Source organism: Astatotilapia calliptera, chromosome 15 (genome assembly GCF_900246225.1).
Source record: "Astatotilapia calliptera chromosome 15, fAstCal1.2, whole genome shotgun sequence".
NCBI lineage: Eukaryota > Metazoa > Chordata > Actinopteri > Cichliformes > Cichlidae > Astatotilapia > Astatotilapia calliptera.
Genome location: NC_039316.1, coordinates 1,262,167 through 1,334,255, shown reverse-complemented (window position 1 = coordinate 1,334,255; position 72,089 = coordinate 1,262,167). Strand labels below are relative to the sequence as shown.

Sequence of the window (72,089 nt, the reverse complement as noted above, 5' to 3'; positions counted from 1 at the left end):
AAATGTTTCTTGGCTGCCCCTAATTAACAGTAACTTTCTGACTGCAAGTGTAAAAATAATGTCTCAGGACTGGAACCTAGCCCAGGAACCATAGATGAGAGGCGGGGTTTACCATGGACAGGTGGTTGTCTGTTGCAGGGCTAGCACATATTATATTCTATTATTCTGCCATGCCTTATTGTCTCTGTTTGGATGCATGTTTAACAAGGCTCCACAGGGCTTGGGCTGGTCCAAAAGGACATTGAGAGACTGTCTCAAAGTCATTTAAGTGTCGTTGCTCTCGTCATTGTGCTGACAGACCAGCTCATGTCTCATAACTGTGTTGCAGCATTTTTCATGTATGTCTACCCAGTCCACAGAGAAGAGATCAGTTTCCCTCTCTAATGTCATTTGAAAGGAGCTCCCCCATTTAAGATTTGTCACCTTTGAAATAGATTTGTTTTGCTTTATGATATAATAGCCTGCAGCACCACATTTTTACTTTTGCATATTTAAAAATCCCATTAGTTCTCATTTAAAATTCCCTGAATACTTCATTAAATTATGCTTTGTTCTTAGGATGAGATGAAATCGAGAACAAATGTTTTGCTTCCATTAATAGATGATGGTATTAAAAATTCTGTTTTATATTTTCACTTTATTGTTACCAGATGCCTTTCCAATTATTTGCACTCACTTTACATTTGGTTTCCGTAAATATCTGAACGAAGATATTTTTTAAAATGATATGTTGGGGTTTTTTTTGGGGGGGGGGTTCGTCCAAAAGCGGTGCTCCACACTTAAAACTTTGCACACTGCATGATACACTTACACACATAAACAGCTGTGGTTGAGTTTAGCTACTTTGCAACCAAACTAGAGCTGCTGTTTGAACATTCGGTGACCCCCTGAAGGAAGGAAGCCAAAGAAACGAAGGCAAAGGACTACTATCAATTGATCCAGTTTTTGCTTTCAGAAGTGCTGTAGGGACAAAAAGGTTCAGAGATGGTGTAGATCTAATGTCCCATTAGGACACAAAGTCTTTCCACATCACTCCCTTAGATCTGCTGTTTTAGACCTTCAGGATGGACTGATGCATCAGGCTCCCTGACTGGCTATCTCTCCATCTCACAGTTATCCTTCACTGAATGCCTCTGGATTCAGCTGGCTCTCTGATGCCTCTGATCAAGTGAGCAACCATGCTCACACTCTCAGGGTGAAAGATTTTTATTTTTGGTTAGACATATTGTGAAATTTAGCCCCACAGATTTACACGACATGTAGCTCATCACTCACACATAAAAAAAGAAAAAGTGTCACTTCGAGCTCAGATATGTGACCTTGATTAATGTCATATTGAAGGAGTGATGGTGGTGGGTCAGTGCAGAAAAATAGAAGACATTACTGTTGTTGCATATACAGCAAAAGCAAAAATGTATTTATTTATTTCCATGGAAATGAGCTGACTTTAATATAGAGTTGACATATCTGTAGCGTATGATTATTCTCCTGATTTTTGGTTAATAGCAACTTAACATACACATAAACAAATTGCAGAAAAACAACATACACATATCAGAAGAGCTACAGAAAGGAGTAAAAGCACTTATGGCAATTACTGTGAGGTTAAACAAAAAACAACAAACCCGAAAACAAATGGTATGCAAATGTGCAACAGCAAATTACATCATTCAAAGCAGGATAAATCTCAGTGGATACATGGCATATAGGCTTGTAAATTACACAATCTACAAAGGCCAGACACTACCAGCTACTTTGTATTTGTGGTGAACGCAATTAAATGACAGGTACAGTCTCCAGGCATCCTGCAAGCAGTTAAATGTGTTTTTTTCCTTCTCTTTGGAGTAACATATGGATGTTATATCTGACATCAAAGTTTAGGCAAATCTGTTTTGCTTGGGTTTTAGAAATGTACCCACCAGTAATGCAACTTCATCTGGGATTGCATCGCATTTGCCAAACACATAGGTATGATTTTTTTTTTTTTTTTTTAAGGTATGGCTGAATACCACACTTTCATTTCTTTTACCAATACCACAGCCTTGATCTGCCAATACAAGTATCAATCTTTCTCCCCTCTTGTAAACAACTGGGCAGTTAATAATTCATTTGTCTGGACATACGCCTGAGCTTAAGGTATCAGCTGTGCCTTTGAATCCTCATCTGTGTTATATTGTGGCAGGTAAAGGTTTAGATTTAACAAACAGTAACAATTTTGTTTTAATGGATTTTTCTCCAATATCTGATCCATAGCCAGATTTTAGTCAGTATCTGACTCTAGTGAACAGTGTACTGTTTGTCATTGCTGTAGTATTATTGTATTGCTGTAGTATAGTAACGGGTACTCCGGCATCCTCCCACACTCCAAAGACAGTCAGGTTAGGTTAATTGGAAACTCTAAATTGCCCATAGGTGCAACTGGTTGTTTGTGTCTGTGTGTTAGCCCTGCGAGCTGTCCAGGGTGTACCCTGCTCCGCGACAGCTGGGATAGGCTCCAGCCCCCCCGTGACCCTGAAAAGGATAAGTGGAAAAGGATGTTTCAAAGATGAATGAGTAATACCTGGATCTGCAATTTAGAGTTTTGCAGAAACTGTTTGTTGGTTGTGATTCCGATTGAGACCTTCAATAAAGCAGCCTCATGTGGCATTAATATCATTAACATGCAAATAGCTCAGGGTCTGAGAGAAAGTAACATTCTGTGACCCTACAGGTGAGCTGTAAAACTCAGTTTATATATAGTAATTAGGTTTTGTCAGTGTGTCTGATGTGTGTTCCACTTAAACAGTATTTATAAATGTTGAGATTTATAAATCATCAGGATCAAAGAATCATTGCAGTTTGGTGGTGTCATATAGTAATCTGTCCCTGTACCCAAAGTTTTTACACAAACACAAAGCCTTACTTTGGTTACCTCCATCTGAAGCAGTTTGAAAGATTGCAGATAATAACTCTACCTTCATCATCAACCACTGCAACAGTAACTAAGAGATGTGAGGCGCATCTAAAAGTCCATTAAGAACTTCAAGTCAAAGTCAAAGTCAAAGTCAACTTTATTGTCAATTCTGCCACATGTACAGGACATACAGAGAATAGAAACTTCGTTACTCTCAATCCCTAGATAAAATAGAAAATGAACATTTAAATATAAGAGTGATTAAAAATGCAAGTAAAATATTTTAAAGTAAAAAAAATTAAATAATATAATACAATTTTACATATAACAAGAAAGCTATACAATATACAATATAAGGGTAAATGACATTGAGTGCAAACCAGGCAGAGTAGTGCAAATAGGCAAATAGTGCAAATGGAGATTTGGTAATGTACGGTATGAGATAGTGTAACACAAAGTCTTATGAGGTAATGGCAGTCCAATGCTCCACAAAGTGACTGGTAACTGGTGCAGGCCAGTGAGTGAGTCAACTTGCGCTTCTACATCTTCCACCAACCTCTTGGCATACATCACTCCTGCTGAACATTTCCAATTTAAATTTAGAGTAATGGTTTGCCCTTTTGTTTATAGAAGTTGCACCGGTGAGGTTCAGGAGACAATTAGAGTTCAAGAACTCAATGTTCCACTTGACTGAAGACAAACAGACACTGAAACCCAGCGCCATGCAAATGAGTCCAATTAGCTGTAATATCACTGCATCGGGTCTGCCTCTTAAGCAAAGCAGTCTTTAAAGGATTTTGGCTCTTCTGCACAACACTGTGGTACAAGTAGAAGTGAGAGCTCCCCTTAAAGCAGAGTCAAATATTTGCGCAGCATTTTATTTTTGTCATGATTTACAACTACCCAAAAAGCCTCCTCTTCCTCCTTTTTCTTTTTTTTGCCTGTCCCGTTTGGATCTTTAGCCATCAGAATTGTTGTCTTAAGGCCAAGAAAGATGCCAAGTGGATTTACTTTACCAAGTGGATCATCATGGCCTTGCCATATTGGTCCATTTGATTGACCTTTTATTATAATTATGTATGTATTTTATTTTCATTTTTTTAAAGACGGGACAGACATGACTGGGGATAGGACAGGGAGAAAGAATGAAAGAAAGAGAGGGAGAGAAAGAAAACTAGAGGGGAGAAGTGACGGTGAGAAAGGGGGGAAGAAGAAAAACAAAAAAACACCTGGATGATAAAAAAAAAAACAGAAGAGAAAACAAACAACAAAGAGCAACATAATAAAAACAACACCATCACAATAAACTAGCTAACAGTAGATAACAGTAGATACTTTTTTAATTTCACCTGTTGAGAATGAAAAAAGAAAACAAGCAGAAGAAAACGAGAGCAACATAATAAACAACATCACAATGATATATGGGAATATGACAGTAAATACTAAATATTAAACATTATTGTGCAGCACATAAGATCGACAGCACACAGTGTGCTTTGAGGTAGGAGCCAAAAAGGGTGTAGTTTGTGTGTGTGATCACCCGTGTGTACACCTGTGAGCATGAACACGCTTGTTTTTAAAAGGTTCCTTCATGTAATGATCTGTTAGAGGGTGGGGGGGGGGGCCACAGCCCCGTCCTCCAGGGCATGAAGCAGGTATGGAGGAGATCAAAACTCCAGACATCCAGAGGCCCCCAGAACACAAGAGACCAAGGAAGACCAACAGAGGGGCAGCCGCGCCACTGTCCCGGAAAGAGCTGAGGAGAGTCCCAGATGAGGGCTCACTCAGCAGCCGCGGAACAGAAGCCAGGGGGAGTTGCAGTGAGCTCCACCGGCAGCCAGCTGTGCCAGAGTGACCGAGCCCCAGGCCGAGAGGCCGAGGGCACCCCATCCCCGAAGTGGCCCGAGCGAGCTCCAGGCTCCAGGCCCCGAGAAGCAGCCACCAGGAGTGAGTCAGTGTGTACCTGGACGCCCACTCCTGGATACAAAGAACCACCAACGCATCGATGTCTGAGGGCGTCTGCCACTGGTAGGGGAAGTGGTGGGGGGAGATAGGCCTCCATACCTTGAAGGACCTGGGATGTCCCCAGAGAGGTGGCGTCTGGTACCCGACCTGACATATGGACACAGACAAACAGGCACACACAGATACAAACATCCATTCCCACCCTCATGCTCTCATATGCAATTACTCAACACTCACCCAACGTGGAGACAGACATAGAGACACTGTACACACAATCACACTCCCCAAGCGTACTCTAAGCCCCGGGTCTAGGTACCCTTGTGCACATTATCATATTCTAGCATGCCATTGTGGTGATGGGAAATGTAGTTCTCTTCTTGCAATAGCTGTCAGTGTTCTTTTCCTGCAGCAGCTCTCAGACAGCTTTGTTTACCAGCGTTAGTCCTCTTGACATCACAAGCTATAAGCCCCATTGTTTTGCTCATGGGGGGGAAGGAGATGTAGACAATAGATCAGGCAGAGGAGAGAAATGAAGGCAGGAGTTTGACTATAGGGGTGGTGCGGGGAGGTGAAGACCGAGCTGAGTAAGGTTGTGCCACTGAAGAGAAAAGGTGAGAGAGGGAGCGAAGGGTGAGAAGTAAGAAGAAAGCTGGCAGGGTGAAAAGGATCTGAGAGGGGATATAGACTGAGGCGTGTATCCCGGTGGCTTTTGAAGTGGGTTATGAAAGTAGGCCTAGAATCCTGTGGAGCGTGTTCTTATACTACAGAGGAGAACAATAGGGGGGCTCAACACCTTTCTGACCGAAAAAACACACAGTCGGAGGTTCCTCAGAACATTAAAATACAACATAAACACTCGTGTATTCCAGTGTACATTTCTCCGTGTATGTGTGCTTATGTCAATATTCATCACTCTCAAGCCTTTTAGTGAGTGTTTCCTTGTCTTTCAGTGTGTGTGTGTGTGTGTGTGTGTGTGTGTGTGTGTGTGTGTGTGTGTGTGTGTGTGTGTGTGTGTGTGTGTGTGTGTGTGTGTGTGTGTGTGTGTGTGTGTGTGTGTGTGTGTGTTCCTAGCTGCAATCTCTGAGACTCATCAGAAAGCAAAGAAATGAGGTAAAGAGATGAATGTGTTCTAAAGCTGTTGTCTTGTGAACCCACTACAATCTGCCCACAGTAACTCCCAAGTCTGAGAAAAAAACCCGGTTTGTTTTCATTACACATGAGAATACGTTTCCATATGTGTCAGCACAACTACATCTCCAGCCAGCCAATGGATATCTATATGTAGGCCTAATTAGCCCAAAACTCTGATGGAAAGAGCTTCCCTGAGTTGCACTTTGTTTGCCAAGAGCTGATTGGATTGAATCGCCAAGCTGGCTGAACTTCACAATAGCACTAAATCAAACCATATTTTGCTGGGGACCTTTCCAAGTAACTCTCCCACCACCCCTCTGTTTCTCACACCTATTTCCCACTTTTCTTATGTTCATTTTCCTCCGATGTTTTTGTATCTGTTTCACTCACCACGCTTTTCCATCTCTCTCTACCTGATGTCTTCTGCCTCTAACTGTGCCGGCATTTACATGTCTTTTTGTTTGTGTTCATGCGTGTGTGTCTGCCTGTGCTTGTGCACGCAGCTCATTGCTTTGCATAATTATATTATCTTATTTTCCATTATTCTTTACAGTTTCTTCCCACAGGCGGTAAATATAGGGAACCTGTTATTCTTTGTTTTATTTTTTTAAGATTTAATTTCTTCGGGGAAGAGAAGGTGTAGGAGTCTTTCTCTATGGTTTAGAGATTCATTGTTCAGGTTATAACTGTCTCCTTAGGGTGTGAAGTTGGGAGCTTACGTCCACAGTTTCTGCTGATGGATGCAGTGTTTGTATCCTGGTATAATAATAATAATAATAATAATAATAATAAGATTATTTATCTTCACTATGTTTTATACTGCAAGTGATTTAGGCAAAACTTTGATATATTATATTTGATATTAATAACAACAGCATCAACTTTTCTATTTATATGACACGGTTCCTAAAACTTGCAGAAAGTTATTAACAAATTACAAATATTAACAAAAAAAGAAGAGCAAGAATACAAGTTCTTAAAAACAAATAGATACAAAATAGACAGAAATAAAAGCAATATCAAGACTTATGATCATAAAGTGATTCAAGAATTAATTTAAAAGATGATAAAGATGTTGCTGGTTTGTTCTCAACAGGCAAAACGCTCCCCAGTTTGGGGGCTTTAATGGAAAATGCCTGGTCAGATAGCCATGACCTATAAATAACCAGCAGGGCCCAGTGAGTGTCGCATAAGGGGTTAATGAGTCCATGATGTAATGTGAAGCAAGGACATTTAATGCTTTAAAAGGCACAAAGAGGTTCTGTTTTAGAGGTCTGAAGGACAGAACAGGTCACTAAAAACCGGCACATGGTGCAGGAAAATTAAGCTCAATTGTGGCCAACACGATGGTTACAACCAAACCAAAAATGAGAAGGCACTACCTCTCCCAAAAAGTCAAGGAAATGTTACAATTCAGGCTGCGGAGATATTCCATGTCTCAAATATAAATTAAATACATTTAAAAATTTCTTACAAAGCATCCTTACATTCATCTGTTGCACTTCCTTCTGTGTTTCGGGGAGTATTACGTGGAGAGGATACAAGCTTATGTTACCAGCTCCCCACAGAGAACACCAAGAATACCATGTCCTGTTGTTGGAAATGGGATTCTAGAGGCAGGGCACAGATACATGTGGGGACTATCTACAGGTGTGACATTGACATGATGAGTTCAAGTCCAAAATAATTATTGTCCAGTTATTGACAGAAATTCAGACTTTTTCTGGAATGCACCGATACAGTCTTGCATTCCCAGAAGACTTTGATATTGGCTACACATTGACTGATGCATGCTGGGTCTCTGGAAACCACAAGTGGGATCAGGGAGTAAACAGAACTTTCAAAGAGCAAAACAAATGTGCAAAGATTTTTGGACTAGTTCGGAGCGTTCTTTACAGATATCACTTGAATGTCTGGTTCATTTTCAAGGTTCTGCTCTGTTTTGCCAACAGTGATAACTGGGAAGCAACTCGTTAATGCTGAACCTGTTTTAACATTATTGAAGATGGTATCACTAATGATCAGAGCTGTACCTTTGACATGGATGTTTATTTGTGGATTTGTGAATTTGTCTGCATTGGTCTGGGTGAACTGGTGGGAACCAGAACCTTCAGGTCTTGAGCCTTTTCATCTGGGTATAAGAGTTAGCTTCTGTACACTGCAGGCAGCAGCACTGAGAGCTCAAGGTCACATCAGCCCTGTGAGCCAGCTGGATAGACCAGGATTCCAAACTGTGGGTAAGAAAATGATCATAGCCTTGCTTTGGGCAGCGGTTGTGCATGTGGATTTATATCCACTGTGGCTCTGTGGAATGAAGAGCAAGGGAAGAGCAGTGAATGCAAGTCCTATATATCTAGCAATTATGGGAATCCCTAATTTTCTAGAATCGGGTCAAACTTGGAGATCTGCTGCTCAGTATTGCTTCTGTTCACCCAGCTGATGGCATCCCGAGCAGGCTCAAATAGAGGTGAGTGGAGGCACTGATTTTAAAAGGAACTGCAGTCTAAGTTATAAACTACGGCTAGTAGTAAACCAGAGTGCCGACACGACCAGCATCTCATGCTCATCCCACAAGAGCACTGAACAAATCGCTGGGGCTGGCGTGTGATTTTAACACATTATGTGCCAGTGCAGAATGCAGTGTTAAGAGGTCGTACTTTTTACTTTTTTTTTCATATTTCTTTGAGACCAGGCTGAAATTGACTGTTGTGATAATGGCATAGCTTGGAGAGTGACAAGGTAAAATGTCATTCAATGTGTATGTTTATCTCCAACCTCGGTTGGAGCTATGTTTCTGTCTATCTCTCCACACGGAGCTGTCTTTCTGAGAAGAGCTCTGAGGGACTTTATGCTTGGTAATCCATTAAAAAAAAGCAGGCACATTACGAGGGCATATTAAATCTCACGCTTAAATTACCCCCTATCACAACCTCCTTCTTTTGCTTCTTGAGAGCAAAATGTAATGCATTCTCAGGCTGTTTTTCAGGGGGGGGGGCTGTTGTTTTCTTTTGTTTTTTTTTTGTTTTTTTACACATAATGAAACCAATTTACAGGTAATTGCCTCCTCTGTACTCCTTGTCCAGTGCCTGGTAATGACAGTGCTGTGTGTGTGGAGTGATAAAAACGCAGGAAAACATGAGCCAGAGTGTTGTCATGGGGAAAGCAGGGATGTCACACTTTGCCGCGTAATTCCATGAACTGTACACACAGAGAGGAAACAAAATGCCTGTTTTGACATGTGTCTGGGTCTACTTTCAACTGATAAACAGGTCAAATTTTTTTTCATCCAATACACTCTGATTTGTGATTTTCTTTTGCCACCACAATAAAATTTACATGAGCATATTTGTTTGCCTTTAATTACACATTTTATTAAAAAACAATTGTGAAACCATGGTAACTATGTAAATGTATTATATGTTTACTACATTGGATATCCCTTTACCTGTTCAGCCCCTGCTAACATAAATATCTAATGAGCCAGCTATACTGCAGCAACTCAACCCATGACCTGCTTAAGTTCAAACAGAGCATCAGAATGGAGAAGGAAGGTGACTTAACTGAATGTCGTTTAGCTGTTGGAGCCAGACAGGCTGGGCTGAGTATTTCAGAAACTGTGGCTCTACTGGGATTTTCCCACACAACCATCTTAGAGTTCACAAAGAATGGTCTTAAAAAAAGAAAATATCCAGGGAGTGTCAGTTCTCTGGCCGAAAATGCCTTGTTAATACCAAAGGAGAATGACCAAACTGCTTTGAGCTGATAGGAAGGCAGCAGTGACATCAAATGACCAACTTTTAAATCCAAGGCATGCAGAAGAGCATCTCTGAATTCACAACACACAGAACCTTGATGGACATATTGGCTGCAGCATTGGAAAAACATTGCCTGTTTTGACGAAACTCGATTTCTGCTGCAGAGTTCAGTAAGTGTGGTCAGAGTTTTGCATAAACAGCATGAAATCATGGATCCATCCTACCTTCTATCAGGTGTTCAGGCTGCTGCTGTTAGATTGTTATTGCTATCATATCGATATGGACTAAAATCTTTGACGAATGTTTCCAGCACCTTGTTGATTATTTGCTCTGAAGGCAAAAGGGACTCTAACCCAGTGCTAGCAAGGTGTTCCTAATGAGGTGAACAGTGATTGGAGCTATTTAAAATAATTCAACAGTGAACCGGTTACCAGTCCCATAACATTTAAAGTGTGGATTTAATACACTAGTAATACGTTTTTTGTTTGTTTTTTAATACCACAGCTGAAGTCCGTTTTATTCGCTGCTTATTTTCGACTACTGTTCCTCACAACAAAGAAGTAGATGAAAATATTGCTTTGTTTGGGTTTTTAAAGGGAAAAGGCTCAGGGGCTTCTGTCCGCTGAATGTTAGTCAGTCAGTCAGTGAGTCAGTCTGTCTGACTGACTGAACCACTGAACCAACCCCCAGGTGGATTTTTGAGGTGGCTATAAGTGATCACATCTCTTTGAAATTATATTTATATACCTCTAATTTTTAAAACAGTTTTCAAATGCAGCGATTATGCTTCCAGAGAACTGCAGCTGCTTTCACACTCGCTTCCCTCCTGCTAGATCAACCCAAAGACCTATATAAGCTCCCTTAACTGATGAGCAGTGTAATTAACCAAACGTTGCCCGAGTTGCAGGGACGACCCAGACATTTAAAAGCAATTTATTTTTGACTATTTTTCTACCTTACAGTTCTAATATGCACACACACTTAATCATATTAATACCGCACACATTACACTGATGAATGTTAATGGCTTTTTTGCTTCACGTCATCAGGGATTAATTAAAGTAGCAGAGGTCACTGACACAGCTGCTTGAGACAAAGATTTTGGGCGCGTTTATGTCTATGTGGGCGAGCATGAGCGCATGCGATTGCAACACCGCTTTGTTTTACTCGTCTTATCACTGTCAGAGCAGCTCTCTAACCCCCACCCCGCACCCCCTAAAAAAAATCCACCAGCATAGCAACTCAGCTAAATACTAACCTCCTCCCATCCTGTCACCACACACTCCTCCTATCCCCGCCACTCACACATTCACCACCTTACTCTGTCACCAAAATGTCCTAAATTAGCTCTGACCTTCTCTAATGAAAAGTGAAAACAGCACCGTGGCTTATTACGGTAGCAGGGCTGTGAGCCCGTGAAATAGCATGCTGTTATTTACCAGCCCCCCAGTGGCAATTATGAGTCGCACCCAGGCTTTCCACGACACTTCCCAGCTAGCAGGTGGTCCTTTTAGATACAATAGACACAAATGACAATGAAGTAAACAACTCCTATTCAGCTTCTCTTGCTCTGAGGTAAATGGCAATACCACTGCACCGAACGATAAAACCCATAAGGGGGGGAAACATTTATGAGAAAACGCTACCTGATTTTATTTCCTTTAGCGATAAGATTGCTAAGTATATGGAGGTTAAATATACTAGAAACTTCACTGTTTTCCAACAAAGAGCCAGGGTCTTCACTAGATAGACGCAGACTTGAGTGATGGAAAAGGTGAAGTTCAGCAATCTGTAAGAGATTCTGTAATCACATTTATTTGCATTTATTTTATTTATCACTCTACTTTTTCAATATATGTGATCAATTATTAGAAGTAAACGACAAAAATATTCTGAAATGACAAAACACAATGAACAAAATGTGCATTCGTCTTTTGACTTTGCAGTAATTTTCTGTGCAATCACTCCAAATCTTTTTCTAAGCCAATGGAAGGATTAGTGTATAAAGACAAAAAATATCAAATCATTTGTGAAGAAAAAATGCAAAACATTCTCTTCTCTTCTAGTTTTACTATAATTAAACATCTTTCTGTCTGTATATGAGACAAATAAAGCAAACTGAAGACACCCAGACTCTGTGAAGCAGTGATGACTCTGTGTTCACAGCATTTTATAGATTAAACTGTAAATAAAAAATACATTTTAATTAATATTGACAGTAATTTGTTTCCAGCCCAATTTTCTAAACTGGTTGACATAGTTCAGCCTGCCAGCACATGGAGATGGATTATTAGATCAATGAAAAATGTGCTGAGGTCGTATCCTAACACGACTATCTTCAACAGGGCACCAGAGTCAGTTAGTGTATTACATTAATAGGCTGTTCTAGCTGGCATTTGAAATATGGCAAAGGCACAGAACATAGCTTCTTTGCAAGAACATAACTTGAATGCTAAACCGATTGGCAAATTTATCTTGCTTACTAGTTTCTAAAGGTTCCACTTTGTATTAGTATTATTTCTTGTGGTAATGAACACTTCAAAACCCTCATAGCTTTATTCAGTGCATGTGCATAGTATGTGTCTCAAGGGATAAGAGCAAATGAGAATGTTTTAAGATCTTTCAGATCTTATGTCATTCCACCAAACAGCTGTCTAGCTTCGCTGAAGGAATAGTACTGTACCCGTTTCATCACCTTTTTAAACATTATCCATGTTTCAGGTAGTGCTGCAATTAATTAAAGACAAGAGCCTTCTGGAACAGATGTATTCGGTGTTAAGTCACTGAATACATTTAAGTGTGAAAGCTGATTTGTTCAGTGTGTCGCAGGTAAAGAGGGTTTGCATTAGTGCTGTTTGCTTTCAGATCAGCTCATGTGAGAGTGGTCATGAAGTCACTGTTGTAAACTGACTCTGCTCTTTCCCAGCAACGATGCACTTCTCTGCTCCTCGTCTCTTACGTTACCCATCTGTTGTAGCAAATTCTCATAGGCCCTTTTTGAGCAGCATTTCCACACAGCTCACACGTTTCTGCTCAGTATCGAGGGCAAATATAATCACCTAAATAAATCTGAGTCCTCTTGATGGCACTCTTCTTCTGAAGAACGAAACCGCTGCCACTTGAAAACACTCCAGCTAGTCTTGGTAACTTGTTTCTTGCAAGATACATTCCACTCTCCTAGATCTTGCTTTATTCAAGCATTCTAAAGGATTTGATATATAAGTTATAATGAAAGTAATGATTACTGGGGATTTCCAGTCCCCTTTAGAGCAAGTGCACTGTTTCCTGTAGAGTTAGCAAAGACCTTGCATGAGCAGCAGGTCCCCATAGTAGATGACTTAAGCTTTTAACAGTGTAGACCTTACACTTTATTAAAACTTCTAACAATAAAAATAAAACAAAAAAAATGTGTCGAGATATGCTGTGGTTTCATTTTCTATTTGTAGTACAGACGCGAAACTGAAAATCCCAGCACACGTTACATATGGGTTTCTTTAGGCATGATTTTTTGGAATTATTATTTATTGACACGCTCGGATTAAAGCAGCTTTATTTCAGTCCATCCACCCATCCATCCACCCCCCCACCCACTTCTGCTTAGCAGGGGGCAGCCTAAGCAGAGAATCCTAGACCTCCCTGTCCCCAGCTACCTCCTCCAGCTTGTCCACCCAGGGGGCATCTAGGAGGTATCCTTGTCAGGTGCCCAAACCACCTCAACTAGCTCTTTTCAATGTGGAGGAGCAGCAGCTCTACTCTGAGCCCCTTAACCTATCTCCAAGGGAGAGGCCACCCTTCTGAGAAAGTTCATTTCCGCAGCTTCAATCTCGATCTTTCGGTCACTACCCAAAGATTGTTGACCATAGGTGAGGGTAGGGATGTAGATCGAATGGTAAATCGAGAGCTTCGTTTTTACACTCAGCTCTCTCTTCATTACGACAGACGGTACAACGTCCGCATCACTGCAGCTGCAGCATCAGTCCATCTGTCGATCTCCTGCTCCCTTCTCCCATCACTTGTGGCCATCACCCGATGAAGCCAACAGAACCACATCATCTATGAAAAGCAGGGACAAGATGCTGAGTCCACCCAAGTGGAAGCCTTCTGCCACTTGGCTATGCCTAGAAATACTGCCCATAGAAATTCTCCAGAACATTCAATTCAATTCAGTTTTATAAGGTAAAGAGGTTCCCACCCTCTGAAAAGGAAAAAACCTCAGGCAGAACCAGACTCAGGGAGGGGCAGCCATCTGCATCGACTGGTCGAAGGGGAGGCAGATAGGATAAGGCATGGGGTGGAAGAGAGCCAGAGGTATTTTTATAATAAATAATGAGTAATTGCAGGGTGATGAATAAATCCACAGAGAATAAAAAGAGGTGCACTGAGTGTTAGGTGAGTGAAGAAGAGTGTTTCTTTTTCACTCACCTCATACTCAGTGCATCTTTAGAAGCCTCCAGCAGTCTAGCCTGCTGCAGCATAACCAAGGGAGGATTCAGGGTCACCTGATCCAGCTCTAAGCTTTATCAGAAAGGAAAGCTTTAAGCCTAAAGTAACAAATGTTTTGTGTTTGTCTCAAGTTTTCCTGTGTTTCAACTAGTAAATTAACATCACTATCTTTTGGAAACTGACTTGGATGAGACATCGCTTCAAACTTCAGTCCATAAAAATAAAACAAAACTCTGTCCTTATTTAAAAAGAAGGATCCTAAAATGTAAACGAGGCAATGTTTTTCATTTTTATGTGTAGAACTTTTTAAACACATATACTTCAGCTGCAGTTCAAAGCAGTGTAGCTAGACGTCTGTAGGAAGTGTAAAATGCTAATACACTTAGTTCCTACAGTAAAATTGCAATGGTGTCAGTCAGCTCAAATCAGTATATTTTGTCTCTTTATTTACCTGTCAGCCAGTACCTTATCCTCTGTTTCAGATAATTCCACATCCAAAGTGAAACTCTCCAGAAACATACAACATATGCATCACTGTTTCTTTTAAAACAGTTTCTTTGGAAAACACATTGTCTGCACAAAAACTGCAGTGTACATTTCTGTTGCAAGAAAGATGGTAATAAAATAGGGAGGTGCTTGGGTGGATGGATAGATAAGAACAATAGTAGACTTCAACACAAGAGAACAAGAGATGTGCTTCTTTTGTAGCTTAACCAAAATTCAAAGTTAAGAAGAAAAGAAAAAGGAGTACAATGTCCTATCTTTAAGTCTGCTGAAGAGGGTTAGTGGTGAGTAGTGGCCTTGAGCTCTTGGTATTAAACTCTCAAGATAATTAATTTGGAAATGTGAGATGCAGGTCATGGGAATATTGTGATTGGAACCAACCCTTGTACCAAAAGTCAGCAAAGTAATCAAATGCATTTGTTTAACTGATCAGTGTGAGCACCTCTGTACAAGCAGAAGTTTGAGCAGTTTGCTGGTCTGCTGTGTGTTAACTCAATCCCACCCTTCCCAGGAGTGCTTTTCCCAGCAAATTCCCTGAAGGACTGTGTGAGAAATGGAAAACAAACAAAAAAACAACATGTCTCAAAAGCCCCTTGTCCATTAGTACCTACTTGGATCGACTCAGTACAGTTCACCATGGCATTCAGGATCCAAGCATATTTTAGAATATGCTCGGATCGCTTGTAACCCTCTACTGGGGCTACAAGCGATCCGAGCATATTCTAAAATATCTTTTCGCCAGACTGCATGTCATCGATTGGCTGGTCAGTAGTGTTAATTGATGAGTCATGAGAGCATCTCATTCACAAAAATTAAAACCACTATTTTTGAAACCCAGCAACGAGAAAAATGGCTACAAAAACAATGGCATGGTCCCCGAGTCTGAAGTTTTACCTGAAGTTCAGTTCACCTGACGCTCGGACCGGCAGCCGCCTCGGGTCTCTGCTCCTCCTGCCACTCCTCGTCCCTCATCCACCTGCTGGCCTCCACCACTTGTTAATTTTACTGAATCTGTGGAAGCTCCGCCATAGCCACCACCAAACAACTGAGTTATTTTTACACACCGGCCAGCATCTGGCCAATCCACCACCTCTCATTGTTTATACAGTTACCAAAAATAAATAAATCATTGGCCCATAGAGCAAATGCCCGGTATGCTCGATGGTCAGTCCAGCTATGGTCGTGCCATCAGTTAACCCTAGGGTTGCCGACCCCTGTTCTAGACTCTAATGTGAAGCCATCTGACTGCTAAAGTATGTCCCACATTGGGCCATGCAACAGGACAATGATCTCAAGCACAGCAGCAAATCTACAACAGAATGGCTGAATAAAAAAAAGATCAATGTTTTTCAATGGCCCAATCAAAGTCCAGACCTCAACCTATCAATGCCGTGGTGAGAGCAATGCTTAAATGAATGACAGCAAACCTCAAGCAATGTTGAAAAGTAGAGTATGAGAAAAATAAAAATGATGTAAGAGATTGACAAAGTCATTCAGAAAATAATTACTTCAACTTGTTGCTGCTAAAGGATGATTCTACAGGCAACTGAATCATTGGATGTGCAGACTGGATTAATCCTGTGAACTCTCTTTGTCACCTAACTGAACACGTTTCCTTATTTTTAATTTTCCCTCTAGCAAACACACAAGCGTATTTTATTTTTACCTTGGACCTCGAGGTTAAAAGCCTTTTGCCTTCATTGTGCTTGTCCCTTTTGATTTTGCTTTTTGGAAGTTTGCACCTGTGCCTGTCTTGATCAGGTAAACGGTTGTCAAATTCTGTGTGCCTCATCAAATTAGTGAACTTTGATTATAATTAATCTGCTTTGTCTATGATTCATGATTGTACTGGTCTAAATCAGAAGACTGAAAAAGGGGACGGCATTTGGAGTTTTTGGTTTTGTTTGTTTTTGGTTAAAAAAAAAAATTGTATGTTGTATTGTTGGAGAATAACAATTAATGCAAATATAATTTGTCACCGAGTGCTATATTTGCTCTGCTTTGATGTTTTACTTTGATGTTTTTGTTTTTTATTCATATTTTTATGCTGTATTTACTGGTTCAGTTTGTAGAGACTGACTTTTTTTTTTTTTTTTTTTTGGACCAGTGTCATAACAATTAACACCAGAAACAAAAGCACAATGTGACAAAAACACTTGTGTCATAAAGATTTGTTTGTTTCTTATAACTTTTTCAGCAGTTGCTATTTGAAATTCTAGGCTCTAGTTGATCAGGTACAGGGCCGTGCAGAGAGGTTTAAAGGGGAGGGTGCTCAAGCCCCTCTAGCCCCCCCCCCCCCCCCCCCCCCCTGCACGTGCCTGATCAGGTAACCCTCGTTTATATTTCCAATCCTGTAACAGGTTTGTTAGCCTCTTAGCTGCAAATACGGGGAAAGACTATTTCGGTTCCTTTCAGCTGAACTCAACACCTGTCTATTATTTTGCAAGTCACTGTTTCAAATTGCCAAACTTCATCAATATTCCCGACTTCTTCCCTACACCGTTACAATTCTTTCTCTGTGTCTATTTGGGAAGCTCCGCTAGCCAGATTAAGAATTTTTAATTTAACTGTAATTTTAAATGACAGTACTACTGAGGTACCTGCACCGGATAGGCTGAAAATAGGGCAAGATATTGTCGTTATTGTAGCATCTGAAATGGGTACCCTCCCTCTGGCAATATCCATCTTTATCAAAGCCAGTACAGCCCATCTGAATTGCTTCCAAATGGTTACGACCAATGACTGAGGAGAAATGCTCAGTTTTATGGAGGTGATATAGACATTGTAGTAAATGTAATGCCACACTAACACCACGAGTGTGACCTCTACCCATTCTTTTTTTATTTTTTATTGCTAATGTCTCAAGGATATGGGAGAAGCCTGAACTCAGATAAAAGTCGGCCCTGCAGTTATTGAGTGAGAGCGAGAACATGCCCGAGAGCAAACAAAGGGAGCGCATTTCACTCAAACTCTGTTTTTAATCTCATACAATACAGAGGTGTTTCTGACCCCCGTCCCCCCGAGCCACACCATTACACCGTCAAGAATGTCAAAGAATTGCTGACAGGCCAGACTGCAAAACCACAGAATTTACATCAATATAAAGTACGTATAAAATATTGAGACAATGAAGTAGAGCAGCTGGAAAAAAGTGCTTCATACGTACCCGGCAAGACTGTATTAAGTGTGGCTCTAAATGTAGCATTGAACAAGTGTAAATCCCTTCTAACCCTGCAGCTGTATCATATTTGTTCCATGAGTTTTTGAGGCCCAGTTTTCTTTTCTGAAAACCCTGAATTCATTGCACAATACATTTGAAAGCAATAAATTGTGCATAAATGTCACATTTGGCCAAAATGATACAAATTAAAACTCAAATAGACAAAAAGCCTTTTTTTTTTTTTTTTTAATTGTCTGAAAGTTCAATAAACTCCCATTTTTTTAAAATGTGAATTTTCTGGCAATTATTTGACTGAACATGAGCAAATTGGACTATTTTCTTTTTTCTTATAGGAAATCACAGAATCAGTTGTGTAAACTGTTTCTACATGTCAGTCAACAAAACTCAATAAATGTGTGTACTTCTACAAAGGAAAGAAGTCTTTTTGTGGTTCTTGTTCTGAGAAGCACCTGATTTAGGTACATACTGTCAGAAGCTGTGCAAAGTAACTGCTTTCATCAAATCACTTGCACTCTGAGTTGATTCCCTGGAGCTTTCTACTGTACATGTGTTCTCTGTCGCTGACATAGTTTTTTGCTTGTTGCAGACAGAATGCCTTGCCTTGAGTGCTTTTTTTTCTTTCTTCCCCCTTTCTTTAAAACCAACACATGCAAGTCGATGAAAAGACGATCTATATTTGAATGGATTAGTTCTGTTTTGTGACTTCCACATCCACGTACACCTGTGGTCAGTATAAAAGCAGGGACAGCAGCAACCGCCTTTTTCAGACCAGAGTATCAGTGGCCATAGATGTGACATTGATTAAATCAGATAACATGAGAAGGAGGAGCTGGTGTAGAGGTGGGTTGCAAAGCGACCTGCAGATGAACAGCAGGTTAACAGGCTAAAGGAGCTTAAAGAGTGCACTCTATATGAGATTTGCCCCTGGGGTGCATAAAAGGAAATCAGCTGAGGGATTATCTGCTACCCTTCTATGCAGAGCTCGTCTGCCATGAGTGCAGCTGAGCTTGACCTCGTGGCCCGCCTGAACAAAGAAAAGCTGGATTTGTGTGATCCACAAATATATTAACTGATTAAACTGTTTTGATTATGCGGATTTTATGAGAGCTGTCAGTGCCAGCATAAAAACCAATCAGATGTTTTGGCTCAGATTTGATGGGACAAGAACTGTGAAGTGTATCCAGGAGACCTATTTGAACTATCTGCATCCTGTGGAGCATGTAACACTCCAACCAAGGAGGACTAAATATCAGTGAATTTGCAACAGAGCTAATAAGCAACTAAAGCTTCTGTCCATTATAGACTCTCCCACCCTTAAAGGTCAGCACTGTCAAGTTGATTTTCAATGGCTGACAGAACACTATGTGGACACCACAAATTAGTTTTATTTAGAGACAGAATATCAACCAAAGAAAAATAACAACAACAAAAAAAACCCAAACATGTTACATAAAAGTTATAAATTGAGGAAAACCCAGACAGAATTCTGGCCCTTCACAGATTAGCTATTATATTCAATCAGCCAATGACAGATACTCCTGAAATCAACTGTGTATAATGCGCACCTGTGCACAGACAGGCATTCACATTTCTACACAGACAAGCTCTAAGAGCTGGGAAAGAGCGTCAAGACTGTAGACCTGCTCAAGGCTGGAATGGACTACAAGACCATCGGCTTGTTCAGAAATGGAAGAAATATAAAATGACCACCAATCACCCTTGGTCTGGAGTACTGTGCAAGATCTTGCTTCATGAGGTAAGAAAGATCATGAGAAAGGTGGCGGTTCAGCTCAAAACTACATAGGAGGAGCTTGTTATTGATCTGATGGCAGCTGGAACAAACAACAGGAAACGTTATGCTTTGGGGCCGTTTTTCTGCTAAGGGTACAGGACAACTTCACCACATTGAGGGACCAGTGGAAGAGGCCATGTACTGTAAAATCTTGGACCAAAAGCTCCTTCTGTCAGCCAAAACACAGAAAATGGGTCATGGTTGGGTCTTCCAGCATGACACTGAGCCAAAACATACCAAAGCAACACAGAAGTGGCTAAAAAAGAAGCACATTAATGTCATGAAGTAGCCTAGTTAGTTTGAGATGCTCATACCTTGAAATCTGTGGAGGGAGCAGAAGCTTTGAGTTAGCAAGCGGCAGCCAAGAAACCTAAAGGATTTAGAGTTTATGCAAAGAGTAGCTTGCAAACCACGCACTAAGCCATGCTTTGCTTGAGGATCAATTACTTTTTTCATTCAGTGACCTGCAATTTGTAACTTTTATGTAATGTATTCTTTCAGAATTTGTGATTGATATTGTCTCTCTCGTTAAAATGAAACTACCATAGAGACTGTTCATTTCTTTGGAAGTGAGCAATCTTATAAATTCTGCTGGGGATGAAGTAATCATTTCTCTCACTGTACATAAAAAATAGCCACAACACAGAAAAATAAATAAATATTGGATAAAATATTGAATAGCAGCTTGATCACATGCTTTGATATACTTTCAGTCATACGCATATCATCTGTTATAGACAGTAGGATCAGTTTTCCCCCTTTGATTTGAGTCTGATTTGAGATTAGTTAGTATCCAACAGTGTATCATCATCACACAGTAATTTATTTCCAACAGGTCTACTGGAGCGCTCACTGGGCAGTGACATCCATCTGCATATCTGCTTGGGTTTGATCTCTTCAGGCAGTGAGAGACAGTCAGGGAAGTGGCAGCTTTCACAGCATGGTGGCTCAGACTCACCATGCTGTGAGAAGGAGGTGCAAGTAGAACCCGTCAATCCCCAAAATCACCCAGCATAACACTTGCATCCAGTGTCAGGTTGCCATTCACAAACTTGCAGAAGTGTATTTTTTACCTCATTTTTACCTCATCATACTTTGATGATTCAAACTAAGCTAATACGAGTTGGTTCAGTCGTGTGTGGGGGGGGTTTCTTACTTCTTTAAATGATCCAGACTCCTCCTTTTGTTTTCACTTCATTTTTCAGCCAATTAGCTCTCTCTCTCTCACTTATATTCCGCTGGGATGGTAAGTGACACAGTCCAGTGGAAGCTACGTTACAGAGGCTGTCGACACCATCCAGCAGTCCTGACACATCACTGCCCAACTGACAGGTGAGCTTCTCTCACAGAATGGGAGTAATGAAGACTCAGTTTTTATGCCTGGAATGGCTCCATGGTCTTACATGGTAAAACTGCGTTTTCACATGATAAGTACTAAACTTTTTATTCTCTTCACACTACTCTACTTCTTCTCATGGGTTTGTTTGACATTACTTTGAGTTACTCAGGAGTACAAGTGGTATTTAACTAGATTTTCACAGTCAAATAATAAAAGAATCCAGCAGGTAAGGACAGATGGAAAAGAATTATTTGCACACTATTTATTTAATTCTCGTGGCTTCACCTCACGTATTTAGAGTTGATGAGAGCAGACGAAGGAATACTTGCACAACATTTTATTTTGCAAGACCACATTCAGACATTATACACATCGCAACCTTTAAATGGGGTTTTAGTGCAACATTTTGTTTTAAAAAGCAGCACACTAGCAATAAATCTGTGCAAAACAACTTTATTTGTTCATATTTTCTAACACACACACACACACACAGACAGCTTTGGTTTTGTGCACAGATCTAGGCTTAAATCCAAAAACCCAAACGCAACAACTTGGTGCACACAACTGCACCTTACCCTAACCCCCACCCTGCATACACACACACCACGACACACAACCTTTTCAAATACACAATCTACTTAGTATGCAAAATATGCACTGCAGTAAAACACTAGGGTTGAGCTAATCAAATTGTAATGATTTTCCCCAGGAAAACTAATTATAAATTCTTCAACTCCACTCATTCAATAACATAGCCATTAAATCATAATAGCAGGGGAAGAGTCTTATTGATATTTTCCTCACATGAGGAGGCAACATGCTCTCTTGTAAGAAATGAAGCTTTGATGCTGGTCTTTGAGGTTTACTTCAAAGAAAGCATACAGGCTAAATGATAGTGGTGCAGAGTTGAAGAGAGCACTCCAACAGGGCAAAAACACTGAAATACTGACGAAAAAACACGCATGTTGTATGTAAACATATGAACATCCATGTACCATCCATATGAAAACAGCAGTAAAAGCAGGCACTGCAGTACAAATGTAGCACACGAAGCCATAGTGACACAGACATACACACTGCTCTAAAAGTCAGAAAAAAATGAACATTTGGGGAAAATATGTCGTGAAATCTTTTTCCTCATTAATAACATCAAAACCAGTGTGGGAAAGTGGAATTCTATTATTGTCTTTGGAAAACATATAGAAGAAAGCATGACTTCTGTAGTTTATTCTGAATTTTTCTGAATTGTTATAATAGAAGCCAAGAATAAGCACCTGCTTGTTTGCATTGTTTTGCTATACTAACAATAGAATGAATTATTATATTTTTCTTCCTGCCTGGGATCACAACATCAAATGAGAACAAAACAAAGAGTTTTGTCAAGTCAGTCATAGTAGTTGCAAATGAGAATTTGCATAATTCAGGCAGACATCATGTTCATTTATGAGTTACTGTGCTAATAATGTAGTCACAGTACTCAGTAATATTAGTACTTATGTAATATTATATAGGTTCATTATAATGAAAGTAAGAATTGTCAAAGAAGACCTTGTTCACACAAGCCTGGTTGGTCACAAGGGAAAATATTTATTCTACAACCAGTTGAAAAGTGGTCAAAGGAGCTTGACTAGCCTGCAGTTGTTGGAGACTGCAGGCTAGTCAGTCGCAAAGATGGTGCTGCACAAAAAACCTCGCTGCAATAGTTTTTTTTGGTGTTAGCAGATTCCTGGGGTTGCCTGTAGTTTGCATGAAAGCCACCAAATGCTCGCCATTTAGTCTATGAGATGGACTGAAACTTGACAAAATGCACCTTCCAAGTAAAAGTTGCATTTCAATAGGCACAATTTTAACTTTGAAGGAATAGGTTTGGCTTGCGCTTTTCATAGCTTCACTAGTATTTTGCAAATGTTTGCAGAAAAGTCAGCTGTGGTAGCAGGGTGTGGTTTTTAGCAGGTTTTTCCCTACTGACTGGTGGCTGCCAGATTGTTCCAGAGTGGTCGAGACGCTAACTTAAGATTTAATGAGTCACCTGCCAGTGCTGAAGCTACCTGCAAATTTAAATGTGGGCTAGATCAATGCTTTCAAGGCTGTCAAGGTCCAAAACAATTAGACCAAAACTATTAAGAGGGTGAGAGCGTTAAGCATTACTGTTGTGTCTAATAATATTATATGCACTGTACTGTATGGTGGCATGAGTACAAGTGGACTTTTTTATTGAATATTTTCATAGATTTCTCTGGGTTTAAACAAAGTTCACTAAGTTGGAATGACAACAGAACAATGTTAATGTTTACTTAATGTAGGTTGACTTGAATCCAAGTGTGAAGAAAGATGAAATAATTAGCACAGCTGGCAACAAAGAAGACTCTTCCTTAATGTGATATTTGTCTTTTCAACATTCTTCTTCCATATTAAACTCATAGTGATGCTTGCTTTTAGCTTTATTCGATACATCCATTGTGTTCATATATGATAATTTTTATAACATGAAATGTTTTTTAATGTGACATGATGAAAGAAGACAGTGGGGAAGTGCTTACAACCTGCTGGCGTCTCAGCGATGTGCACTGGGTGCCCTTCTGCATCAGTGCCTTGATGCAGTGGCTATAGCATTTTGCATTTTTAGATGCAGAGCGATAACAGCCTTCTTTTGAAGAGTGAAAAAGTCTGTATAATGAGGTTGGAGAAGGTCACGGGTTCACTGGAGACCGTGGTTCACGTCCTGTTTGTGATCTATGTTTTTTTTTTCCCACTTTTTTTCCTTGTTTCAACTCGATTTCTTTCTCTCTTTTTTGTTCTTTTTTTGTATGTTGTTGCACCAAAAATTGTTTCACTAGGTTTAGGGAAAGGGTTGGTTTGACCCTGCATGTTGAAACAAGATGCTTATCCTGTGTGTTTATGTTACTAATTGGGAATGAGAATTCTTTCAACACCTAACCCCTAACCTGTCTCACTATTACCTGGCCCTACTGTGTCAGCACAAATGATCAAGGACACTGTGTGTGTAATTTTCTGATGCCAGCGGCTTTGACCAAACAGTAGAATTTAATTCCACGAGAAACAGGCTACACATACAATGCAAATCCTAAAAAAGACTGGCTGGTGGAGTTTCACATTTAATGTGGTCTTTGCAGACATGTCTGATCAGATAGTGTTTTAAGTGCAGAGGCATTTGTGCCGTCTGAGTAGGTAACCTGAACCAACAACTTACACTGACACCATTCCCAGTTGGTTTCACACCAAGTCAAACCTCGATCTGTGATTCACAGCACTTCACTACAACACTTTCCCACCTGCTGTGTGACCTAAGTAAGAACATTCTGAGAATGGTGTCATGACTGTGAACAATCAGAGATGTTTTCCCACTACTCCCCACCTGATAACACAAACCGCAATGACCTGTGTGGCAATCAGATTCAAGTCTCCAAATAGTAGTTTCAAGCAGGCCAAAGGAAATATGAATGTGGAAGCTTAAAAGGTGGTTCTGTACACCTTACCCACAGACGTTACACCTAAAAATGAGACGTGCAGTTTAGACTAGTTGCATTCGCAAAAGACTCCAAAAATAATACTGCAGTTGGCAGCAGAATATTATGGCAAGAGCTGAATTCAATAATATTAAAAAAGGCATTAAGAGCATCCAGGGAACTCATTTTACTGAAGCCACTAACGCTAATGCCAAACATATTATTTGAGCACAATACACACACACACACACACACACACACACACACACACACACACACACACACACACACACACACACACACACACATTAAACAAGCTTTGTCGAATGTGGTAGTTATTTATCTAAGGATCTAGCCACAGTACACATTTTTATGCCAAACACAAACTGCACAATCCGTCTAGTGATTCCCTGAACCACTAGACTGTCAGATGAGTGTCAGGTGCGACTCTTAGCAAAACAATGACACTTAATACCAGCATATAAACGGCAGGTTCCTTGTGTAGTGACGCACAGGGAGATGACGCACAAATTATAGCAGTGGCACTTTAATAATTCCCGCAGCAAACATCTATTACGTGAATGTGTGTTTTAAATTCAAGGACAAGAGGGAAATGTAGAAGAACCCGCTCTCTTTTTTTCTGTTTTCTGATCAATTATCGTGCATGTGTCAACCAAACAGCCAATAATTGTGCCAGTCTCAGACTGTCATCTCTAATCACTCATTGCTTACTTCCTCGTCAGTTTTGCGTTTCCAAGCTGTTTTTACCCCAAATGAGCAAATCAGTGCACATAATATTAATCTTGGCAAAAATATTTAAACTGGTCTGAGGAAGCTGACGATGGTAAAACGCATGTTTCTTAGAGGTTTGCATCTGTTTTCATTCCTCTTTGGTCTGGTTTGTAGTTCCACTTCACTCAATCCTCTGTACGTGTGTGTGTGTGTGTGTGTGTGTGTGTGTGTGTGTGTGTGTGTGTGTGTGTGTGTGTGTGTGTGTGTGTGTGTGTGTGTGTGTGTGTGTGTGTGTGAGAGAGAGAGAGTGAGTGAGAGAGCCAGTGTATGCATTTATTAATATTGCTGCAGCCTGTAAGTCGCTTACTCACAAATGTAATTTTTGAGCGCTTGATTTCAGATCTTCACATTTGGCTGTTTGTGCAGTTCGACAATCTGTGCTCCCTTCGGCCTAATTTGCACCTCACACTCTCAAGGCTTCTTGCCACTCACCTGCTTTTTCACACATTTTTCTTTGGCCCTGTGAACCTGTTAAGTCTGTTGCTGGAACTGGTGCGTGACTCTGCCACGATCTAACGCCAAAGGGACAGATATGAAAAAGTGGGGGAAAGCAGTGGAATAAATACAGCATAGCGTTTGAGTGTTGCAGGCAAGCTTATAGTGCATGGTTGTACTCATGGTGCCTGCACTGTCACTGTATAAGCTCTGACACATGGTAGCTGGACCGTGTTAAGCAAAGGCAAAAAAAAAAGAAGAAAAAGAAAATCAATCTTGTAATCCACTACTTGATTGCATGAATACAGAATTGGAAGTTGAGGCTCCTGTGCCATCTGTATGGTGGTGCACTAAGAAAATAATCTATTTAATTTCCCTGGTGGCCGCAGGTGCTATCATTTATCTCATCCAGAGAGACTTCTAAAGTAGATAAATGCACTTCTTAGAATGAGATAAATCTACCTTACCATATGTGCCCCGCTGTGCTGCCTTATGGGAAAAGGGGGGGGGGGGTGTGTTCCCTCAGCCATTTAATACTCAAGACGCCAAACCTTGGCCAGACGAAATTCATTTCGATCAGTTTCAGTGGGAAACTGTTGCATGGCGATCTGTAACTGCAATTTAATACCACCACAAGAAATAAATGAGAAAGCAAAGTGGAAAAGTCTGCGCTTAAATGGGGTATTTTTGAAAGAACATCACATCATGTTAAAAGATTTGCAGCCATATCAGTTCTTGAGGGCTAATGAGCGTATATGTAGTCTATCTGCATGATCCGAATGAGGCGCTGGACAGCTAACATAGCCTGACAACCCTCTGCATGTGTGCTCGTGCATATACGCGGTACGTTTGATCCAGCCGCACAGAGATAGAGTCGTGATTCTGTCCTACGCTGTGCACACACCCCCTGGTGTTTTTGAGTTGACATTTTAATTCCTACTTGCGTGACTGTGCTAAAGACTCTCTGCCCCTCCTTTAACGTCACTAATGTTCTCTGTCTTTGTCTCCTCCTATTATTCCTCCCTGTGCAGAACTTTCCTTCTTTACTTGTCCTTTGTTTCCTTTTCTGCAGGGCTGTCAACACTCCTCACCCTAAAATCTTCTTTCCTCCTCCTCCTCCCCCTCCTCCTCCCTGAGGACTTGCATCTTGCCTATCACTAACATTTACTGGCAATACAATGTACCTGCACTTGAATCTTTTGACCCCTCACCCTTTGGGACTATGAAGTGCTCTATAACCACTCCAGATCCTCATTGGTCACAGATGCTCATGACAGTTTTAGCTTATATTCTGTAGCTGAATATGAGCCTATGCATAATTCATAGAGTCAAGTCCTATGGCCTTGAGTGATGCTGCTGAGAAAGTTAAGTGTAGAAAGCACCCAACCATGGGGGGAGGTCTGTGTGCAGCTGCCAGCGCAACAGTTTGCGCGTCATAATATTTGATCTTGGAGCTAATTGAACTTGACATGCATTGGGGAAAAGTGCATCATGGTGTGTAGTAAAGAGAAGTAGGACTGCTCTGGGTTTGAGCTTGTTCCTGAAATAAAAAATGCATAATTTTTTTTAAAGGGAAAATCTGGCTGCTCCAAGGGATTTCTAATGGGTCTGGTGTGTGAGTAAGTAAAGGTGGGCTTGCCTGTCGCATTCAAGTATGAATCTTCTCTCTGTTTTTAATGTGGTGTTTTGTTTTGTTTTTATTCCTGCTGTAATACATTTCTATGTCTGCATACCTCACCCATACAACCCACTGTTTGACGGAGCAACAAATTTGCAGCAGAAGGCAAACAAAGGGAAAAGAAACAAATCACGTGGAGCTAAAGGGGTGCAGTGGTTAAATCAGGAGTCGGTACATGAGCTCCGGCATTGGATGTTGGGGTTTTTTTTCTCCCAAGCCAGTGGGCAGAAAGAGTGGGGTGAGAAGGGGAAGAAATTATTAAAATGTGCCACAGCCACAAAGTGCTCTTGGAGTAATTAAGTCGACAGCAGCTTGGCTTGCTGCTCCATTTTGAGTGTGTAATGTTTTTCAACAATGACAGAGCACGGAAGAAAACTGGCCTGTCGTCACGCTCTCTCTCCCAGCTAATCCTTTTACTGCTGACCACTCTGACGGGGTGTGAGTCCAGCCCTACTGCCTGCCTGCCTGCCACTTTTCTGGGGAAAGAGAAAAAATAAGGGCGGATGGGGGAGGAGGGATGAGAAAAAGCAGCCTGTTTGTTTTCCAATGTAATGTTTCACTTTGTTTGTGTGTGTGTGTGTGTGCGTGTGTGTGTGTGTGCATGTGCATGTGCATGTGTGTGTGTGCGTGCATGTGTGCATGTGCATATGTGTGTGTGCGTGTGTGCGAGTGTATATGTGTGTGCGTGTGTGTGCATGTGTGTGTGTGCGTGTGTGTGTGCGTGCGTGTGTGTGTGCGTGGGTTAATGTAATGTTTAATTTCATTTTGAATGTGTGAGATTTCCGTTGCTTGCCTGTGGGGTTACGTGCCAGCAAAGATGTTGGTGCATATCTTGGGTAAATGTTTATTCGGTCCACAGTGAATACACTCCAGCCCCTTGTTACTTACAGAGAGGGTTTTTAGCATCATCTCAGGCTCCGAGCCCATCCACTCTGCTCTGGCCACAATGGCTAATCCTGACATAGGCAGCGGCGGCAAGCAATCAGCACTCGCGGCCCAAAACATAATGGAAGTCTGCCTGTCTGGCTAGATGTCTGTGTGGATGACTGGCAGGCCAACCCCCTCGTCTGGATGCTTGCCTTTCGTACCTCTGTGGCTGTGCTGATGGCTGAGTAGACAGTGTGTTAGACAATGTAAAGTTATTCTGTCAATAAATAAGAAGTCGAGCGCATCCCAGAATTGAAGTAATCAGCTAATTACAGAAAAATGTAAGAAAAGCTTTGGCATCTCTCAGATGGTTTGAAACACTATCTAATGAATACAGAGGGAGATTTAGTACGCAGCATTTCCATATGTATGTCTTTCTTTCTGCCTTGCTGCATTTTTTTGAGTTTCCGCAGGGCTGATGTGCTGAGCTAAGACAACTGGTCAGTCCAGTATTCCTAGTTCAGCATCTCTCAGGGATAATTCATGCTTATAATCTTTGAACGGTTAGGCGAAAAAAGAAAAAAAAAAGTAGTTACACATTTCAACAACATGGTCGGTTTATTCTCCTGTATCACAAAGCACTGATTTTCAGCATGCTAGCATCGTTGAAAGGATATCAAAGTCAGTAAATCCATCAGACTGAAATATCTCAGCAGCTGCTTAATGGATTGTCATGAAATCTGTTACATATGACAAGCATATAATCTTTAAAATGGTACATGTGATAATTGCTAAACTTGGTTTATGACCAACTTCCAGTGTAATGAAAATGGGTTTAATGCTGATTAACAAATATAAGCTAACACACAAAAATAAGATGGTGCTGTTAGTATCTTGTTGCCTGCTAACACTGGAAAGATGTTCTTTTGAGAATATTAGCATTGTTATGCTACTTTTTTACTGTCACACCTTTCCACATGCTTACTGGACCAAAGTTGCCTATTCCAGCAAACGCACCTATAGTCACATGAAGAAAAAAAAAAACCTGTGCTCTCTTTCAATTTCAAGGTTATTCAAATTAGGACCTAATAAGAAAAAATGATCAGGTCCTTATCAGGTTCACCATCCTGACTTCTTTCATACAAAGCAGTGTATGAAAAACTGAGTACGTGCTTTCTTCTTCCATGGGAATCAGGAGGGCAGCAGTAGTAGCAGAGTAAGAGCCAAGTACTGATAATCAAATATACTTGATTAAAAGATCATCAGCAAGTGTGAGCACCGCTATAAAACCAAGGTTTGGCAGTTTGCTGGTCTTTAGGATTTAGGTGTGTGTTAGCATAAAAGCAAAAAGCTCTTTAGGAAGCACTTGTTGCTGCCTATCTGTCTGGAAAGGCCTATAAAGCCATTTCCAAACGATCTGAAGTCCATCATTCTACAGTGAGAAATATTATAATACACAGTGCAACAAAACCCGGCATATGAGCGCAAACACCTCATACCAGCTGTGAAGCACGGTGGTGGAGGGCTGAGCTTTTGGGCTTGCTTGAGCACTTTGCAGCAATTGAGTCGACCATGAATACCAAAGTATTCTTGAGGTGGATGTATCTGACAGCTAAAACTTGACCTGAAATTGAGATGTGGAGCAGGGCAACACACAGCAGCAAATCTCTAACAGAATAGCTGAAAAAGAAAAGAATCAAGGTGCTGTCAGTCCAGACCTCAACCTGATTGAAATGCTCTGCTGGGACCTTATTGGAGCTTTATTGGCTTTTATAACTGAAGTAACTTTGTAAAGAAGAGTGGTCCAAAATTCCTCCACAATGATGTGAGAGACTGATAAAATCAAAAACAATACAATTACTTGAAGTTATTGCTGCTACAGGTGGTACAAGCTACCGATTAATGAGGTGTAATCACTTTTTCACACACTGCTCCTGTATTTTTATTAAATAAATACGATTTAAACTATGCTGTGATGATCTACGTTGTGAGGGAAGCAGTCAAAAAGCAGGGATGCCCAGACTTACCCTTTCCCAGAGTCTCCTCCCTTCAGTGTTTAGGAGTAGGGGCTCTAGTCGGAGCCCTTCTCACATTACATGAAAAGCTCATTTCTGCCATTTGCTCACACTGTCTTATCTTTTGATCACCACCCAATTTGCAGCCATAGGAATGTAAAATGACCAGCAAATCACTTAGAGCTGCTAATTCTCACTGCCCTGGTGCACATTGGAGAGCATCACTCAACTAAGGCATTAAAATGTCTCCTAAAATAAAGCGGTTTTGAGATTAGATTGCAACGCTCATTTCAGCACACATAAAATGAATAAGTGCTGAATTTTATTCAGGTGCTTCAGCTCCAAGGCCCTCACAGTTATGCAAAAACATGCAAGACCAAGGCCCGTTGTTCACAGTCAGTGTGTAGAAAGGCAAATTTTATGTCTCCAAGCCAAATGCATTCTCCATGTGTACCAAACCCTCATATGGCTCTTTTTACTTCAAACACAAGCTCCTGAGTAATATTGCCTTTAACTTGTTGTGTTTTGCTTTAAAACACTGTAAAAGACATTTTTACCAGAAAGCTGAGCTGAATTATAGTAGATGTGTTTTTCCTGCAGTACCTTTCAAATATTGGATCACAGCAAATAGTCGTTAATGGGAGGAAATAGGTCTCTCCCTAGGGCTTGTTGCACTGAAGCAGCCCCAGTGCCTCAGACCTCTCTCTCTCACACTCTTATTCACCCACTCTCATTTTCCTGTTTTGTCTCTCTCTATTATGATGCACTTTGATGCTTAGACTCCACTGCTGTTTGTGAGAATGCACCATTGTGCACGCTGAAGCTTTCCCATAATGAGGCCAGAGGTTGTCAAGGGGAGGGCCAGGGGGGATAAATGGAAAGATGTGAGAGTGTCCGGAAGAGGTGGATAAAAGGGAAGAGAGGCAGATGAACTGGCAAAAGAGCAAGAGCTGTGAGTGTTTATCGGGGAGCGGTTAAGAGCTCTGCTGCATGCCCAAGGTCTGCTGTCACAGCTTGAGAGAGCCCAGCCAATAGGCACTGCGGTTGCACAAACTTAGAGTTCAAGGGTCACCAAATCCTATTTAACCTTTCCATCTAAAAAGTGACATATTATTTAAGGCTCGCATCGCATCACCTGAGACGTCTCCATTCTCAGGGATTTAAGATGACTGTGTAGCTTCAAGGGTGAGGCCACAAAACAACACAGCGGTACACTCGGCTTCTTTGCAGAGCCACAAACAAAGATAAAGTCCTTTCATGCCAAAGATCTCTATTCCTGTCTTTCGTCGCTCAGAGCTGTGTGAAAAAGATACTGTGCATAATCCAGTCGCATCCGTATGCAGCCAGTTTCAGAGCGATAGAGCGGGAGTAAACAGGATTCCCTCCGGCTGTTGCTTTCACCTGCTGGACGTGGACTGTAAAAGAAAAACAAGGCCACATTCACAGAGCTAAAGGCTTTTCATGCAAAGGACCGGCTTACAGTTGAAAAACTTACAGAGGGATGAATTAAATATGACTGGATGAATACCACATGACTGTTTGTGCAAAGGATCCAAAATATTTATGAAGGAGAAAAACAACAATCGTCACACTTTTTGGTGATTTGTTTCTATTTTTTTTAAGAAATAGAAACGAGTTTGACATGGATGGAGCTCACTTGTTGTTGCCCCATCCGTGCATGTGAAGTCTTTTTTACAAAGGCCATTGAAAGCTCATCGTTTGTTCATTTTATTTATTTTTTAATTTGTGGATTTGTTTTTAAAAATTAATCTGCAGTTATTAGATTTTCATGCTGGCTTCACAAAAATATTTCATTCTTGTCACATCTATTCTTCCTGTCATGCTGGCTTTAATTATGGATTTAGATATAAATGTACACATATAACACACACACACACACACACACACACACACACACACGTTTACCCCTTTTCCAACTTGTTTTTTCATTTATTTGCACTTTAGCAAGCTTCTGCCTTTCCTCCAGCTGACCATCTCTCCTGTATACCAATCTCTAACTACACGCCATCAACAGCACCCAGAGGGCTTCTACATGCAATATTGAAGATTTCCATTAGAGCTGAATTGTTTGTGGGGTGGGGGGTGGGGACCTTCAAGAGTGTTTTGTGCATCAGGAAACGGACATGAAGCTTCAGCATCCTCACAGAAAGGAGAGATGTGTAGTACGGGAAGAGGAGGAAATAGGGAAAACCTCAAGGGTTTGATAAAGGAAACAAAGCAAAAAGATCAAAATTAAATAAAACAGAATGCAGTGTAACAGTACATAAAATATCAGCATGCGTTGCTCCCATTTCACTTTTATTCTCAGGTTTAAAGTGAGTTTTCTACCCGTGAGAGTGACGGTGAGGGAAAATCCAGCACAGCGGGGAACGAAACTCATCCTCTGTTTATTTGAATGGCATAAAAAGATTCAAATACACAGAAATATACTTGAACATATTGTATACTACTTAGTACAACTACCTGGTGATATATCTCTGGGGAAGAAAGGTGATTTAAGTAACTTTGAACGTTGCATGGTTGTTGGTACCAGAAACTGTTGATGTGCTGAGTGAAAATGTCTTATAGATGCGGATGAGGAGGATGGCCTGATTGCTTTGATCTGACAGAAACAAAGAGAAGCTCAAATACTTCAAAGAACTATTAAGTTAGAACCAAGGTATGCAGAAGAGCATCTTTGAATGCACAACACATTGAATCTTGAAGCAGCTACAACAGCAGAAGACCACACCATGGCATGATCTTAAATGAGGCGAGAATAGGTGAAGAATCCACCAGACTGTCTGTGGACAGAGCCCACAGCAGCACCAGCCCAATACTCCACCTGAGAGTACAGAGAGAGGATGAGAGCAATAGAGGGCAAGAAAATCAGGCCTGCCTGGACCATGTCAGGTTCAATCTGGTAATAGCAAGGTGTGTCTAATGAAGTGGCTAGTGATTGTCTACGTTCAGCAAACACTGACCATTTTCATATCCAGTATCCACGTGGCACACAAATTACAGTCAATCAATTACAGATACTCCTGATCTCAACTCATTATGCATTTAAAGCACACCTGTCCAGCTTCTCCACCACTGTGGGCAAGACCAAAGAGCTGTCAAAGGACAGACCTCCACAAGGCTGGAATGGGCAACTAGACCATCAGTCACAAGTTTCGTAACAAGGTGACACCTGTTGGTGTAATTATTCAGAACTGAAAGACATATCAAAGGACGATCAGTCGTTCGCATTCTGCATTGCATGCATTCTTGCATGTACAAGTCTTCAGCTTTCCAAATAATTCAGAGAAGGCTTTGGAAAAAGTGCTGTGGTCACATGAAACCAAAACTGAGCTCTTTGGCTTCATCTCAACCCGCTGTTTTTAGAGTAAGAGAAATACTGTGTATGACCCAAAGAACACCATTGTCACAGTCAAGGATGGAGGTGGAAACATGCTGTCGGGCTGTTTTTCTGCTAAAGGTATAGGATGACTTCACTGCACCGAGGGACCAGAGGAAGAGGCCATGTACTCTAAAATCTTGGATGAGAAACTCCTTTTCTCAGCCAGAACACTGAAAATGGGTCATGGATGGGTTTTCTAACATGACAATGTAAAGCTTATTTCAGTGGTTCAATCCTATAGGAAAGGTGGAGGAAGCTGGAGCAGCCAAGAAATGTAGATTTAGATTTAAAGAGTTCTGTAAATTTATAATTTACATATTCTGTATTCAGTTATGAAGGCTCTAATTGTTGGTTGCGAGCTGCCGCTTAGATGCTTGTATGATGATGGGTCTGTATGCAATGATGGGCATAGCTGCGGGAAGTTTATTGTTTTTTTTTGTTGATGAGTGAGTATAGGGGTGGGATTTAATAAGTTTTCTTCGTCCCACTCCTTTTTCAGGCAAGTTTTGTTTTTTGTTTTGTGTATTTTATGTTCAGTATAGGTATTTGTTGTGCCTGAAAATGAATAAATAAATGAAATGAATGAAATGAATGAACCTGGTGACCAACTACAAGAAATGTCTGACCGCTGTGCTTGCTAACAATGATTCCTCCCCCAAGTTATACATTGATTTGCAGGTCATTAGGCAAAGGAAATATGTGATCCCCAAGCAAAACATAACTTTAATGTAATGTGGTCTTTCTGGATTTTTGGTCGATATTTTGTCTCTCTCCATTAAAATGAAACTACAATAAGAATTAGAGACTGTTCCTTTCTTTGGAAGAGAGCAAACCTACAAATTCAGTGGGGGAGGGGTGTCAAATAATTATTTTCCCCACTTTAAGTGTTTTACTACCAGACAGGTGCTCAGTTTCTCTCTGTGCCGACTGATTATCAGCATTTTCCTGCATAAAACTGCATGCTGCTGCAGCTGGACACCAAGCTGAATGTTGTGAAAGGAAAACCAATTTGCAGTAAATTTGAGGTGCACAAAGAACAAAATGATTGGCTAAAAGATGCTAAAGCTAAGGAAAAATGCACTTGGAATTGGATAGTACTTTTCATTAATATTTTTCACATTACATTGCATAACTACATTGCATTTGCATTACAGCCATTTGATTAATGGCTGTAACAATTCTAACATTGTTAGAAATGTTATATACGTAATTAATCAGATGCAGACGGAACGTCCCCCAGGTCACAGTACATTGATCTCATTCATCAGCTGACTCATATAGCTCTCTTTGATTATGTTTGTATTTGAAACTCCAATATTTATACCTTCTCATTTCTGTTTTTATCTACACTTACCTCTGAGGAAAATCTGACTCTTAAGAAGAAGTGCTCCACTAATGGTTCATCTGTCTGCTGGCTGGTGAGTAGAGATTGTGTATTCTGTTAATCAGTGATTATATGCTTAAGTAGCAACCTGCAACCAATAGAAACAAGGCTAACAAAAGGTAACCAAAACAATGAGCTGAAAGACACTAAAGCTGCAACGACTGCAAAGTCAGGTGATATTTTGATACATTTGTCATCTTTTTTTTTAAATCTTTTACACAGTCATTGTTAATTTAAGACGTATAAGTGAAACAGGCCACTAAATTCAAACAAATTATGGGTCAAGCAAATACTGATCAAACCAGTTGGGAATAAAGCCACGGGCCACGTCTTGATCTACAACAGTGAATTAAATTTAAACACAACTGGTACCTGTGCAGAAAAGGAAGCATAATAGTGAAACTTGCCGGAGAAAAACTGTGTACTTTTCACGCTTAATTCCAATGTTTCAGGGTTGGAGTGTCTTGCAGAACTTATTCCATCAAAGGCTTTAGACACAGTTATCTAACGAAATCAGCAATTAACTGCAAAGAAGCAGAGACAATTCAGTGAATAAAGCAACCTAATTAACTTCCACCATGTGAATGTTTTTTCCAGCAAAACATTTTTGATAGTCGAGCAGATTCTCTAAAACTGTGTGTAGATGTAGCGCGAGGCAATGTGCTTCTCTCTTTGTGTGTCTGCAGATTTTGCTGTTTTCATTAGACACATAAGGACTCACCACGTCCTCTGTCCAGCTGTGAAAGTAGAAACTAAGAAGCCTCCAGGTGCATCGATGTGCAGTTAATTCTGTAGCTAAATGCTCTTTCCTGCTCATACGGACGCACACACACAACCGCCTCCACAAGCACACACATAAGCGTGAAGGCAGTCTTTCCATTTACTAGCAGTATCAGCTCCTGAGAGGCACTTTCCTTGAATGCCTGAAGTAAAGTGTGGGCTTCTTTTCCCTACCATGTTAGAAGCTGGAACAGCTGCCTGTTTTTGCCCATGCATAGTCACATAATGCATGTTTATAGTGTTGTGCAGTGAATTTGAATGTCTCTCTCACTCGACTCATCTAGCTTTCTTTGAATAGATTCAAACACATCCTGTCCCAGGCACACACACACACACACACATCGGTAGTCATGCATTTAGCTGTGGCCCTTTAGGTGGATACCCATCTCAGCAGGTGACAGCTATCAATCAAGCCCCAGGGTCAATGGAGGGATAGAAGAAAACCCCTTTCATCTTCCTTTTGACTTCTACTCAGTCCTCTGCGCTTGCTCTCTCTCCTTGCTTTTAACTGCACCTTCTTGTGTGTGCAGAATTCTCAAAGCTCTAACACACTTGTTCAAGATTCTTCAAACCTTTTTACAATAGGCGTGCCGGCATGTCCTTGTTTTGCTCTCTCTTCTGCCCTCTTTCCACTATCACCTTTCATTCACTCAGATTTGTTTGAATTCTGGGCGAGGGAGCAAAATCCCCAGCAGATGATAGACTTGGGCCTTAGAGGGAGCAAGTCACTGGCGCCATGCCTCCTGGACCAAAACTCAGAAAGAATTCTTGTACTTGTTGAATGTTTTGGCTCTGTGCATGGGCAATCACGCAAATCTGCTTTCCGCTGGGGCTCTGCGGGAGTCTATTTATGGTTGGCCTGATTGGAGAATAATTCTCACTCTTAAAGGGGTCATTTCAACTATTTGTGGTCTGTGACAGTTCAATCAATATGTGGAAATATGAGCAACTCATTCTCAGAGTAAGAATGCCTAAACAGAATGCCCTCCACAACGGCATATTTTTGCTCACATTTGAAAAGCACGGAGGGTTTTCGGCTCTATTGAAAAACTTTTCTTTTAAACGTTGTACAAATCGCATCTCCATCAATGCCTCTCTCCTGCCCTCATGAACAAGACAGTATCCAAGTGTTTTTCCTCCTCTCTTAGTCCCTGGGGAAAGGAAGCCCATTCCCACCCACGCATCCCCCCCCATCACCAGTTCATCATCCATCTGGGAGGCAGGATAAGCACTGCATGGGACATTAGGCCCATTACCCAATCACAACATGTTATCAGCCCCGGCCCACCAACTCTCCTCTTGCTCTCACACCGTGCTCAGATTTACTGGAAAGGACACTGTGCTTAACACAAGCTGCGAGGGAGCATTGGGGCTGTATCACACCACTAGATTGTCTCTCCATGTCAGATGTGTGTAGCTGTATTTCTGCTTTCAATTTGAAAGTCAGATTATCTTCATGAATGTATAATGACATTTCTAACCCTCCAAAGGGTAAGCGAGTATAGCTAATGGCTGGATGGATGCATATAAATAATGAAAATAGGCACAAGCTTATATGTTTCCATTTGTAATGAGATCTTGAGAGGTTTAAAATACTTTTTTGGAGAGGGGGCGGGGCATTTATAATTGCAGGCCTCTACATGTATGAAAGATTAGAGTGAGCAACTCTATTACATAAGTGAGTTTAAAATGCACAAATATGCCATGTATGCCAAATAGCAAGCGTTCCAGAATAAAGTTGATGTATGTAAGATCATAAAAATGCCAGTAGAAATTGCTTACCTGTTTACTTGTGGCCCGCTCTTAGCACCCAGCTGATAGCCTGGACTAAAAAGTAAATTGACCTGCCTATTGTGACTTTTACATAATTTCCACCATGGCTGAAAGAGTCCAATAATTATTAGTATAAATGACACAAGAGGAGGATATAACAAGCTTAAGATTGGGGTTAAAGAAACACACACACACACACACACACACACACACACTTTTTTCTTATCTCTTATTACTTACAGTTTGTAATATACAATTGCCCTCAAACCCGTCAACTGAATTTCTTTTCAGAGGCACAAAGTTTTCAAATCTGCAGAGAAAGTTTAGTACAACAATTCCTTCTCCTCTTAAATGTCCCTCATTTACTTAGTTATAAATTAGAAATTTAAATAGAAATTGCAAATATACTTTGCAGAATATGGGGAACGGACAGAGTGAGATTAAGTTTAGACAGGTTGCCCTGGCAACAGACCTTAGAAAGGGGAAGTTCTTGCAAGCTGCACAGGAAGTTTTAGTGCACAGGCATATTAATAAATAAGACACAGAAAAGAGGAACTTTGCCATATAAGGAATGTTGGTATCGAAACTGTGTGACGTCTGAAGTACAGAAATAACACCATATAAGACACATGTTGAGATTCTAATGTTAGAGATCCTGCAACTGGCGTTTGGGCGGTGCAGGGGTCTCTCTCTTCTGGAAGATGATTGAATAAAAAGAAATATAAAATGTTTTGACCACTATGAGTCGGGTTTTCTCTGTTCTATCATGGGGACAAAAGAATCGGGGTTTATAGAATAGTCACAACAGCTAGATGTCTACAGAAATGTTCAATTGTAGCTGCTGCAAGAGCTGAATCGCAGTTTGTTTTTAATACTGTTAAAAGTGCAATCGCTATAACAACAGGGAGCTTCAGCACATCAGCAGCTGTTTTCATTATCTGCAGCGCTGCAAGATGCTGATGTTGGTAAGGATTGTCTTCCTGGTGCTGAGGCTGCTATATAGCACTGCATATGGTTGGAAATAGTGTTCCCAGTATGGGGAATGGCTGTTGCATGTTGACCAAGAAACAAGAAAACACAAACAAAACAAACTATTTGGTTTTTTGTAACCATTTTGACACACAAAAAAAACTGTTTCTCCATAGAAAAAAAAGTGTACACATTTTTGACACATTACATGACTCTGGTGTAGCTAATTATTTAATAGTTAACTAAATTAACATTTACATTTGTGTTGATACACACGCAGGCACAGCTACAGTGCTTCATGATGATTTATACTGTAATGTACAGACCCTAAAATATACAGAGAAAACAATCAGATGACCCCCTCTGAGCAAGCGTTTGGCGACAGTGGGAAGGCGAAACTCCCCTTTAACAGGAAGAAACCTCTGGGAGGTGAAGCAACCAGTCCAGAGGTTAAAGAAACTTTGTTCAACATTTTATATTTTAATCCAATATTTAGGTCAGTTCAAATGTAATAAATTAACAAATCTTTTGCTAATGTTATCTCAGAACTCATTTCTGCACAATCCTTCCAAAAAGTTTGTTTTTTTTCAGTTGTCCATTCTATACCTTCGACAATGATTTCAATATTAACTGCTTGGAATTTTCTAAAAAAAAAAAAAAAAAAAAAAAAAAAATTTAATAAATAATAATCAAATAAATCTACTTAAAAGATTTGAATTCTTCCCAAAAGCACATAGTGTGCAGTAGTCTGCCAGAGTGAAAAAGGATGGTCACAAAAGAAATGCATCAAGTGAAAAAATGAAAAGATACCTCCTACAATACATTAATTATTTAGACCTTGGCTAATGTCAGGGAAGAGATAAAGCTGAATAGACCCTGTTAATAAGAGTAAAAGACTAAAAGAGGACAATTTACCACACAAGTCCTTTAAGTTCCTGCTTTCTTCAAAGTTAGATTTTACTGTCGGACTGTGGGACTCTGCAGCGCTGCTCCCAAACCAAGAGATCCTGCATAGTCTGTTCATAAAGCTGACAGAAGAAGTTGTATCCATGAAATATTGGCTATCAACAAAGCTTACAGTAGGAACAGTGTTTATCAGCGTATCTCAGTGTGTATTTGTGTCTCTGAGTAGTGTGTCTGTGTCGGTTCTCGGGGGTGGGGATCCGACTGTCACTCTCTGACATTGTAGCCTAGATCTAGCGGGGATTTAGTGTTTTTGATTCCACAGTATGAGTGACCGTTGGGCACACAGGCAGGACAGAGGGTGTAACCGGCCTCAAACCTCCAACTAATCTACTCATGGAATTATCTCCTGCTAAAGGAGCTTATAGAGCCACTGTTTACCCCAGGGGGGACCCCAGATGTACAGTAGACTCCACAAACACACATTGATAAGGGAACCCGATGCGACTTGCTCTCAGAATTATAGCCTGGGATTTCATTTACCTATCCAAGACAAGCCAACAAGCAGATTTGGGTAAAAAAATAAATAAATAAATCAGATCTTCTTACATGTTTTAGCAAAAAAATAAGGAACCAAGGAAATCTGCACAAGTTCAGCTGTGCTTCTCACATACAGCCCCCTCCACTGCTGGATATTTAATACGTTAGTTCTTTAATGCATTAAAAAATAAATATTCTGTCCCACTTTGCATGCTGAGATGGTTGTATTGCAGTAAGCTTGTGTAAGCACAAGGCACACCAACTGAGTGCTGATTCCAGTTTTGCCTGTCCAGTATGTTAACCGGTGGCTAAAACACGGGCTAAATGAATAAAGTCTCACAATGGATTTGAACAAATTGCATATTTTGGGATTTTGCAAAAAAAAAATTATCAGCATTTTTTGGGGTATCAGGCGATACAGCAGCAGCATTGAGCACTGACCTGATAATCCTTAAAACCTTCACATTTCAGTTAAAGGTTTAAAAAATAACAATGGCTCTGGGCATGGTAAAGTCTATTTCTCAGTTTCAAAAATACCTAAACAACTGAAACTTGGTATAGATGTCCATGGCACACACAGAAATAATGAATTTAACAATCTCCTGACTTTCACTCTAGTGTTACCATGAGGTCTTAGATCCCTTAAATAGCATCATGAAGGGAAATGTAATTTGAGCAGTAGACAGTAGCGGTTTTTGATACGGGCGATTGCCCGGGGCGGCATCGTGGTGGGGGGCGGCATCACGGGCATCGGCCAAAAAAATAAAAAATAAAAAATTGCTCGTACTCATGCTGCCCCGACATCATGCCAGCGCATATTGGGAATGGCATAGGCACCGATCGGTTTTCTATCACCCATTTGCTGGGAGTAAGGGCGCCCTCCGTTTGCGAGGTGCGCAGGGAGGAGAGGGCAGGGCGGCGGGGGATTCTCTGGCTGGCTGGAGCAGCATCTAATAACCAACTCGTAAAATAAAACAAAATAAAAACAAACCAACAAACAAGAAAACAAAATAAATTTAAAAAAATAAACTGCCCTCTAGTGACACTACACAGCTATAGCATGAAGAACTACAGGCATCTACAGGCTATTGCACTGTCATGGTGGCACCTTCATGCAGAGGCTGAGTACCCTTGTATGGAGTCCTTAAAGAAGCCAAATGCTGATTAGCTGGAATGTTGATATGGAAAGGAAAGGGCACAACCAAAGAGGAAGGAGAGGAAGAAGAAACAAACAATACCTTAATGACACTCAGTTTTCACTACTTTTTAAAGTAATTCTTTGTTCATTATAATTTCTGCATTTTTCATGACAAAAAAAAATCTCAGCGAAAAGACCAACAGCAGCACAAACATAATCAAGGGAAGCTTATGTTTTTGGCTGACATTTTTTTGACACCGCCTTTGAGCGGGGGCAGACAGCTACAACATGTAGACACGTGTAACACCAGTGCAGTACTATTTAAGATGCTGACTAGAGCTTTCAAGCCTAAGCACTGCTGTTTGTGGCTCCAGAGAGTCACTAGCATGGCTCTTCCTGTAGCAGGGTTAGTGGTGTGAAGATGATAGCATCTTATTAGTCTTTGTGCATTACCTACCCACTCTCTGTTCTTTCTTTATGATTTATGTTGTTATTGCTTATTGATCTTTTGTATGTTGTGTGCATGTGCATCTTGGGACAAATAATAAATAAATAAATAAATAAAAGACCTTTTCAGTTTAGTTAATTTTCTCAAAATGTCAAAAAAAAAGAGTCTAAAATAAAAGTCACACTTATAAATACTTGCAATCTCACAGGTTCAACATTGCGGTTTTTACACAACATGTCTGTTGTGCCTTCTTCCTGGCAAGCTCCTCTCCTTCCCTGTAGTTTTCACACTGTGATTCAGCCAATTGGCCAAGGTGTTGATATGAGCCACGACAGCATATGAAAGCATGAGGTGATGAGAGCACGTGGGAGGCTTTGAGATCCAACATGAGCTGTTCATGGGTGTTTTCTGGCTGTTTTTGCTGAGTCCTCACTCCCACCCTTTGGAGGTGAAAGCCAATGAGTAAGAGGGAGAGGAGGGGGGAGAGAGAGAGAAAGAGTAAGCCAGGCAGGGATGACTCTCTTACATAATGTCTGCTGCTGCTGCATGACACGTTTGGTCACGCTCCGAATCACTACTCCCAAGTCCATCACCAAGAGGTGTGTGTGTGTGTGTGTGTGTGTGTGTGTGTGTGTGTGTGTGTGTGTGTGTGTGTGTGTGTGACTGACAAAGAGAGATGATGCTGAGAGGGTGGTCCGCAGTCCTGCCCGCGGCTGAATGTAGGGATTTGTTATTGATTGCACAGCTGTCTTCTTTAATTATGTTTCCATCCAATCAATGCAAAAGGTGACGAGAGCCAAAGTGACATTTCTCCACTCTGATTACTTGTGTCTCCTTTGTGGCTATTCTGTCCTCTGCTTTGACTTAGTGCCACACTGCACCCATCTGCACTCGTTTCACTGGACATTTTAGCTAGTGCGAGCATACGCTTTCATTCGTTTCGGGATGCACAATGGCACAAGTGAGATAAACCAGGAGTGTGTGCAAATACTTAGGCTGATCTATCTAGGATAAACAGTTAAGCCGAGAGGAGACGCTGTGCAGTTATCACCAATGGGGCTGTGAAAGAAGAACTCAGCTTTATTTTCCATTCACACCATGTTAGAGGACTGACTGGGACAGCATTCAGCACTGCTGTTTGTATAATCAGTCAAAAACGTGACAAACCATGTTAGAGAATGTGATTCTTTGACAAACTTGCTTCTGGACATAAATGACAGAAGTCAGTTGTGATTCTTGTGTTTTAGAGGCTATTTTTAAATTCAGTGACAGGCCAGAGCTAACGATTATTCTCAGCAAACCTGGAAAATGCTTTCAGCTGTTTGGACACTCTAATTCTAAAAATAAAGTGTTGGAACGACACTTTAAGTATAAGTATTATCAGAGTATTTATAATCACTCTTTAATTTTTTTTACATCAAGAACCATAACAAATGTATTTATTTACATTTACTTTTTAATTTAATACATAATTTATAATAATTATGAACTAAATAATGTATCTGCTGCATTTTAACACATGCAAATATTAAACCCATGTTCCATTAATTATTGGAAACTTTAATCTCATATTCTTGGCTGTGCGCTGCCCTGCATTTCACTAAAGACTTCCCATATTATGCTAATAATTACATGGAATGATTTGATGGGGACTGTATCAAAAGAAAGTCTATTTTCTTTATAAATAATGCCAAATCACATTATTCTGCCAAGCAAACTTTTTTGGAACATTATTCAGAATTATGCAAATTGCTGTGGCAAAAAAATGCATTGGAACAGGCAGCCTCTTCCACTCTGCAGCTTCAGTACTGTGCAGTGCAGCGGGTGTATTTCGAACACAAAAGTGCTTGGGTGTTCAAATGCTCAAGTTGGTTCAAACTTCATCAGCCCTGCTCTTTGGGCAAATACTGCAGATAACATAAGAGATATTAATGGATCTGTTCCTGGATTGGAAGCATATTTGACTATCCGCCTCCTAAAATCCTCTTCATATCAAAGCAGCAGTTGAATTATATTTTATTTATATCCCACCAAATCACACCAATGGTCATCTTGAGGAGCTTTATATTGTGAGCTAAAGACCCTACAAACAGTAAAGAGAAAGTGCGCTGAGATACTGGAAAGCAAAGACTCCCTTTAACAGGAAGGACCCTCTGATAGAACCAGAGGAGGGGCATCCATCTGCTGCGATGCACTGGGGGTGAGGGGAGGGAGACAGGTCAAAATGCACAATTTAATAATAATTAATGATTAAATGCCGAATGGTGTATAAACACATGGTGAGTGAAAAGGAAAAACTCATTGCATCATAGGAAGCCTAGACCTATTACAGCACATCTAAGGGATGGATCAGGGTCATCTTGTGCAGCCATAAATATAAGCTTTATCAAAAATGAAAACTTTAAACCTCATCTTAAAAGTAGAGACAGTGCCTGTCTCCCAAAGCCAAACTGGGAGCTTGTTCCACTGGACAAGGGCCTCCCAATCTACTAGGCCACCCCATCTAAACCAGCAGTCTGAAAGCAAGTTGCTCTATTTGGGCTGATATGGTACCATAACAAAGTGTATAGAGTTTTCACAGAAATCCCTTTGTGCATGGGAAAACACTATCAATGTAATTTCTATTGAGTATTATCAGGGCTTCAGGGCTTGTGCATGTAGATACCGTGTCCTTTGAGTGGCAAAATGAAACTGACCTCCGCAAGCCAAAAACAAATTTAGCGAAAGAGGATTCACGACAGCAGTGTGTTTGTAATTGTGACTTTTAGTGTTTGCCCTGTTAAAATTGAACGTGGCACTAAATCAAATGTTCCTCTGAATAACAAAAGCTCAGGACATATGAAATGGACACGGCTGGATTGAGCAAGCAGTAATTGAGGTGGTTGCAGGCCTGAGCTAACAATGGAGACGGTGCAATGCGCTACTGTCCATCAAAATTAATGACAGCGCCCGCTGATTAATTCCAGGTCAAAGAATATTACAAACAAATTTCTGCAACCACCAAAACCTGTCTTTCATGCTCTGCCTCTCTTTATTCATGATTTATTACAAGCTCTCCTTGTAACGCTGTCTTCCTATTACTTTCCATCTTTTCTACTTGCTTTCCTTTTCTTTGTGCCCTCGGAATGAGTGAGGTGTAGAGGTAGCTGCATCTGAAAGGCATAATTGAGTCCTTGAATTCTTTATGGGAACAATATTCCCCTCTGACTCACCGCATTCCCACATTAGCGCCACAGGATTCTAAGAGCTTTTATATCGGTTAGTCTTTAATTTCCACGATATTAAATTGCTTCACAGCTGTTGGCAATTCATGTTCTGGCAGTATACATTCAGAGCTCAATTCATCACTCAAAGCAATTTGAAATTAGCTGAAGCATGTCTCCGTCTACAAGGGGAAACCACATAAACACCTGTCCAACACTTGAGACACAATCTTGACACTATTTATCCCACTGCGCTCGTTAATTTCATTTGTCTTGTCTCGTACAGTGGGGGGAAAAAAGAGTATGTCTGGTGGAGCTGTAAATGTGAGAACAAAAAAACAACAACTGAGGGACACTTTAAAATTCTTCTTCCTCAGCTGGAAAAACAGCGTGTTCTCCGAGGAGTGCCATGCTCCCTTCGTCTCAGCCATTTTTGTTGTTTGGGATCTCACCGGGACAGCGGCTAACTGACCCCCATCCGTCTCCATGGGGACAGAAAAGCCATTTCTGCTATTACTGAGATTAGTAATCTTATCTGCTTCTGTTCTATTTTGGAAAAGCTCATGTAGACTATCAGGGGGCCTACTGCTGCTTCTCCAACAGCTATTATCATATCCACAATATCTACATCTCACATATCAAACATCAGTACCTATACCACTACTGCTAAACCCCAGAGATGCACTTTCTGGCATCACAGTTATCTGTTTTCCACCACTGCCGAGCCAGCGTGTAAGCAGTGTTCCCACAGTGACAACCAACCCACCTTTCAATACATTTTGGAGGCCCACTCCCACCCGATGTCAGTTGTTCCAACTTTGGCCCGAGCAGTTTTGTGAGGTCTCACTGGAAAAGGAATGGATTTAAATTTACATTTAAAATGATGCAGCTGAGTAAATGCGTTTTAAGGAAAACTGTGAATAAACAACAAAAAATAAGATTAGTCCAGTTACTCAACCTTTGAACATGTTACACCCAAAAATGACAAACAAATGCACTCCCCTCTTTAAATCCTGTTGTTTGGGCACAGAGTGCATTTCAATTTGTCACTTTTCATGGGCGGAGCAGTAACCGAAATTACATTTTGACCAATAGTGTGAAACGACACATTTAATCCCTACCAACCCAATTTTCCACATCAGTATGTTGGTTGAATGCATTCCTCTGCAGCAGGCCAGTGCATATGTTCTTTTAATTTAAAGCCACGGCCAGTAGAATATAAAATGTCTTGAATTTACCTCTCCCTCTTCAAACCGAGCCCCACGGTACGCCTGCTCTATGCAGCGATTTGAAAGATGACTCACCACCACTTGTTTCCCCTTTTGCAGACTGCAGAGTGGAAAGTCATTCTGTACAGTAAAGGCACAAAAGGGGTGATGCAAAGACGTTATTATAAATATTGAATACAGTGACTGAAATAAACTTGCACAAATATGAATTCCTTTTTTTTCTCCTCACACTTTCTGCAAGCTTACTCACCAGCAGTGGTCAAGAGTCTTGACTTGGCCTTTTTGTGCGGAGGTTGCATGTTTGCACAAGTTTTCTCTTTGCTGGAAGTGTGATTGTGTTGCTTTATGTGCAGTGAAGATGAGAGGATATAAAAACTATGACTTCCAGTTCAATATGAGAGTAATTATGGTAATAAGTTATGACATGGTGTCATCATACTAGAACAATACTATCACCACTAAATTTGGTCTCTTCTTAAACGATATAACTCTTTCTGCCTATGTGAAAAAATTGATGTTTGGACATATAACATGTGCCAGACGTGTTAAACTGTATTCTGCCATCAGAATTCTTCTTCTCTCACATCCTCCCTTTATGGATTGTCATAGCGGCTCCATCAGCCTCCATCTCACCTTATCCTTGGCATCTCCCTCTGTAACACCAACCCTCTGCATGTCCTCCCTCATGACACCCATGAATCGTCTCTGAGGTCTTCCTCTTTTCCTCCTGCCTGGCAGCTCCATCTTCAACTTCCTTTGTCCAGTCTCCACTCTCCCTCCTCTGCACATGTCCAAAGTGTCTCAGTCTGCCACCTCCAGCTCCGTCTCCTGTCCTTTTGTTAAGGGCCACCATCTCCGAACCATACATGGTTTTATTTTTGTAGCAACAAAAGGTGCCACTTGCCCTGCTCTGATAGAACAAGCTCATTACTGTGCCCTCTTATGTGACCATGGTAGCTTAAATACATATTTGAACAAGGGGTATGTTGATCAAACACTGGATAATGAACACCACCACACATCCTGGAACTGTGAAATGTGAATAGAAAATATGTATATACAATGTTATAATTAAGAACACCATGAATAGTCTTGTAGCTGGGGATTGTAGATGGTTATATGTGCTGCCCTCATTTTTACAGCTACTAATGACCTCCTCTTCACTCTCACTGCTCTCTCCTTCCCTCGCTTTGTAGACTGAGTTCTCACAATCCCCCGGGGGGCCCGAGAGAGAGTCTGCGTGCTCCGAGTGATGATCAGCAAGTCTTAGAGAGATCCCGACAGCCAATCATCTGTCTTCCAGTGGCGGGCGTCCTGCTTGGCTTCACATTTCAGGATGGTGCCATTTCTTATATTCCTGCCCGGAGAGCTGTTTCATATTTGGAATGGACTGGTGGTTTTTCTTTGCCCTGACGTGCCGCTGAATGTGACTCTGATAGATCTGTACTGTGTTTATTAGGGGAAAATCTGCAGAGCTTTGTCTGCATGCACAAAGTGTAAAAGAAAATGTTCACCCGCGCTTCCAGAATCAGGATAGATTAGTTACACAAGAAGTATTTCTTGTACTGCCCCCCCACCCACCCACCCACCAGTGTGAAGAGGAAAGTTTCCCATTAAAAATCTTCCCAGACCCAGCTCAGTTAGTGTGGAAAAAATACATTAGGAGAGTTAATGTGATTTTGGCTGAGCAGATTAGAAATGTCTTTCATGGTCACATTCCAATATTAGTCCAGAGCTAAGCCTCAATATGTGTTTCTTTTGTGCTTAACCTCATAATGTCAAGAGACCCATAGTCAATTCTGGCATGGATATTCTCTACCGCTGGCAGCAAAGTTAGCTGCTCTACTCGTCTAAATCCGTGTGGAAAAGGAAAAGTTTGGGGAATAGCATGTGGCAAGGAGGAACACGAAATGTGAAAACGGATGTTTTGATAGACAGCCACTGTCAAACACTAACCTCTGCAAAAGCCACAAGTGACGCAGCATTGTCACGTACTGTAGTGGACGTGTGCGCAAAACAAACAGGCATGGGAGTCAATGGCCGCGCTGATGATCTGCCCTAACAGACCGAGAGTCCCGACTGTCAGCGGGAGCCAAATCCACAGAATAAACACGAGCGGTGACTGATCCACTTTCAATTTAAATGACCTCCATGCTGCCGACGCAACTCACTGAAGGAATCCAAATGCCTCAATCACGCCACACTCCCTCCCCAACTCAATCCAAGAGGGATTAAACAACCAAATCAATTAGAAGCTGCGGCTAAGAAGCAGAAGTCTGCAGCTATCTCTTCCTTACTTTCACTCACCCTTCATCTCTCCGCATGCAGCTCAAAACAAAAGATGCTTAAGTACATTATGTATATTTGGTGTGGTCACTGCCTCGGAGCTGAGTAATTGGAGCTACTTTTAAATATGAACTTCTTTTCGGTGCCACAGAGCACATGTGACGCACAACCAAATGTCGATTTAATTCTATTAAAAGAAACACTTTTAACTACTACTTAGACAGTGCACCAAAGACTCGAGCGGCGCTGTTCAAAATCTCTTCTCGTGTTTAATCCCTGACTTTTCTACCCTCTGCGTGGCCCGCTTTTTCTCAGCGAAATCTTTGCATGCAGAGCCTCTCGTTGCACCTTTCCCTCCCCACCTCCGTATCTCTCCGGCCCTGGGAAGAATACAAAAGTTCTGAGGGAAACAAGTGTGCAGGATGAGAGGACCGGGGCTGTTGCTGAGCGATTCCTCCATTTCTCTCTCACACACAATCTGGCTACCCCCTCCTCTTCCACCCCCTGTCTGTCTCATCCTAGTCCATGTGAATCAAAGGATATCAGCTATCTTATAGCCCTGTCTTAGAGGGGTTTGACTACAGAGGAAAGAGAGCGAGGAAGTGGGTTGGTGGGGGTGGGGGCACTCTTCCGATAGAAGTAACTCAGAGGGCAACACGGAGAACATCAAATAAATGCATTGAAAATATATTCAGCCTTTTGTGTCATTTTTATTCTTTTTTTTATTGTTTGTACATCTGTAGAAACTTTAAAGCAGTTTGTATTGTGTGTCTGTGTTTTGTTATGCACCCCTGCCTGTCAGGATATCTTAATAATGACTTGAGATAAAGAGAAAATCTTGGCTGAACTGATTTTACCACGGTTTATGGTTTTCCTCTTTATTTCCAATCACGTATCTGGTTGGGGTAATCATCTTACTCCGCATTGTCTGGCTTATGTATTCTATTAAAGCTTGTCCCGGCTCTTTATTGGAGCTACAGTAAAGGATGTTTAGCCACAGTGAAGTATTAAAACCCACAGTTTTCATCAATACACAATTCAATCAAATGGAAATAATCTTTCAAGCTTTTTTCTCACGTTCACTTTGACATATTTGATATCTTTGGAATTCGTTTGAGTTTAACAAAAGTTTAGCTCCACATCTCAGTCTTGTTAAGAAACATAATGGGGGAAGCTGGTTTTGAAAACTTGCTTGGAGTCATCTTGAGAGGTACATTCTGTCATGGTCCTGGGTCGTGCGACCCAGTGTTTTGTGTTTTAGCCTATTTTGATGTTTATTCTTTGTTTAGGGTCACTAAGGCAGTCCAGCCATTTGTACATATTACCCGTGTATTAAGTCTCCCTTGCCCTTCGTGTGTTTATGTCTGCGTGTCTTATATTGTCAAGTCCATGCTGTCAGTTATGTCATCTCCCCTGTACTACATCTCCCCGGTTCATGTGTCTTGTTTAATCTCCATGTTTCCTGTTTTACTTTGAAAGTCTGTATTCACGGTCAGTGTATTCAGTTTCACTCCTTCTGTCCTGTCGTTAAGTTCAGCTGTGTTCCCATGTGTGTCTCCACTTCCCCTGATCACCTCATGTGTGTATTTAAGCCTTCTGTTTTTTGCATGTCATTGTCAGGTCGTCTGTTTGCATCCCCATAGTGTTTCGTCATAGTTTACTCAGTGTTCATAGTTTGTCATCGCATTTTCACTGAGTTTCTTAGTCCTTTAGTTTTCTGAGTGTTCACAGTTTTCTTAGTTTTCATAGCTTCATGCTTTTTCGTGTGCCAACATCCAAATAAAGGATCGTCTTCTGTTCAGCCAGCAACTCCGCCTTTCAGCATCTGCTTTTGGGTCCTGTTTCCATTCACATCGGCGCACCCCGCCGTAACACATTCCATACATACCCTTTTTTTTTTTTTTTCCTTATCAAGTTCAAAATCATGCTGCCCATCTTGGTTGATGTAGCTTGCATATCTTTGAACTGCAGGAGGAAGCTCAAGCACCTGAAGAGTACCCATGTACAGGGAACAAGAACAGGGAGAACCACATGGCATCAGATGACTGTTGGATTCAAATCCAGGACCTCCTTTCTGTGAGGCAACAATGCAAACCACTCACCCCGTCCAGGTTTTAAACGGTTAAATGTCTGTTTAGTGATCGTATATACTAATACGTATTAGTTAACAAATGTTCAGATTTATACTCACAGCTCTGTCAGGCTGTATAATAATGTTAGCTTAAAGCTAAATGCTCAAGTTAATATGCTAATATGATGGTGATGGCACAAGGTGTTCCCTATATATTATTTTTTATATCTTAAAAAACAGGTCATGCCTGCCATGCTATGTTATGTTACTTAGTGTAGTTCAGAGAGTATGCATGTTAACAAGCAAAGCATATCAAGAGCTATGGAGGATTTTGTCACAAACATATTGGATAAATAAATGTAACACTTACACTTAGACAATACCAAGTTTTTTCTGACTGTAATGCATCACTCGAATTTCCCTTTGCAAAAGATGCATTTTGTCTCATGTGTAAAGTTATGCGCATATTTTGTAGATTCCCTTCGAGGGCAATGTAGGTGAAGCAAAGCATTTTGCATAATGTTGGTTGTTAACCAAACAGATACTTTATAAGACAGAAAAGCAAAATACGTAACAAAGCTCATGTCCAATGAGGCCTTGGTTTGTCACAGGGCAAATGCTTAGGCTTTGATTCATGGTCTTACTGTGCTCAAGCCACAGTAAGCTTGTGCATTAAGGCACTAGTGCTCAAGTGCTGCTGAAGCCTCTGCAAGAACGTTTCACTGGGATTCTTGGCTCTGATTCCACACCAGCAGGAGTCTGCCATAAAGGAGGTAAGTGCTCCACTGGTTCCTAAATCACCGGCGCAGCTTAGTCCTTTTTTCAGAACCTAGTACTCCTATCGATGAGGTTGTCATTGCGAGGGCCAGTCGAGCTCTAACAGGAGCCTCTCCCCGTCATGAGTTGGCAGAGCGTGCAGACGCAGTTTTACGTGGAGGACCAAAATGCAGGAACACAGAGGCAGGTAGAGTTGAACTGCAGCTGAATGGCTTGTTGTAGAAAATCAGAGAAACACAAAAGTCATGAAGGAGTAACCAAAAAACAACTGAAAAGTAAACAAGAGATACCTGCAAACTGAAACAAACCAGCCAGACTGGAGCTAAGAAACACTAAATGCCTTTTCAACAAGGACAGAGACAGACGATCTACCGTATTTTCACGACCATAAGGCGCACTTAAAAGTCTTAGATTTTCTTCAAAAAGTACGGCGCGCCCTATAGCGCGTGCGCCCTGTGTGTTGTAATGAGGACGTAGTAGAGAACACCATGAGAACGCTAAAGGGTGAAGTGTGGCCGAGTTGGAGGAAAGACTCGAGCGGTGGATCATCGAGCAAAGAACGAGCGGGAGAAGCGTTTCGACACTTTTGACATCCCGGTGAGTCACACTGTGGAGAAGAAGGGGACCAGCACGGTAGCGATACGCACAACGGGGTATGAAAAGTCTTCTTTCACTGTTGTGCTTGGCTGCCATGCTAATGGACAGAAACTGCCGCCTATGGTGATTTTTAAGCGAAAGACTTTGCCTAAAGAGAAGTTTCCAGCAGGAATCATCATTAAGGCAAATGAAAAGGGCTGGATGGATGAGGAAATGATGAAAGAGTGGCTGAGGGAGGTGTATGTAAGGAGACCAGGTGGTTTTTTCCACGCATCACCATCGCTCTTAATCTGTGACTCTATGCGTGCCCATCTCACAGCCGATGTGAAAAAACTAGTGAAACAAATGAACTGTGAGCTTGCTGTCATTCCGGGAGGCCTGACAAAGGAACTCCAACCGCTGGGCATCGGTGTGAACCGCCCGTTCAAAGTAAGGCCGCGAGCGGCCTGGGAGCGATGGATGACCGATGGAGACCACAGTTTCACCAAGAGTGGAAGGCAGCGCCGGGCGAGTTACGCCACAATTTGCCAATGGATTGTAGATGCTTGGGCTAACATGTCTGCTGGCACTGTTGTTCGAGCTTTCGCAAAAGCCGGCATCATTTCCGAGGAGCCGCACGGCACGGAAAGTGACTCTGACAGTGAAGAAAGTGAACCTGGCATGTTTGATGAAGATTTAGCGCAGCTGTTCAATTCAGACACAGAGGATGAGGACTTCGATGGGTTTGATTGATGATAAAAATGTGAGTACCAAACTTTGTTTTGCTCCTGCTTTATTTTTAAATACGCACACTTGTATGCTTGTGTGTTGTTGATGATGACGATTACCGGTAATAGAAATGTGAGTAAGGTACCGAACTCAGGTTTGCTCCCGCTTTATTTTTAAATACGGTACTTCTATGCGCCCTATGATCCAGTGCGCCTTATGTGTGTGTTAAATACAGTAATGGCACACATAACTGAGACTGCGCCTTTTAGTACAGTGCGTCTTATGGTCGTGAAAATACGGTAACAAAGAACATGGAGAAACAGCGAGAACATACACATGAAGGAAACAAGGGAGGAGGAAACAAGTGGGAACACAGGTGACAGTAATCACAGAGACATGGGAAGGATGAGACTAAAGACCACCAAAGTAAAACAGGAAGTAACAGATGTCAAACTGACAACGTGTGAAACGACAGAGTCCAAAGGTAAACAAACACACAGAGGATGAGACTGAGGGAACAGGAAGGGAACACTAAAGGGCACTAATATACCAAAAGTCATCTATAACTAAACTAGAGACACAAACAATATTAAAGGAAACCAATTGAGGGATCAGAAAATCTTATTAATACGAACTAGGAACATAAACCACTTTTCAAAATCCAAAACAATAATGAATTTGCACAAATCCAAACACAGAAACTCTTGGTCAAAGATGAAAAACCATAACACTCCCAGCGCCATTTAGAAAGATCAACATGATATACACATTTAATCTAATAAGAAACACATTACATTTATGGAGGTCAAAGGAGCTTGCAAAGAAAAGCGTCTGGACTTCTTTAAGTTGCTTGAAGACGTTTCACCTCTCATCCGAGAAGCTTCTTCAGTTCTAAGGTCAAATGGTGGAGAGTCCCAGAGGGACAAAAGGACCCCTGATGATCCTCTAATCGCCTGAGCCAAGGTGTGAAACTGGGTGTGGGTCCCAATCAGCCAGAGTTTCGGGTGTGTTCATTGTGAAACCTGGCCCCACCTTATCATGCAAATTCCTGAGGTCAGACTACGATGACCTGGATGACTGAGAACCTTCACAGACATACATTTATGGAGATTATGAAATGGCATCTATCCAGAACTGACCCCGGTGGCATTTTTTTGGTGACCTTACCTCTTGTTTGTGTGGACTGCTGTCATCTGTCAGAGACCAACATCATTTCTTCAAGACCTACAAGAGATTGTTACCCGACTGAAGTACAACCATCTCTGTCTTCCACACTCATTCAAACCCACAGATGCTCTCTTTCTATATCTCTCTCTCCCTTTCACACACACGCACACATATACTCTCTCGCTCTTCAAAAGCTGTATTTGAAACAGCTCATTCATTCATAATGCAAGGACTTCCATTCATGTTGGACTCACGGCTGTGTAAACTTAACAAAGAAAAAAAAGGCACATCACCTTCCTGCTGAGATGGAGGAACATATTACCGGCTGCCTGGTTCTCAGAGTGCTACCACATTAAGTGTCCAAAACATTCACTGTAATAATGATGTACAATATGTGGGAAATTGTTATTGTTAATCAACTGCAATCATTTACCAAAGAGCTGGAGCAGCTGCTTCGGGTAGGTTCGGTTGATCGTTAATTTAAAGCTGGTTCATTGGAATAAGCAGCTCCCCAGAGATCTGGGGGTTCTGGGTTGGTGGTGGATTTAGATAAAGGCTAAATTTAATTAAAAATAGTAAAAAAAAAAAAAAAAAAAAAAAAAAGAACATATCAAATGCAGAAACTGAGATATGAAAGGTTTCTGTGTTTGTTCGTGTTTTTGTTTTTTGTTTTTTTAAATGCTCATTTTGAATTTGATGCCAGTAACAAGTTTCAAAAAGTTGGGATAAAGGCACGTTTACCTCGGTGTTACATCACCTGTTCTTTAAAAAAAAGAAAGCAAGAAAGAATAAAGAAAGTAGTTTAAATGTGAAATGTTTTCCCATTCTTGCCTGAAATAGAATTTTAAGGCCTCCTTTGTCATCTTTTTCATTTCACAACGCACCAAATATCTCTCACTTTCAGCACTGATATGTTGGCTTTGTACTTTTTTCAATTTCATATCATGCCATCCAGCATTTACTCACATATTACAGAAGTGCCCTAAAATTTTTAGACACAAGGTAGTACGCAGTTTACATATTCCTACATGTCTACGCGTGCTCTTCTTGCTGTGCCGGGTTTCATTCTTCTTTTTCAATGACTCAATCGTGCTGTTCTAGGTTAGTGTGTCTTTGAAAAATGTTACTTTAGTACTTTACATGTTAAATTTAGTATTATTTTATCATCTCGCTCCTGCAAAACCCAAACCAAAGCAAACAAAACACATTCAAAGAAAAAAGGTTGATGTGAATGCTGAAAGAAATAAAGCAAATAATAAAAACCAAACTTTTTTAAAACACAAAATACATAAAAGTTATCAGTAATACAAGACTTATGAAAAACAACCTTCACTCACCAATTTATGGAGATACCAAACCAGTAGCTCTGCTTACTTTACGTCACTGTAGTGCTTCATTGTCTGCTGTACTACTGTCACCACACAGATGCAACTGCTTTAGCAGCTTTGTATCCATTACTTTTTTTTTTTCTTTTTCTTTTTTTTTCTTGCAATTATTATTATTATTTATTTTTTTTTATTTTTTTTTTGTGTCCCGTTTGGATCTTTAGCCATCAGAATTGTTGTCTTAAGGCCAAGAAAGATGCCAAGCAGATTTATTTTACCAAGTGGATCATCATGGCCTTGCCATATTGGTCCATTTGATTGACCTTTATTATAATTATGAATTTATTTTATTTTCAGTTGCTACAAACGGGACAGACATGACTGGGGGATAGGACAGGGAGAAAGAATGAAAGAAAGAGAGGGAGAGAAAGAAAACCAGAGGGGAGAAGAGACGGTGAGAAGGGGGGGAAGGAAAGAAAAACCAAACAAACAAAAAAAACCAAAACACCTGGGTCACCTGTATGGAGAAAAAAACAGAAGAGAAAGCAAACAACAAAGAGCAACATAATAAAAAAAACGGCAACATCACAATAAACTAGCTAGCAGTAGATATCAGTAGATACTAAATAATAAACGATATTGTGCAGCACGCAAGATAGACAGTGTACAATGTGCTTTGAGGCAGCAGCCAAGAAAGCTGTAGTCCGCGTCTGTGAATACCCGTGTGTACCCCTGTGTGCATACCTGTGTGGATCAGCATGCTTGCATTCCAAAGGTTTCTCCATGTAACGATCTGCTAGGGAGTGTGGGGGAGCCACAGCCCCGTCCTCCAGGGTATGAAGCAGGTATGGAGGAGATCAAAACTCCAGACATCCAGAGGCCCCCAGAACACAAGAGACCAAGGAAGACCAACAGAGGGGCAGCTGCGCCACTGTCCCAGAAAGAGCTGAGGAGAGTCCCAGATGAGGGCTCACTCAGCAGCCGCGGAGCAGAAGCCAGGGGGAGTTGCAGTGACGCGCCCGTGAGCTCCGCCGGCAGCCAGCCGTGCCTGAGTGACCGAGCCCCAGGCCGAGAGGCCGGGGGCACCCCACCTCCGAAGTGGCCCGAGCGAGCTCCAGGCTCCAGGCCCCGATAAGCGGCCGCCAAGGAGTGAGCCGGTGTGTACCCGGACGCCCACCCCCAGACACAAAGAACCACCAACGCACCGACACCTGAGGGAGTCCGCCACTGGCAGGGGAAGTGGTGGTGGAGATAGGCCTCCAAACCTTGGAGGGCCTGAGATGTCCCCAGAGAGGTGGCGTCTGATACCCAACCATTTGTATCCATTACTAAGTAACACAAATCATCTCCTGATGGACATAAAGCACTGCACTGCTTATGCCCATATCATATCTTACTCTCAGAACCTTGAGAGAAAATCTGTGATGTACAAAAGCGTAACTTCACAGTGAAAATCAACTCAAATTTCAAATCTATAAATATGCGACTGGAGGACTGTGAAGGGTAATTGCAATGTTGTCGACAGCCACATCAGCCACTTCTTCTATCTGCAGGTGGCACATGCCATGCGGGGGCCTGTTCTCTCATGCTGGTTCCCATCCCTGCTCATCTTTTGTGCCGGGTTTCTGCTCTACATATTTTAGCTTTCCACTGAGGTGTCCATATGTCAGGCCTTGTTCTGTTTGAACAAGAGAATGAAATAATCGGGCTTCTTTTTTTTCTTTGCAAAATTTGAATTTGCAAATATAGCCATTATTAACAATAATCATTCTTCTTAATTATCATGAAACATTGTTTTTGGAAAGGAATGAGATGTAAATACACAATATGAGACACAAATATGATTTTTTTTAATGACCCTGTTTTTTTTCCCCCCTGAAATTTGGCATGGTTCAGATACAGTATGTAAAAATTGATTTGCCTTTCATTTTTCCATCTTGATATGATCCCTCCAACATACACTTTGGCTCTCTGCCTGTCAGCCTGTCTGTTGGCGTCGGGTCATCTCTCTCCACGCTTTGCCTTGTTTGTATGTTTATTCCACTTTTTGTCACAATTTCTCTGTTCATCTGTCTGTCCATCTGTCTAGCTGAGTAATCAATAGTCTTTTATTACACAAATGGAAGGAGATGGGAGGAAACTACATCAGGAAGTCAATCAGATAGCGTAAGAGGCAGGGAAGGACATTTCAGATTCAAATCAGCTGAAATGAATCACAAGGGCACAGCTGATTCATAGGGCAAGGCTTGATTTAGGGCTTCATGGGCGTGATTCAACAACAAACTGGCTCTGTTTTCTACCAAACATGCTTGTGTGTTTGACATTTACTAATAGTTACAAACTTTTGTGTTTACACATACACATTTGCTGCACATGGGCCCACACTTGTGGACATGTGCTAAGCAACAACCACCCACATTTTACATTCCCTGCTGGACGTGTGTGGATGGGGAATTGTAAAGGTATGTGCATTGCATACTATGCAGAAATGTGCATAGTACAGTATATGCTTAAATACTGTACTTGTATACTAAATTGTTGCCTCGTCTAAAAGTGTTATATCTGGATTGTTCCCTGTCTCGAACGTGACAGCTTACTTGGTCCTCTGAATTTGTTCGTTTAGCCTTTCGTTAGGTTTGCAGTGATAACTCTGTTCATTGATGAATGCATGTATGTGAATGGTTTTCCAGGTGGAGGCCACTGACACATTACCCCCCTCATCTTTTATTTGGCTAGATAGGGTGTCACTGCTGTTAGCTTGCGATGATACCTGCACCCTGCAGAGCTGCGCAGGTAGTCCAACTCCTCCAAGATGGCACATCAATACGTGTAATATGAAGCTTATCTGTAAGATCTGTAATCATTCATCTGCTAGATTTCCTTAGTGCTCGCCTGCTAGTCCATTCTTTACATCTCTACCACTTTCCCATGCTGTCAAAATCAATACTGCCATCATTACACTTCCACGCTGCGTGGTTTAAATTTCAGGGAGAGTGACAGTGCTCTGTCATTCTCCCTTTCATGCTCTCATTCCTACAACCCCACTCCTCCCCATCTCTACCTCACTCTAGTCACTCACAGCTCCATGCAAGCCTCCATCTTCGTCTTCACCACCACCAATGCCTAGACTCCAGGGGCTCCTGTCCTAAATCATATCACTGCTTGGACACTGTTCTGCCATGATGGGTCATCAGTTTTATTGCCAAATAAGTTCATTTCTCTACCATAATAAATCATGTCCAGTTCTTCCAAATGATCACTCCTTTTGAATGCTAGAAGGCTTGCTGTGTCTCCCAGCAGAGTCTCAGGAGCATGGAGGAGATTTCAGGAGACAGGCAGTTACTCTAGGAGAGCTGGACAGGCCCGTAGAAGGTAAAACCTTCACAGGCTTGGCAGTGACACCTTAACTGCGTTAGGTATCGGGAGGAAAACCTTGGACCCTCTTGTAGACCCTACACTGGCAGAAATATGAAGATAGCTCCTGAAGAAATTGACAGATTACCACACTGGCCTAACCTAAATCCAATAAAACTCCATGGGGACATTATCTTTCGATCCATCTGACGCTGCCAGGTCCAAATCTGGGAACCATCTTTCATCCTTAACACATTACCAGTCCATATCACTACAGATACTCCCCCCCCCCCCCCCCCCCAAAATAAGTTGTTTTTTTCCCAAAGAGCTCTGATGTGATGTTCCTTAACTTTTTTGAGCAGTGTATACAGCATGTACATTATACTATTCCTCACCTCCTCCACTCTCTCTCTACTAGATTGTACTGATTGCAGGAGGCAGATGTTCGAGCCTATCGTCTACATTTTTCTTCAGTGTACATTTCCTCTTTAGTTAAAGAAGTCCTCTGTTTTTGCCCCAGATTTCCTCTTTGTGCCAACCAACATTCTGTCAGCTCCTCTAATGTCAAGTGACCGAATCGCACTGAACTGAACTCAGGCGCAGGACCCAGACAGAGACAGCAGGTGGTTTAACAATATTTATTAGACTTAAGCTCTTGAAACGTGGCAAAAACAAAGCAATAGAAAGTGGAGCTTGACTTGGTGTGGCCGGGGAGACGTGGCTAGGGAAGTGCAGAACTAGGGCGAGGGAACAAGGCCTGAGATGCAGAGTGGAGCTGGGCAGGAATCGGTCACACTGAAGGGAGAAGATAGAGTTAGGGAGGTAGTGGAGGTAGCCTTGAAGTGGAAAGTAGTAAGTGTAGCAATCTTACTTGCAGTTAGGGACACAGAGTGTTGGGGGGGGGGGGGGGGGGTCCAGGGGTGCTGAATGGCGTGGCAAGGGCTGACCTGAGATCTATTTGATAGTCCCTCGCCTTGTGTGCTTTATGATCAGTTTGGATTCCCCTATCTCTTTGTGTCTAATTTGTCCCTGCTGTGTCTTTTGTATTTTCATGCTCAGCTTTTGGTTTTGAGCATAACAAACAGCTCACTTTTGGTTATGATAATCCTGTCTCCAAGCGTCTGCGTTTGGGTCCTACACATCACGCACAGACCTGTGACAAGTGAGGTGAGGTGAAACATCCAGATTCAGCCTGTCTTTTTGGTGTCACGTTTGGAAAGGCTGATATAAAGCTCCTATACTGTATACAGACAACAGAAGTAATTACAGGGAGAAGCAAACATGTTATAAGTACGATGTCTGTGTAATATATGAAAAGAGACTTACACACTGAAACATATGAAGACATTCTTCTTTTCTGGCTCCTCTCCTTCTCTGCGTCCGCTTCATTTAAATGCTGAGAAGTCAGCAAATCCACAGAGGAAGAAGGATCACAGCACATAAAATACCAAAGGAGGTGAACCCGAGCCCTCGTCGGGGAATTTATCCACGGGAGATGAAAAATGGCCGCTTCCCAGACTACATCGCTTGTTCCCACCTGGAGTCTCTGTGGCTTAGTGAAGCGCTTCATCCCGAACTGCTCCATTTTGAAAGTCACTGCCTGGTTCCATATTCATAACTATTCCTGTATGAATGTTCAATTCCATTACAGCCTATTGACAAATCACCTGCTTAGAACTACCATTCCAGCCCCGTTCTCTATGCAGTGATTGATCTCTCTCCTATCTCCCGGCAGCAGCTTTATTTCAAATCTGAAAGCAAACATTAGCGGGCTCAAACATTACCCTTCTTCCTTATATTCTGTGCCTTTCTCCCTCTCAACATTACATCTTTCTCTCACCATTCTCTCACTATCTCATCCAGAAATCATCAGTCAGCGCAATGAGGGAATAATAGGAGCTCCCCTTGCTAGGTCGAAGTGACTGCTCCATCTTCCATTACAACTCAGAGATGAATGATGGCCTTGAAGATAGAAGGTGGGGAATATGAATTAACTGATCAACGTTAGGAAGAGAGAGGGTGGTGTCGGGATTGCTAGCGGCTACTTTGTTTAAGGCTAGGAGCTGTGGGATTTCTCCCACTACACATGACGCACTATATCTCCAGCTAAGCCCAGCATATTCCAGAGCTTTGATATAAGATGGGGCCTCTTCTTCTTCTAATACATATTTGCTTTATCTTCCAAAGGGGGACAACTTTGATGAAATGTGCCCGTTTCCTTTCTTCTTTCTTTGGCATCATAGCTCTTTTCCAAGGAGCCCCTTAAAGAAAGAATACAAATTGTGTCCCCTCTTGAAAGCATACAGCAGTAGTGTTGCTTGGTGGAAAGAAAGAAATGTCCACATGATTTATGTGCCATATGATTTCCAGTACAATTGCGGGGAGAACAAAAGAAAAAATGACTTGCGCTTCGGCATTGTATTGCATGTTGCTTTGATAAGCAGGCATTCTTTCTGCAAATGAAAGAAATGTGTCATCTTTTTCAAAATTCTCGGAGCTTTCATCACTTTGTTTGTCCCTCCGTGCCTGCTTTTGTTTCACCCATTCTGCCTCTGAAGTAGTTTTCGAGGGGCAGAGGGCTTCATTGTATCTTTTTGTGTCTGTCCTTTTCCCTCCTTTTCTCTTTTTGTCATTCTTCCTTATTCAGAATCTAGAGCCTGGCCTTTGTCTCTGTTCCCACATGAAAATTTTCAGTCTGACTACAACAAGGCAGGGGAGCAACTCTTGATGGATCACATAAGCTACCACATTTTCACGGCCTAAAGCACTATCCAAGTACCTGAATACATTACTTTTAAAAAGTTTGGGGTCACTAAATTTCCTTATTTATTTATATGTTTTGCGTGTTTGTTTTCATCTAATTCGACAGAGTTTTTACACTGGATGCCTTTCCTGACATAACCCCCACAGCGGTTTGTATCTCCACCTGGGATCGGACTGGGGTTCTTTTCCTTGTTAGGTAAATGTGTAAACCACTACGATATGGAGTGATGATGCCTGGAATCAATCAAAAATGAATTATTTCTAATGGAGTATGTTGGAGTACACAGGTCTATTTCCAGTGGAACATTGTGTACCTAATGCAGGTTTATCATGTTAAAGGCCTTCCTGATTCATCTGTTGACGAGAGAAGCAACAAAATCAAATAGCTGCGTGTCTGAAACATCAGTCTCAAAGCAGCCCTAAAGTAACTTTCACATAAAAATATCCATCCATCCACGCATGCTGCTAATCCAGCAGTCTAACTGGCAACACCCAGACTTCCCTCTCCCCAGCTACCTCTTTGAGCTTTTCTGGTGGGACACCAGGCCAGTGTTAAAAGCACTGCCTCACCTCAACTGGCTTCCTTCAAATTGGAAGAGGGGTGGCTGTGCTATGAAGACCCAGCTCCTCACTGTATCTCTAGGCGAGAGCCCAAACACCCTCTGGAGGAAGCTCGTTTCTACCACTTGCATACTGTCTCATTTTTATGGTCACTACCCACAGCTGGTAGTCATCGTAGTTGCATTTGGAATGCACAATTGATGGCTGCTGAAAGTAAGCCTCTGTGGGCCGTAGCATATATTCCATTAAAAGTCATTAATTATTTATGATACTTTATTTCATTAATCATAAATTGTCACTTACAGCATTTCCAGTTTCATGATTTATTAGATAGACTTTTCTTCTTTTTTGTTGTTGTTGTTTTCTCAAAATAAGAACTTTGTCTTTGACTTTGTCCAGACTTTTGAGCAGTGCTGCAAATATATCATGTGAAATAGAGTAATTTAGTAGGTTTGGTTCATTTTATTGGCTATGTCAAGAAAGCAAGCAAACAAACAGGTGCATGTTTTTAAAAACAAAAAACGGTTACAGCTTAGGAAAGACACGTTTTCTGTTCCACCCTTTATGATAGCTGATAAACTGTCAGCCTTCAAGATAACATAAAACCTGAGCTACAAACTCACGTGTGGTATCGAATGCAAAACCCTTTCACCTTCCCATGAAGACACAAGCAAGCACAAGCGAGGAACATGAGCAGTATCTGTTTCTATGCATGTGTTTAAGACTGCAGATCTACAGTGCATCTGGCTCACATGAATAATTTGTGCGAGCAACTGTATGCCGATGTGTCTGCGGGTAAGCGTTTGTCTGCATGTGTGATCTCCCTTCACGCAACCATCTGGCCAGAGTCTGAAACGCTTAGGTAACACACGGCCAATCGTGCCAGGTGTCAGGGTGTCCTGGTGCCCAGGTGGCAGGGGTGTCTTGCCAAGCCCTTTGCCTGTCTGGATCTGTGATGTCAGCAGCAACAATTAAAGCAATATTTCACTTTTGATGTCAAGCTTTTTATTTTATGTTAGACTCACCTTGACAGAACTTAATGAGTAGTTTACCTTTCGCCAGCAAGCTCTGTACGCTCTTGACTTTCATTTCAAATCAGTTCCCAAACATGTGACTGAATAAATGAATAAAGTTTTCCGTTTCTGTAACAACAGCGGTTCAAGTTGCACGGCACAGAATCATTGCAGGATGTAGCTCTGCGCTGTAGCATTTCAGCCGTCATGATACCCAATACATTTTTCATTCTATCAATGTTCCTGAAATCTGTGGTGGAGGTGGCGAAATATCAGCAGTCCATACAGTAGGTCGACTCCAGTTTGAAAACATGTATTTCCTGTTTGTGTGCGGGCAAAACTGAATCCTTAAGTTGGAAAGTTTAGTTGTGCTAATAAAGGAAAAACAACTGACATATTTATTCCACAGATGCTATGAGTTATAACCTTTGCGATTTGTAAAAAGTTACATTATTTCCATTTGCTTTACTGCAACTTTTCAAACTCTTCTACTGTCTTATACACACAGCTATTTACTCAGTAAAACAGGGCACAGAAAGCTCCGGTGGGCTCCCACCTGAGGTTAATGGGGTTGCACTTGCTTTCACACAATTCACAGCTCACAGTTTTCACAGGAATCATCTGAGCAGCAGAAAGACTACTTGAAATACTGTAATAAGCCTCAATGAAGGACTTTTGAACAAAAACATTTGCTCAGAAAGCTCGAGCTGTGCTTTGTGTTCTTCAAATGGCATATCTCAAAACTCTTCTGATCTAAGAGCCGCAATTTCTCAAGGTGGGGGAAGTGATTGATGCAGCATTACGGCACCAACACCTCTCTGGTGATTGTCTATTCAAGCTCCGAGGAATGTGGTTAAAAAAAACATGCAGGTACCCTGCAGTGCGGTGAGTGTGCTCTCGGTCTCTTTGTCTCTCCCTCGCCCTCCCTTCAGATGTATGTAGGTGTTAGGACTACAGTCCATGTGTCAACATAACAGAGTCTGACAGGTGCTTCTCCTCATTATTCAAATAGATTCTCAACAGTGGGAGAGGGAGTGATAGATGATGTGCCCTCTTGTGTCGTGTTCTATAAGTTCCTGCATATACAGTATACTGATGGGTTTGTATATGTGTAGAGTCGGATGTGTATGCATTGCCCCCCACCCTGCGCATTGATGGTTACATTAGACTGACATTTACAATGAAATATCACCCTCTTATCATCTGTATATCATCACATTTTTCCCCATAAGCAGGACTTATCGATCTAAATATCACATCCATCCTGCTTAGCACCAAAGCTGTGGACTTTGCACGCAACAGTTCCCAAACAACAGGAGATAAATGAGTGTCCATTAAGGAGGTTAGCTAGGACTGTTTGAGGACCCAACCTGGCCGAATTAGATTCTAATAGATGTCCTTGATAGCGTAATCACTTTGACCCGCTAACAGCCTCTTTACTGACCGGATGGTCAGCGTGCAGGTGTTTAGGTAGCGGGGATTTGAGGTAAAATAAGTACAATTAGGATCAATCAGCAGCATCACTGTGTGCGTGTCATTTTTGTATGTGTGTGCGGGAGAGAAACATGTGACCTTCAGTGTGGAGGTGGCAGCATTATTAGGACCCTCGTGGATTATTGATAGCACTGTGGCAGGTGGCTCCCGCTGGCAGGAGGCTTGTTGAAATGTTTTGTTTTGGAGTAGCATTAGTGGAAACAGCACAGACATCCACACAACTTAATCAGATACATCGTATTAGCTTAGCTTAGCTTCTGTCATAGCATAAAGATAGAAATAGGTGAAAGCGCTAATTTGTGCCTGAAAGCACATTTTGTGAGGTATTTGCACATTTGTCATGAAATATTATGACACATTAAATACAAAACATTTAATATTTATATACATATTTATATAATTGCAAGCTTAAGAGGTGCTCTGTTACCTTTATCTACTGCTTCCGCACAAACGATCGACCTTATGGCTGTCAGCCTGGTTTGATTTGTTGGCTGTTTGTCTCGGTATCATTCGCTCAGCAGAAATTAAAAAAAGCTTGGTTTATTATTTTGCATGCTGTTCATGTAAAATATCGCTTCACATCTTATCTAACTTCTTTGTGAGCGTGGGTTCAAAGACTGCTTTAAAAAACACTATGGCTGCAAAGAATAATTGCCCCCCCATAGGTTGTAAGTTGTTGTCAGTGATCTTTCCTGTCTTCTTTGATATGATAGAAGATGATATGATTTGATACTCTTCAAGCTTTTGTAATGACCAGGTTTTCCCTACAAAAGACATCCACGTGTCACTTCTCAGACACATTTAATAATCTGAAACTACTGAGCAGCAGTTACTATGAATATAAGGCAATAGGAACAGTAAATAAAGATAATGGATATTTTCAGCGTGCACAGTGCACACACACGCACACGAACAGCGGTGGCACAGTGTCATCTTTGTGTGGCTTAAATATAAGCCTTGTGCAAACTAAAGGCTAATAAGTCCATAGCTCATCTGCTGTATCGGTGGTAAGTGGAGGCTTAGCACTTCGGACTGCAGTTAGTATCATGCAGGGAAAAGTCAGCTAAGGATCAAACTCCGCTCCGAGTCTCCCGCTTATAGGGGCAGCTAGCCGAGCCAGGAGGCCACTGATCTGGCAAGAAAGCTGGACAGTAAAAGCCCTGGAAGCAAAGATACTACATTTTCTCTAGAAGTGAGTGTGCTTGTGTGCGTGTCAGGAGAAACAACCGTTCTCTGAAAAGCGCACAGAATAAACCAGGGTAAAAACTAAGACAGAGATGTGGGATTAGTCAGGGAAAGAAAGAAATCTGAGAAGATGCTCTCTTTTCTCTGTGTGATGACTAAGCATGCTTCCAAAACATCTCCATGCAGGAGGGGAATTCTTCATCCATGATTAATGTGTTTTTGCATCATGGCATATATAATACATTGTGAATATTACAACAGTTGTTGTGGCAGCTGGAAATTCATTTCAAGATTTCAGAACAAGTGGCTGGGGTGTTATTAAAGTATGCCAGAAGCTTTTGCGCTGAATTCGGTTTGAAGACAGTATCCAATGGTTAGAATTCATTTATTATGCTTTTTTAGTACAGGGGACAGCAAGATAGAGAACCCTGCCTGGGAAACCCGTCACACTCGGGGCACTTCCATCTTTGATTCTAGGAAATATATTTGTAGAATGAACACTTCTGTTTGTCATTCTGTTTGCATGTATCTTTGGCAGTTTAGCAGCTCATGAATGTTTGTTTGCATGTTCCATAATCCATCTTCCTTTAATTCCCAAGGGATGTAGCTCTGTCCGCTGCCTGTTTGCTCTTTGATTCAGCTCTACTGTAGCCAAGAGAGAATCGGTAATCTCTCATCACCCCAAAGACCTAATTAATGTGTCAATACATTCTCTTTAATATGAAACCCCTGGACGAGCCCCTACAGGTGACAGTTTGGCAGAATATAACAGAATAATATGTGACACAAATCAAAAAAGACCACAGGAAAAAGCAACGTTTCATAGGTGAGTTTAACAAGGGGAAAATGTGTAGAGCTGTCTGCTGGATGGGCTATATTAAAATCGCTTTAATCATATTTTATAATATCCATCTTGGTGGTAATGGTTAGCTGAAGCTCGATGGGGTCTTTATTTTATCGAGCAAATAGGTGAGATGCACTCATCCCGGAACCATTCGATTCAATCATTCCTTCATTCTTTTCTCACTTTATCCAGGTCAGGGTCTCAGTGGCAACTGGGCAGCAAGAGTGGCCCAGATGTTGTTTTAGCCTTGCAGCCCTATTCAAAGTAACAAATGGCCTCAATTTTACAGCAGCAGCAGGAGATTGTTTCATTTACTATTAGACTTCAGTGCCTCATTTAACGCTGTTCGTCCTGCAGTCGTAATTCACCTTCTCTACCAGTGGGTTAATGTCTGTGGCTTTCTGCTGCTTTGACTAACACCTCGCCTTTGTTACAGAACGTATCCCTTTGCTACAACTAGTGCTGCATGTTCAGACATCAGAGTCCCTTATGTTAATGCCATCATGCAAAATACAGCACTCTTTTAGGTTACTCAGACCATAACATTTGATCTAAATATGCATATAAATGTGCCAAAGGTATTGTAAGCTTACTCAATGTCAGGGAAATGGTTTTAATAATATGGCTGATCACTATAGATGTCTTTAATCCTGTAAAACAACATTAGCTAAAATGCTGAAAACATATTGGGGCATATAGGTCCATTATGAGTTACTTTGCATAGAGCAAGTTTCATATATCTCAGATCGTGTCACAGTTCTCGCATACACAATTGTAAATACATGTTTTTTTTCTCTACCACCTCTACAAATCCATAAATCTCACTTGTGTCTCCAAGTTCTTTTATTCTTCACAGAACAAGAGAAGGTCACCGATGCTTTTCTGCTCATCTCCCTCCAGTCCTGCCATGTGTCAAAAGCCACTTTCATGCCTTGAGCTATTCCTCAGTGCAACAGCTAAGATTTGAGCTGGTGCCAAAGACAGACAGACCACATATCTCTGGATTTAGCTTCCTTCCACTGGCTGCAAGTTCTTATCATGTTTAAATTTGGTCTGATGCCCAGATATGTATAAAATGACCTGATAGTTCAGTGTAAGGGATTAGGTGAAGACTCTCAGGTAGCTGATCCTGAGTCTAGACCTGCACTTGAGATCCCTGAGCCCTTCAGCAACACGCACCCTGAGGAATTTTCAGTATGTACGTTTTACTTTGATGCAACTGTTTTTTATCCCCTTTGGGTTTTTTTCACCCAGTCCAGTGTCTTGCTGTATTTAATGTTTCTTAATTACTATTGTTATTATTATTCAAGTAATTCATTTATCCTGTGACAAATATAACATTTCTATTCCCTTACAGGATGGCAACACCCTCGTTGCCATATCTGCCCTGCCAAACACGCATGGGAGATTTTTCAGCAAATGTGCTAGAAATATGGAATGGTGCTGAGTCAGTGCTTGGTCAGGAGGTAGAGCAGGTCATCTACTAATCTGAAATAGGATGGTTCAATCCCTGGCTTCTCCAGTCCGCTTGCCAAAATGTTGTTCTTAGACAAGAGTGAATTCCAAATTCACTGGATTGTAAATGTTAGATAAAAAGCATAGAAATAAGTGTTGTATGAATGCGTGCATCAGTGGGTGAATGACGCTTGTAGTATAGAGCGCTTTGAGTGCTCAAGCAAGGTAGAAAGGCACTATATAAGAATCAATCCATGTACCACATCATAATAAAAAAACTCCCAAAACTCCAGTGTTCATAACTCCATTTGAGTTGCAGAGATTTGGAGAAGCAGCACCAAGCACGGTGGCCAAACAGCCTACTACAGCAGCAGCTACTGTATACCTGTGGAAGAAATGCTACAGAATATGATGGCTGGTGGTGTACAGTTTGAGTCAGGTTGCACTACTCTTGCAAAACATTAATTATCAAATGAAGAATGCACAAAGTGAAACATTGTGGATCATTACCTGTATTGGCAACACCTGGGTCCCAGGGCCTCATGGGAGAGCCCCTTATCACATTTTCCAAAAACAGTGCCAAAATATGTCAAACCAATAAAGCTACACAGAGCCTCTTTCAGCTGCTCCTTGTTTAACAAGGGGTCACCACAGCCGGCAGCTACACATGTTTTATTTAGCAGATTTTTCCACAGGTTGCCCTTCCTGAAGCAACCCCAAAGGGATTCGTGTCTCCTCCTGGAACCAACCAGGGATCTTTGGCTTGTTAGGTGAAAGTGTAAACCACTCCACCGTGGAGCCACAAACCAGTACAGCTGTTTGAGCATGTTAAATCCACACTACTACTAGCTGCATAATATCTTGCTATTATGACTACTTAGTAGCAAGTGTAATTAGTAGTATCAATAGTGTGTAGAAAAGAGACTAGATTACAATAAAAGGAGCCAGTGACAGGCCCAACGGTCATCTCTCTAGTTTTCCTCTCTTGTCTGAAAGGCTTTCTCTCTTTTCGCTCTCATTTACGCCTGACAAGCCTTCAGGACCTTGGACAGCACCCTGGCATCAGAGCTGCTGAGGCAACACGCAAAAAAACGAAAGATTTCCCCTCTGCCCAGGGTGCGGCTCGTTGGGATTTTGCACGTCGCCCGTAGCTGTCTCAAGACCAGGGGGTGCTGTCCAAGGTGCTGAATTTAAGCTCTAAACCCCTATGGTGAAAATTAAAACCAAAACGTCACATTTTCACTCTGTGCTCTCTTTTCGCCTGGGTTTGAAAAACTGCACTGAAAGAAACCAAACCTTCTGCCCGGAACAGCCCCCAGGAACATTTAGAATTGTGTGTATTAAACACACACACACACACACACATATATATATATATATATATATATATATATACACACACACACACACACACATATATATATATATATATATATATATATATATATATATATATATATATATATATATATATATATTACATATTAGGTGGGCATGCCATGCACTACTTTTGCAGTACGTAATTTGCTTCTCGTAATGTCTCGTAATGTCTCCTAAGCGCGCAAGCAGCCTGAATTACATAAAAGCCTAGCTTAAAAATAAGGAATAAATAATTTTCCTTATTGGTAATTTGTCCCGAGGGGCTGTTGTCTCTGCAAATGGAGTAACCCCCCCCCCCACCCACTGTGCTGATTACTCTGAAGAAGGCGGGTCAGATCGTCAGTGTGGGAGAAATCCAGGGGCCCATCAACAGTAGCGCTGAGTGAAGCAGAGCTGAGAGATGCGCGTTCACTGAGCCGGAGGAAGGAGCACGGCTGCCTTTTCCTCCACCGCGCCTCACTTATAATAACCGCCTCATCACCACCATCAGCATCCCACTCTCATCAAGAAAGGCTCGGGTTTGTGGATGGGATTTTGGTCTGGATTACTATAATTTGCAATATTTACGCGCGGGGCTTTTGTCCGTCCGGAGTCTCTGCGTGGGAAAAAAAAAGGTAGGAGCAGATTAAAACTGGTTTAGTCCTGTTTTATTTTAATTTTATTTATTTTTTTATTCTTTCCCTCCCCACCACCATCTTAATACGTTATTTGTTTCTGTGAGGATGCTTAAGTTGCGGGATTCTGAAGTTTTTCTGAAAATATTCTGCGAATTTGATGTGACTTTGAGCTGAGATGAGGAATTAGGCGCAGTGGGATGGCTTGGATCGTTAGAATTTTGAAAAGCCTTCACCCGCAGTTTAACACTAAACAGTGGGTAGGTCTGTGACGTGAGGGAGATAACGTGGACTTATTAGAGTTGATTTTTTTTTTGTTGTTGTTGTTGTTCCTTTTTAAAGCAAACAAATTCGTAGGGAATGAGCGAAGCGCGTAGAGATGGAAAGTTTTAGCTCACCGAATCGCGTCTCTCGGTCGGAGAGAACAGCGAAGGAGGAAACTACCCCGAACTATTCCCGTTTTCTCGACAACTTCACCCACGAGTCCTGTTCAAATTTCGCTTCGTAATTTCCAAAAGCAAAGGTTCGTAAGCCCTCGAGCCACAGTCAGACTGCCACCGTGCGAGAGGCAGAGGGAAAGCTTGAGCGCTGCTGGGGGGGGGAACATGTAGCCCGCTGTTTTATTCATCCGTGCGGGCTTGCGGGTTGGATTTCTGGCAGGTTTTAAATGTTTCCTATCATCTGAAGGTTTAAAATATTCCATTAAGGGATGAAATTACTCATGTGATCGATAGCATCATTTTCTGTTGCACTTACATTGTGAAAGCTCGGCCGTGCGGAATTGAAATGTCCACCGGGGCTTTCAGCAGAGACTACAGCATCCCTCTAATTTAATATTTCTGCCAGAACTTGTGTCTCTGAGCTGACTGCAGAGTTACCGCTGATCCCGTCTCTGTACCTTATTTGCTCTAAATTATGGCTGGTGTTTTATAAAAGTCTGTTTACTGAAGCCCACGTTGGATTTCGTGATGCATTTAGGGGCCATTTGCTCATCTAAAATCTAAATACTGGGCTATTTTTTTCTTAACTGCAACATCTGGAGCCCTGCACAGATGTTCAGCGCGAGCGGAAAGAATCGTAATGTGTCCGTTCCTGCTGGTGCCAGATTGAAGTTTACGCTCTCAAGTTTTGCACTGAAGCTTTAAATGACTTCACTTTATTCCCGGTTCACCCTAAAATTCCCCTTTTGCTCCGTGCGCCCCACTTCCTCTTACCAGCAGTGGACTTGGCAGGTCCGGACACGCTTCTAATGCAGCATACCCTTGTCTGCTGTGACTGCTGTCGGATTAAATCGCTCCTCCGGGCTGCAGCATGTGATGGACAGGGAGCACAGCAGGGGGCTGAGGGGGTCTCCAGTGCGTGATAGGGGCTCGGCTACATTACAAAACATGCCTATAAATCTGCTGCACCGAAGCCGGACCTGTCAATGCATCATTTATGGGCAGTCAGTGAAGGTATCCCATACAGGTCATCTCATATCCTGCACTATTTAATAATTCAATGTGTATATCCCGGAAAATATGTGCTTATTCTAGCAGAGCAAGGTAGCTATTTAGAAATTATGCCACTTCCTATTTGTTTAACAGGAGGCAGAAAAAAACAGGTTTGGGTTTATGCTAGTTAAACAGAGTACTTAATTAAGAAGCCCAAAACAGCTTGTTAATTTTTCCTTTTTCGCCCTGTGGAGTGAGGACTGCTGGGTGCTCTCAGGCATGCTGTTAGCTGAAGGGCATCTTTCATAACAAGCCTGCGAGGAAAAGTGTCAGTAACATATTCTGGGTAAAACTCAACTTGGCACTATGTTAGCTTCATTTAGCTTAGCTTTGAGGTGGAAAGATTTGGATTTTAAGCAGGGCTTATAGTCAGTCGAATGTTAAGTAGTTAATGTCATGGTGGGCAAATGTTGTTTTTAAAGTCAGAATCAATTAAAGGTGGAAAAAACCCCTATTGTAAACAGCTGTGTTTAACACAATGATATCTCCATAACTGCTTGAAAGAGAATATGTTACCATTGTTAGCATTCAGTGTTAAAACCATGGTTTGCAGGCTATAGGGACACCCGATATCGCAGTTAAGCAACACACACACACACACACACACACACACACACACACACACACACACACACACACACACACACACACACACACACACACACACACACAATAACTCATGTTAATTGAATAGAGTCCAGGGCCATTTTTTTTATACCAGGCAGGCATCTCAGATTTCATGGGCATATTGAGCCTTGCTTAGTCAAGGGACACAGCACATAACACTCTTTTATAGTTGGTGGCTTGGGTTGATGCAGTAGCGTTCAGGGTGATTTCACCACACAGAACCTTTTAACCTCTCTTCGGACGCTGTCTCACAAAGGCACTTTTAAGACAAAGACAGTCGTCCAGCCAGGCAACCCAGCGTTGTCAGAGAGACACAGTCAGGTACACTCCTGCACAGGGACACACATG

The 72,089-nt window shown here is 41.5% G+C and overlaps 1 protein-coding gene and 1 long non-coding RNA gene across 15 annotated transcripts in view; both read left to right on the top strand.

The window, feature by feature from the left end:
- Positions 1-19,436: 19,436 nt before the first annotated feature.
- On the top strand, positions 19,437-48,968 carry LOC113006527 (uncharacterized). 3 transcript variants are annotated; one of them, XR_003269766.1, is made up of 5 exons: positions 19,437-19,628; positions 20,500-20,700; positions 20,870-20,996; positions 35,750-35,811; positions 47,224-48,968. It is a non-coding gene; the product is annotated as an uncharacterized LOC113006527 (long non-coding RNA). The 3 variants fall into 3 exon arrangements; XR_003269768.1 differs by lacking the exon at positions 35,750-35,811 and adding an exon at positions 35,022-35,078; XR_003269767.1 differs by lacking the exon at positions 20,500-20,700.
- Positions 48,969-69,340: 20,372 nt separating this feature from the next.
- nrxn3b (neurexin 3b) overlaps positions 69,341-72,089 on the top strand; it is a 322,143-nt gene continuing 319,394 nt past the window's right edge. For all 12 annotated transcript variants that reach the window (XR_003274579.1, XR_003274577.1, XR_003274576.1 and 9 more), the window contains exon 1: positions 69,341-69,621. The gene's annotated coding sequence lies outside the window, so the exon portion shown is untranslated. The remainder of the gene's footprint in view (positions 69,622-72,089) is intronic.